This window comes from Anser brachyrhynchus (assembly GCF_964034855.1).
Source record: "Anser brachyrhynchus genome assembly, chromosome: 2".
NCBI lineage: Eukaryota > Metazoa > Chordata > Aves > Anseriformes > Anatidae > Anser > Anser brachyrhynchus.
In genome coordinates, this window is record NC_137695.1 from 77,196,039 (window position 1) to 77,268,127 (window position 72,089).

The 72,089-nt window shown below is 38.5% G+C and overlaps 1 long non-coding RNA gene across 6 annotated transcripts; it reads left to right on the top strand.

Annotated features, from left to right (window-relative positions):
• The first annotated feature begins 26,478 nt into the window (after positions 1–26,478).
• Positions 26,479–49,356, top strand: LOC308190635. 6 transcript variants are annotated; one of them, XR_013947412.1, is made up of 5 exons: positions 26,479–27,216; positions 40,607–40,707; positions 41,235–41,385; positions 41,817–42,768; positions 43,849–45,600. It is a non-coding gene; the product is annotated as an uncharacterized lncRNA (long non-coding RNA). The 6 variants fall into 6 exon arrangements; XR_013947413.1 differs by lacking the exons at positions 41,817–42,768; positions 43,849–45,600 and adding exons at positions 45,607–45,677; positions 48,033–49,356 and having other exon boundaries at positions 26,742–27,216; XR_013947414.1 differs by having other exon boundaries at positions 26,749–27,216; positions 41,817–45,600.
• Positions 49,357–72,089: the final 22,733 nt, after the last annotated feature.

A 72,089-nucleotide genomic window follows, 5' to 3' on the forward strand; every position in this document is an offset into this window, starting at 1 on the left:
TTATAAATCACTGCTTCTATGAATATTGATACAAAAATATTGCTGTAATAATAATTAATTGCTGACATCGAAAAACAAACAAACACTTTTAAAAGCTTGCCTCTACAATGAAATAAAATTGAAATTAATATAATGGTTAACAACAATTTATTTATTTATTTATTTGTTTATTTTGGTAGAGAAAACCATCTAAATGGAATGTCATGTATTCAGCATTATGAATGAGCAGAACTTTCAACCTATTTTGCTATGAAGCTGGGTCAACTGAAACATACTATATCATACACACTATATCAAACTCAAAAGACAATAAAATATAGTATACAAAATCTGTAAAAAGATAAAAATGAAATGCATCTCCTCTTAAAGCAAAAGATTAAGTACACATTAAAGCAAATAAAGAATGTACCCTTCACAGGAGCTCTTCTGTCAAACTCTTTATCCATCCAGTCCTTATGAATTCAATCCATTAGGCAGAGGAAATATGTCGTTGTTCACTACTGGATCTTCTGAAGAGAAGAACTGTTTAGATCCCTGTGAGACTTTCAAGGAGACCTCTGAAAGGAGGATGTTTACCAGCTTCCAAGTTTTTATTGCTACAGGAGAGGAAAAATGGTCATTTTACTGTTAGCCCACTTGCCTATTTATGCTGTGTCATGTAGATATGTTATGAATATCTTGGTTTATTCTGTCATTCTGTCTTCTATTGTAACAATACAGAAGGCAAAGCCTAAAACTCTTCTCTCTTGTGGTGAGCAATTTGCCGGTGGAACATTATTCCATGAACCTGGAGTCTAAGTTGCAGGGGAACCTTTGAAATCTTATTTTTTGAACTACAGAATCACAGAGTCATAGAACGGTCTATTCAGTATGAAAAAAAAAAAAAAAAAAAAGCACAAAAAGTGGCATCTCTTTGAAACCATTAGCACTTACAAGCTTCTCTCTTAAAAAAATAAAAATAAAAAATAAAATAAAAAACCACTCTATTCCAAACTTTTTTTTTTTAAAACATAAAATATACTAATACTAGATACCCCATGAAATGGAGTACAGTTCCTCTGAATCATTAACAATATTATGCCAATATGTGAAACTGTGAACTCAAATCTGAAAAGGGGTAATTAGTTCCCTATTATTATATAATCTCTTATCAGTGATTATCCATGCTTCTATTTAACACTTTTTCTTGTTTTGATTGGCAATGGAAATATGATAGCAGATGAATATTGCTTTATTTACATAAATATGCTGAATGAGTATAGTGCTTGAGTATATTTAGTCATGCTAGGAAACCTATTTAACTTATAAAGAATAATGGTTTTTGCTTGCTATTCACATTTTCCATTATTTCTTGGCTCACATCTGCCTGTGATTCAGCCTAGCAAATACAGCAGCATCTCCTGTACTCAGTAAAAGATCAATTAAATCTTTTTAAGGCATTTGTAACAATTTGAAATCAAAGTAAACATTGTTCTGCTTATGTGTGAAAGCAGCTTCATGGTAGTGAAGCTACCAGTAGGATTTTTTATTTATTTTATTTTATTTTATTTTATTTTATTTTATTTTATTTTATTTTATTTTATTTTATTTTATTTTATTTTATTTTATTTTATTTTATTTTATTTTATTTTATTTTATTTTATTATTTTATTTTATTATTTTATTTTATTTTATTTTATTTTATTTTATTTTATTTTATTTTATTTTTTCATCATTTTTTACCTTGTAAGGTTTGCTCTCCATCCTGTCAGGTCCTTGACCTTACAAACACAAAGTAGGACGATGAAGCAATACCTCTGCAACATTATCCACAGCAGTGTAAGACAGAATTAAAGAGTGCTTAAACAAATGTATATGCATAAGTCAGTAGAACCAGGTAGGATGCACCCAGAACTGAAGAAAATCATTGCTTGTCTACCGCTGTCTTCTAAAAGTCAGAGCAACTGGAGGAGGTTTTTGATGACTTGGAAACTGTTATACACATCTTCAAGAAATGCAAGATGGAGCATCTGTGGCAACTACAAGCCAGACAACTGTTTCTCAGTCCTTAGGAGTGTTGTGGAGGAACTTCTCCTGGAAGCTATTTGTAGTCATGTGATGGACATGAAGATGATTCAGAACAGTCAGCATGAATTTACCAATGGCAAATCATCAGCTCTTTTGTATGACAAGATTGTTGGCTCTGTGGGTAAGAGGAGAGCAGCAAATGTATGGAAAGCCTTTAGTAACCCACTGATAGTCTCCTATAACATTCTTTTCATCAAATTGGTGAGATATGAACTGGAGAAGTGGATGATGAAGTGTGTGGAAAACTTGTCAGGACCTGTGCTGTCAAAAGCTTGTGGTCAGCAGTACAAAGTCCAGCTGGTGGCTAGTAGCTAGTAATGTCCATTGGGAATCAGTGCATCAGTACTAATACTGTGTTTATGTTTTTTATTAATGACCTGGACATAGAGATAGAACGCATTCTGCACTGTGAACAATAACAATAACAAATTGGGGAGATCAGTTAATTTACTGGAGGACAAGACTGTTATTCAGAGGGACCTTGAACAGGCTCAAGAAATGGACTGACAAGAACATCAAGGAATTCAGCCAGGGAAAGCATGAGGCCCTGCATCTAGGTTGGAATAACCCCATCCAACAGTACAGTCTAGCAGTTGACTGGCTAGAAAGCACCTTTGCAGAGAAGATCTCTTTGCAGAGATCTTCAGTCTCTTGTTGACAATAAGTTGAGCAGCGTTCTTTGGTGGTGAAATCTAACTGCACATTGGTTTGCCCTCTGAATACCACAGCCACCAGGTAAAGAAAGGTGATTCTTTCTCTCTGTTTGGTTCTTGTGAGACAGAATGTGGAGTAGTCTCCATTTTGAGGCTTCCCGGTACAATTAAGACATTGAGCAAATCCCACTTGAGTTCCACCAAGATGGTCTTCGGACTAGAAAACATGACGCATGAGAATTCTGAGATAGATGGATTTGTTCAGCCTTTAGAAGAGAAAGGTGAGATGAGACATTATTATTGTCTACAAATATCTAAAGGGAGAGTGTAGAAACAAATTATTCTTGGAGATGCACAGTGATAGGAAGAGTAAACACACATAAGTTGCAATATGGGAAATTCCACTTAGATATAAAGAAAGACTTTTCCATTCTGAAGGTAGTCAAACATTGGAACAGGGACTCAGAGAGTTTGTGGAGTCTCCAGTTATTGAAATCTGGTTGGACACAACACTGAGCAATCTGTTGTAGTTGGCCCAGCTTTGAGCAGAGGCTTGGACTAAAAGATCTTCAGGGTCTCTTCCAATGTTGCAGTTCTATGATTGTGCAATTCTACTTATGTACAAAGACATACTTACTGTTCTGTGTTTAAGACACTTTGGTCCTTAGGTGACATTTTATTCTTTGGAAATTACTCATTAGCTACCTAGTATGGACAATTATTACACCTAATTCTGTAGGACTCTGATCTGAAGAAGAAAGTTAAATGTTACAGAAAATGTGTAGCTCCCTTTCATGAAAGCCAAAGAAACTTATCCATGACTACTGTCTAGAAAGACACATTGTAAAGAAGATGTAAAGTCAGCCTCATCCTGTGAATGGTATGTGTTTAAATAATATAAGGAACGTGAGGGGAAATAGAGTAAAACATGTTAAAGAGAGTTTCCTTGTGTTAGCAATAATAAATATATTTGTTCTTGTTATCATTATGTACTTGGAACAAGATGAGTCTACCTGATAAATAAACTTCTGTGGTATGTTTTCAAGAGCTAGCTGTTGCCTGCTAATGAAAATGTAATTTCACCTTGATTAAAGGTATTCAAGAAATCCATGTTTTGATATTTAAACCAAAAATGTAAGCCTTATATAGTTTTCATTTCTTGCCTGCCTAGAATCTTACAAGACGTCCAAATACAAAATTAAAATAGGAGGAGAGGAAGGATTTTTTTTATTTTTTTTCCCAGAATTTACTGGGGAAAAGAATTGGAAAAGTGGTAGGTTTTTATCAATTACATCTGAAACGTGCTTTTATGAAGTTTAAATAGACCTCTGATTAATTATTTAAAACCTCAGATCTAGCCTTGTAAACCATTCTCGGGTGATAAAATACAGTCATCTTCTAATTTCAATTCAGCATTTTGATAGGTTATTTGAGCAGATTCAAGAGCTAGATAGAATTTCCTTTGAGAAAAGTCTTGGTCGTTCATCTGTTGATATTTTTTCCAGTGAAAGAGCAGCTAAGTTCAATAAAGAAAATTAACTGGGATAATTTCTTACTATCTTTAGAGGTCAGGAGAGCAATATTACAGTTGTCTTCCTTGTGCCTCAGGATAAGAAAATGACCAAGCAACAGTTTATTTTCCTTGGTTTTCCACAGGCGAAATCTGACTTGCTGATACTTGTCATCAACATTGTCTGTTGCCTTTGTTTGTTTTTTTGTTTGTTTTTGCAAGGGGTCCCATGCTGATGGTGTCAGTACAGTATTTAAACATTTCTTTAATCTTAAAAAAAATATTTGTGGGCATCTGTATATGTCTTTGTGTTCTTTCTTCCCTTTTTAAGATCTTTATTTCCTTTTTTAGTACTAATATGAGGTTGCTCAGTGACTAAGTTTTAAATCTTTATGAAATATATATGAATGTTGAAAAAACAATAGCATATACAGCAACGATACTGCAGAGAACATGGCATTAGTTATATGCAAGTACTGTAAGCTTTAAATTCCTTTGAGTTTTACTCCTCTGTACACCAACATTTTTGAAATATCATCTTTTTAGGTTATAAATCCTATTTCTTATTAGTTTATAGATGACTCTACATAATGTTTAATTAACTCCCTTTTGTCATGCATCTGCCTACTATCCTTGTGTGGCAGAAGAGTCACAGGATGACTAAGCCATGTTTTAGAATGCCAATTTAGTTTAAGTGCTCAGTTAAAAAAAAATAAGTTAAAAAAAAAAGTAAAAACAAACTACATTCAGCCTTGTACTGGGGCATAATTCTTTTCTGAATAGATCACTTTGCTTTACAAAAATAACAGTGAAAAATAATTGGATGTTGGACAGCTTTGGGATGTCCATATAAATACATTGAAAGAAATATTTGTCACTGGTGAACTTTTACATCACTTAAGATAGAAGCGTGGTATAAGTCATGTTCAATGAAGTCAGAAATATGTCTTTATTCTTTGTCAGACTTCCATCTCTTACATTCAACTCAACCTTTTTTTTCAAACTCCCAGTACAAAACAGCATGTATCGGATAGTCCTCAGGTAAAGATAAGAAACCATCTCACACAGCAGGGATATAGAAGGGAAGTTTAACTGTTTAATGTATTACCTTTTTTTCATTCTTGTACAGAACAAGACTTTCCATTTTTTACACATTGATTTTATGGACAGTGTATGAATAGCTCCTTTTAACGGCATTTCCCATGAGTTGCAGCCTACATTTTCCAAAATGAGAAGTGGTTTGGGATACTTTTGTTTCTGGAAGGCAAATTTTGAGGTAACTTTGAGAACCTGGTTTTCAAAAAAGGGTTTAACATTTGTCTGCTAAAAATCACAATTCTTTAAAGATTCTCAAGAAGGACAGGTTAGTTCAATTTTGGAAATTGTAAAGATGAGGTGGTTAGGAACAATTAGCCCTCATTCATGCTGTCAAAGACAAAATTGTTGTCTGGCCCTATACAGTAAAAATGAAAAGCCCTTGCTATACCATAAATACTGCAAAGACAGTAAGAGAACTGGCTTCAGGGCAAGAGAGAAAATTAAAGTATTAAAAATATTAATTATAACAGTTTAATATTATCTGCTCTCCTGTTATGAAGAAGCATAAAAAATAATTTTGCAATGACTATTAATTTAACTCATCTCACCAATGGAAAACATTATGTATTCATTGGAAAATATGCATCCCACTCATCTTGCTATTTTTATACTGCTGCCTGCCAGCATGTTTGAATACCTTCTCCAAAATCAACAATGTTAATGTCCATTTTAAGATTGTCCCTTCTCTGGAATTACACTGGGTAGGACTCATTTTTACTGTAATTTTAATTTCTGCAAGCTGTTTTGAGAATGAGGAAGTGACACTATATTGAACATCGTACTGGTAGGGAAAAGTGCAAAATCAAAAGTCATGCAACACTCTACTTAGGTTTTTACTTTTTGTAAATGCACAATATATATATAAATTAAGCATTTAAATGAAAGGCAGTAAACAAAGAGCACAAGAAAAATCTGAAGAATTAACATAGTCACATTGCGACACCTTATGTAAAAAAGTGTTCAAAAAACCGCAGAAAGTTTTCCTGAAAGTCCTGAAAGTGGAGGTGAAAGCAATGTTATCTGTCTGGAACACTTGAATTGTTACTGAGAGAAGAATCTGGCTCACAAAAGGAAATACAGCAGATGCAATTTTAGCTCCTCAGTTCTATCTGAATAGGCCTGTCAGAATATGACAGTATCTGCTAGGGATTAATAAGTATAAATTGCTTATCCAAACAGAGGAAATTATAAGAAAGCCTTTAAAGATTACTGTAAAGATTTTTACATTTCAGAGGAAATCAGCTGATGCTATGACAGTAGAGTATATTAAGGGACTTGGAAGTAAAATGACAGATTGAACAACCAAGTAATTCTGAACAAGGATAGGGTATATGGTTGTTCTAATAGTGTTTAATCTTACATCAAATCACCATTAATGTTTGATGAATGCTATATGCCAAACTGATATGAAATTGAGAAGATGTGTAGAGTGGGAAAAACTCAAACTGAGGGATGAGAGCAGGTCCTTCTCTGGAGCTAGATATGTTTAGAGTCAGTCATGCTACCAAGATTACTGTCACCTGAACATCTGGTCCATGAAGAAAGGTTATTAACTTTCTTCATTAAAAAGAGAGAAAATATGCACAATGATTCTTTGGGAAGATTCTTAATGTAATTATAAATGAGTGAGCTAAAAGGAAAAAAAAAATTTCCTTGACTCCTGACACAGGAGCATCGTGGCCTTATGTTGATCAAGAGTTAGAGTTGAGCAAATGAGCATAATGATATGTGACTGACAGGGTAATGAAAATAAAAACTGAGTGTGATGAGCCTTGGTACAGATCAGGAAGTTATAGACTTCCACCATACTTTCTCTTTCTCTTCTGTAATTTTACACTCCTTGCTGCTGGTCTGCTAGACTATTTGACCCTGATGGATTACATTTAGATCAAAATTTCATAAAGAAAGTGAAAACATAAAATAATACTGAGAAAATACTAATATTTCTACTGCTTCTGTTGTCATTAAGAGAGTGAAGACACCTGCATCAGTTGAACACATTATAGTCTCCAAGAGGTATTCCATTTCAGAGTAAGAAAGGCTAAGCTTACTTTGCTTTTTGCAGAAAGAGTGTAGCAGGTGCAGTCTGTATATCATCCTGGGTTGAAGCAAGGAAATTCTCTATTAGAAGTTCTGCAGCTACATTCTCAAACTCATGAGAGGAGAAACTTTGCTGAGAGGAAGGATTTATTAGCCTAGAGATGGACCTGTGCTCCCATGACAAAAACACCTTGGAAGCATGAGCTCATGACTGTTTGCACTGGGTCATGTAGGCATGTCTTTTTACTGGGTGACATTATTCACTTTTCTAGGGTTTGCATGTCACAGTCTTCTAAGTGGAGTGTGCAATTTCTCTCTGTTAGAGGGATGGAGAAGATTGTTGCTTTCCTGGGGATCAAATACATATGCTCACAAGGAGATGTTTTGAGACCAGAGTGTGTTGCATGGAGGACCAAAATGTACTTGCAAGGTTTCATGCATCTCAGAAAGCCACTGACTTGAAAATAAGCCTGTAATCAATGAACTGCCTGAAAGGACATAGGGTAGAATGAAAGTTGCTTAAAAACTTCTTATTTTTATTCAGTTACCTGATCATTTTGATTTTTTTTTTCTGATCATTCTCTAAGTTAAGCATTTTAGTTCATACTTCACTGAAACCTTGGTGCTCCCCACACACACTTTTTTTTTTTTGTCCTTTTCTCTCTTTTTTTTTTTTTTTTTTTTTTAAAGTCTTTCTCAAGTCTTTTGGGAACCATATATGCTGTGAATGACTGGAGGTTCCATCACAGATCTCCTCAGGAAAAAAAAAAAAAAAGATGGACCAGGATTTAAGCATTTCCAAAGGTTGGGGTGGCTTCTGTGGCTTGCGTAAAGCTACAAAGCTTATGAAAAATGGACTGAAAAATCTTGTGTACTGCTCAAACAACGACTGTGAAGAACCACAGTCAATGGTGCTGTGATGTCATCAGAAGGACTGTTGCTTGGTTGGTTTCTTGTTCCTTTTTTTAATTTGGTTGGTTTGTTGTGTTTTGTTGCTGTTGTTTTATTGTTTTTTGTTTGTTTGTGTGTTTGTGTGTTCTGTGTTTTTCTTGACTGACAAATTGTCCTGGTTCCAGTTAGGACAGAGTTAAGTAGCTCATAGTAGCTGGTAGGGTGCTATGTTTTGGATTAGGATGAGAAGAGCGCTGATAACATGCTGATGTTTTAATTGTTGCAGAGCAGTGTTTACACCAGGCCAAGGACTTTTCGGCTTCTCGCTCTGTCCTGCCAGCGAGCAGGCTGGGGGTGCAGCAGGAGCTGGGAGGGGACAGACCCAGGACAGCTGACCCAAACTGGCCAAAGGGGTATTCCATACCATCTGACGTCATGCTAAACAATATATAGGGGTGGCTGGCCGGGGTGGGGGGCCGGCTGCTCGGGGATAGGCTGGGCATCGGTCAGCGTGTGGTGAGCAATTGCGTTGTGCATCACTTGTTTTCTTACACATTATTATTATTAATACTATTATCATTATCACTATTATTATTATTATTGTTATTATTATATTCCTGTCTTAATAAACTGTCTTTATCTCAACTCACAGGCTTCACTTTCCCGTTTCTCTCCCCCATCCCAGAGAGGGAAGGGGGAGGGTGAGCGAACGGCTGTGTGGTGTTTAGCTGCCAGCCGGGTTAAACCACAACACAAATATATAACTTGATAAGAGACTGAAACTTGGAAGGCTGAAGGTGTTTTGGGGCAATATCAGTTCAGGATAGCTAAGGTTTCTGATTTTTGCCATTGTATTCCATGTCACCTATGTTTTGAAGCACATTTTTATATACAAAACAGTGCTGTATTTGAGCTATGTCAAACCAAAACTAAATAAAAAAATAAAACTGATTGGCTGAACTGCAACACTGCTCTTTTTTGAGTGTGTGTAAAGACAACCCTTGAAAGTATCATTGCTAGAGTATGTACAAAACAGCATATAATTAGTCAGAAAATTTTTTGCTATATTTCCACTCCTGGTAAGTGCTAAAAACATCATACAAAGTGATGAGTATCCTCAACTTCCAGTGAATTTAGCAAAGTCAAGAGCATTCTATACCTCTGAGGAGGCACTTCTAACCTTTAAATAATAGACTTCTTAATGAAAAATTTTACTGCTAAAAGTATTCTTTGATACTTTTCATGGTGCACCTTTGGCACAGCCATATAATAAAAAAATAATTATTTTTTAATGAAATGTATATTAAGAGGCATGTTCAGAATATGATCTATTGGTACCAGTAATAATAGGTGCAATGGATGCTAAAAGTAGTTTGCAGAAATGTAGATATTGTGCTTGGAGAACCGTGTCATTTAGATTTGTTGCTGACTTCTTAAAAGTTAGACTGTAATAAGGACACATATCATGTGTTTGTTGTAAAGATAGGTTATCCTTTGGGAGTTGCATATTCCCAGAAATATTCTATGTTGTCCCATAGACATGTCATGTGTGGTAGAAGCATATACAGTATGTTGCTTCTGTCCTGACTGGTTTTTCCTCTCTTTACTAGGATTTTTATTTCAGTACTTGGAAACCAAAAACATCTCAAGATATTATAATCTTCAATCAATATTACTTAAATTAAAAAAAAAAAAAAGAGAGAGAGAAAGGCAAAAGAAGGGTCTTGGAGGTTTGCATTTGTATTTTCCTTAGATTTCGTGTCCTTTAGGGTACATCTTCAGTGAAATTTTGAAGCTTTTTGAGTTGAAGAATTACAAGCATAATTTTTAATATGCAAGCTGATATCTTCATGTGGGTTTTGAACATTTGCCTAAGGATCTTCCAGAAAAACAGCAGCAATCGTGAAACTTATGTTTAAAATCTTATTAACTGGCAAATGTAGATTTTAAGCACATGTCCATAGCATACAGTAGAGCAGACAGGATAACTCTGAAGCTGGCAGGGAGCCTGCTAATTCTGGAAGTGCAGATAGTATAACTGATGACATTTTTGTGCTTGTCTGACTTCCTGTCAACACACCTACTGATTTTGAGGTTAGATCTGTTACTGGACCAAATTGCACCTTTTCTTTGCACAATGACATATGGGTACACATTGCCATGAGTAAGTTATATTCTAAATTATCATCTGTTACTATAGGACAGATCTCCTTCCTGAGGTGAGGAGAAAATCACTTTCCTCCTTGCTTGATGGGAACTATTATTTTGGCTTCCATTTCCTCTCTCTGAAAATCTTTTGATCTGGAAGCATGTCTTCAAATAGATGTAGTCCTCCTCTGACAAAGTTTTAAAGAAGTCAGATAGTTGGCTTTGGTGGAATGATTTCAGTTACCTGGTGAACTACCTTTTGGGGTCAGTTGACACTATTTTTAAGAATTTAAAAAAACAGAACACCTTAACAAGAGGATATTCAGTTTTCTACAGCAGGGCTTCCTTCTATTTTAGGTTTGATTAAGTAACAAATTTTGGTTTAAAAAAAAAAAAAAGGTTAAATGATTTACATTGGTAAAATAAAACCTTACAAAGCCATTACTATTTTACAGTCTCAGCTAAGACTGCCATGATCTTATAGTGCTTTTGTTTAAATAAGACGTTGATCTCATTAATATTTTTTAAATGCAAAACAAAGCTTAGAAATAACTAAGTCCAGGATGAATTGATTTAAATAAGATCTCTGATTATTTCTTCATTTGGAGCCTCCAGATCACCAGAAGTTAGGGGATTTGAAAGGGTTTAATTTGTTGCCCATGTGGCTTAGAATACTGTCTATACAATATTTTGGGAAAATAAGACAAAAAATCACATGCTTGCTCTGACTGAGTCCATGTTGAAAGGTAGCTTCATGAAAGGTAGTTAGCATAGCAGCAAGCAGAAACTAATAAATGCAAATGAGAAGCAGGCTTGACACTGCTACTTTGAGTTCAGTCCATCACGAACTGAACTGCAAAGCTTCCAACTAATCCTGTGTATAGTCAGATTAAGCTCACATGTCCTTTCCAAAAAGAACACAACCAATACCGAAATGGTCTTTTGAAAGTAAATGAGATTCACATAGTATTTGTGTAATGTTGGTACTTAGAATAGGTACGGAGGCAGTAAAAACTAATGAAAAATCTCATGGTTGATTTGTAGGGGATACTAGTGTTAACACCTGTATGTAATGAGATTCCATAATAAAAAATTTAAAATTTTAAAAAAAAATCATTAAAAAAAAAAAAAGGAAATACGAGCATTACGTCATATTAACATATTATTGTATTTGGGCACTTGCATTAATTTTGTTTTGTTCATAGCATTTTTAATATAACTGAATTTTGTGAGACTAAAATATGCATTAAATGAATAAGTTGAAATTGTCATAATATTTAATTTTAAATGGTCCCACATTGCACTATTTTGTATGTATTTCACACTGAAGTAAGCAATTAATAAATCAAGAAAACAGACAAAATTAATATTGGTACTCCAGAAGATGCAGCACCTGATCATCATTTCTGATGTGCTTTCTCCTAATTGCACCTTTCCGATAGTGACATTCTATCTCTACTGTCCAGAGATATGAAGATAGAAGTAATATATCATCAAGGTTAAAGTTCCAAGAAGAGCTCAGTGGACATCTTCTGGAGCTCTCCTAGCACTGTATAAGAATTTTGTTGTTGTTGCTTTGTTTTTTGTTGTTTTTTTGTTGTTGTTGTTGTTCTCCAAGAGTGGTATATAGTGCATAGTCTCCTGCCTTTCATTTTAGATAGAGATCTTGAGGTTTCTGATGGATTGATAATGATCTTCTGATAATGTAATGAGAGAAATCAATTTCAATGAAAGTGAAATTCAGTTCAAACCGAGTGCTTTCAGAAGTCAATTAGAAATGCTAAAACAGATGGAAAAGTAAATATAGATATATAAGTATCACATAGAATATGTGGATGATCATTATGATATGTACAGAGAAACTAATATTGAATTTCCTTAATTAATTTCCTTTATTTCACTTTAAAATATTAATATCCATTCTACTATAACTACTGCTACTTATTTACTACGTAAATAAAGTGAGGTAGATAGATTTTTTTATTTTTTTTTTCCATCAACAAAACCAGGGCAAAACATGTTCTAATTAGAATATTATACATTTTTGCCACCAACTTAATATGATTGATCACAAACAATATTAAAAAAAAAAAGGGGTCATAGAAAGGCATGGGAGGAACAGATCAAAAAGGAGAGGCTCATGGGAAATAAAGTATGAGGAGGTTTGTATCTTCTTCTGATAGCAGCAAAACTAAAGAAGAATTTCAGGAATTTACATAGTGAGAATTGGCAAGGGATCTTTCCCTTTTGGTTATATGTTAACTCATTATCAATTTCATCCCGACCACCACAGACACAAGCATCAATTCATGTTTGAAAAACTTTTCACAACAAAGAGTTTAACAAAAGTAAGAAGAACTTCTGTAGCATTAAATATATATATATAGTTATATTTTGTTGTGAAACAACGACAATAAAAAGACTGTTTAATTTAGATCTAGCTCTGAAATTATGAATATTTTATTTTACCCTCCAGATAACTGTTCTGTACATTAAGGTGCTTCTTACACAAATGACCTAGACAGTGATCTGCTTCCCTGCACCTCTTAGACATCTGATAAAAACATGCATTAAATTGGATTACGTCATGAATATAAAGTGACAAGAAATCAATCTACATAAAGACAGCCAAAGGGAACATAGTCATTTTGTCTCATCCATATATGATAAGGAATACAAGAAAACAAGGCTGTCTTATTTCTGCATAGATTTTAAAAAGCTGAAACACAGAGAAAATATATTCACTACTTGATTGCAGTGTCCTAGTTCTTGCAGTAGAAAGCTGGTACATAGTGCTTTCACATTGCAAAATAAAACATCAAGGGTGTAGGTTTAGAATGTCCACTAACGATTTAGTTAACATGCTGCAAAAATGTATTAAATTTCCCTGTACCCAAGGGAAAAAAAAAAAAAAAAGAGAGAGAGGAAAAAAAAAAAGGAGAAAAAAAAAGTTCAAAGCTGAAAATCTAGAAAAAAAAATATTAATCCACTAAGAACACTTGTTTCCTTTTAATTCATTTGTATTTTTTTTAATGCAGTATTGATATCCTCCCAGAATATTAAACAGATTTTATACCTCCATTTATAGTTATGTTAATTTGACACTGATACTGATTTCATTGTTTTTATTTAATATTTCTGTTGGTTATGATCACTTGGCTTATTTACTTTTTGTTGGATGAAAATATAGATTCTTGGCCTGTAGGAAGAAAATCCATTGCTCTCTTCAGTGGCTTCTATCAAGTATATGCATCTTCTTCTGTCTGAGATTCCCTTACAAGTGAAAATAAAGTGTTGTTTGTCACCTTTAGCTACATCTTTCCTTTTTATAATCCTTTGTTTAACAGGCACATGGTATATTGCTACAGATCTGAGGTTAATTTCATTACAAACTTTTCAACCTTCTCATGAGTCATAACAGGAAGAAACATGCCCCAGTTAAGCCTTTCTGCATCTCACCAGCTAGTTGTAGTAGTATTTCTGATTCTGGTGTCCACATTCCAGGATAAATTCAACAGTCTGCATTCCTTAATGTGCAGCGTTCAAGCTGGTTTGTATTTACATCTAAGTGTACTCACTTACCTTATTTTATATAATACATGATTTTATCTGGCAACTTGTTAGCCCTACAAGGAAGAATCACTGAACTTTGTAAATTAACAGTGGGACAAATCTCTCTCTTTTTTTTTTTTTTCCTTCTTCCCCTCTTGAACGTACATTTAAACTGTTCTGTAAGAAGTATTGTAGTTAAAATCCTCTCACTGAAGCTCCTTGAATAGCCTAAGTATTTACCCATTCTTTTGAGAAGGCAAGAGAATTAGTAAGCCATAATAATTAATAGCACTTGTCTCAGCCAGAGCATACTTTTCATTTGTCTGCTACTGAAAAATATGTTCCTGCCAAGCTTACTTTGATATTTGTTAGAGAGTGTGAAAGAACACCTCCTTCTGAGCCACATTAAATGATCAGAGAAGTACATGTTTGCTGTATTTTTATGTCCCTGATTCCAGGCCAGCATGCTTGCTTGTCTCCCAAGGGGGTAAGACCAACATAGACCGCAAAGAGATTCTCACCAATAAGTCTTCTGAAAATTAATGAAAGACAGATAAAGATTCCTCTTGTGTTGATTTCTGGGAAGCTTTATTCTGAATCTGAAGATTCAAAATGTGTGACATAGACTTTTGAATGTGTCACAAAGACCGAGAATGAGGGACATGACAGAAATAGTAGGGAAATCTTGACATTCTAAGGGCTTGGAGGTGACTGTTACTTTTAGTGTAGTAGTTTCAAAGCTGGTGAAACAAGTGCAGTCAAGCTACCTTCAATAAAAGTGCCATATGATGATTTTTATCACCTTTAAAAACTATCTTTCAGTAATATTATAATTTAAATATTTTGACTATTGATTTTCTCTCACCCCTTTCAGAATTACAGATGGATGAACTAATCTTGCAGATTTTTTTTCCAACAGCTATAACCCAATGTTCATTAAAAATTTTCTACTCATCTTTGATTTTTACAGGTGTGTTCATTATTTGGTATTATTTGACAAATAGTTTATGGACACATTTTAGCTATTTTTCCTCTCATTGAGTAAGGTAGCAATTTACTTTGGCTTAGTATGTGCTTTTCTATTTTTGCTGTATTTTTTCCACACCTTAAAGCAAAACCTACTAAAAGAACCTTCCACAGAACTCTTGACTATAAAAATTCCTATGAATTAAAGGTCTGCTGCTATCTGCTTCTCCTTTTGCCATCTGTTCCTTATACTTATATCCCAATCATACATCTTTTCTCAAACAGCTGGATTCCAGTAGTCCCAGCGATGGACTGAGTTAACAGGGAATGAATATCAGTCACTGTGATTGTGAGTCCTAACCTCATACTAAAGTCATTTTGGCTTCTCTTTCCATGTACTTGTTTATCATTAGTCTTATTTTTTCCTGTGTTGTTCTCAGTATCAAAGACAACTCTGTCTGTCTGTCTGTCTGTCTGTCTATCTATCTATCTTGCAAGATTTTACTTGCATTCGTGATGAACTTTGGCACCAAAATCCCTCTCATGACTCAAAAAATATTGTGACTTTAATCCTTAATTTTCTGACTTGCTGTCACTTCAGCACTTGACTTAAGTCACTTCAGAAATATTTCTCTGGATTTCTTTTAGAAACAAGGCAATGCTGTAATAATATGGTCTGTCCTCCAAGAAGTTTTCAATGTATTTATCAATTTCAGCCAAATTTACAGAAGATTAAAGGTCATGAAGATAATCAAAATCCAGCAAGTTTCATGAGATCAGCAATTATCAGTTTTGTTTGTCCAGCTGTTAAGTCTATCAGCACGCTGGCTAGCAGGAGCACATGCAGGCTGCAATCAGCCACAGCATATGCTGTCACTTGTCCATCTGGGGCAGCTGTGAAGTAAGCTACAGGAGAGGAACTGAAAGATTTACAAGGGTGTTGGAGATAAAGACATAAAAATGTGATTGTAAGGCAACTTAAAAGATGAAGGACATGGTACTAATACGAGAACTGCTGTGCTGCAATGCATCATTCTATGAAGTTGTTCTATATGAGTGTCTTTTATTTGGCAAGTATAGATTCTACTTATATAAAATGGGCATCCTAAGGCAGAAAAGTAACAGATTTATTAAATTAACTAGGACAAGAGTTTTTATTATTTTATTTTTATTATTAATTTCTCAAATAAGAGTAGCCTTAAAAGAGACGTCTGGTAAGACAAAACTACTGCAGCTAAAAGATAAAATAAAATCTCTGGACCTTTCACTGACTCTGTCAATGAAATATTTACTATAAAACCACTAGCTTTTGTCCATTAAATGTTTCTTCATAGCTGAAGCTGGCAACTATTTAGCCCTTTTATTCTTGTAAATTGTATGTAAGGAGATTCAGATAGTTACTATTTTGCAGCCGTTACCTGTAGACTAGATACAAACATATGCTAGGCTAGAATTTGTTTGATGTGTTCACTTTGAAGATGTCTTCAGCTGTCTGAAGCTCATTATTCACGCTCTGTGACAGATCCCCACCACTAGTCTCAACTGCTCTCTGATTGCGTGGCTGCAGCTTTATTAAAGAACATTTGAAGTTTAGATATCATATCAATATACATATGCAAACTCAGGTATTCCCCCTAAGGAGATGATACAACACAACTTTTGTTTTGAACAAATCTATTTGCAGTAATGTTCATGGACAAAAGCATGTAACAATTCTGCATATCATTTGTACTATTATAGGTGTAATGATCTAATGATGCAATAGAACAAAAAAAAGAAAAAAGAAGAAATAAAATATCTTTCATTACAAAGTTAATTAATTAACACAGTTAATAAAATTAAGGGAAAAAAAGACTTGGCTTTTGGGCATCATATAATTTTTTATGTTTTCTCCAGCTGTATTAGCTGATCAAAAAAAAAAAAAAAAGACTAACATGTTATGAAGAACCTACTCTACCTTTCAAATTTTTTTCTCTACTCCTTGTTCTTGCCTTTTTTGTTTGTTTTCATGAAGTCCAATCTGTAAAACAGAAACAGCAAAATTAGGCATATAATTGCTTACAGCTTAGTTCTAATTTTGTGTATGTTATTCTTTTGTTATGAGCTTTAACTCACAAAATAAGTTAGAACTTAATTCTATGGATCTCAGATACATACATCAGCCTGAAATTTGCATCTTTCCTTCCAAGTTTCATCAGACTCAATTCTTTACCTCCCAAATGCTTGAAGCTTTCCCCCCCTCTACTGAAGTTCATAGTACTTTCCCAGAACCTTGCCAAACTGTGTTAAACCCTAGATTTGGTGTCCAAATCTTCCTGTCCACAACAGCAAAGTGTGAGAGGATTGTGTCTGAGGTCTCTCCTGGGACTTGACCAGCTTAGTTAAGTGTAGATGCAGGCCTTAAGCATCATTTAGCTTTATCTTGACCTTTCAAATGAACTCATTTGCCTTCAATCCAATGCCTTATTTCAAGCAACACAGTTGTGAAAATAAGATTATTTGTGGTCAGAAGGCAGGCAGTTAAACTAGAATCACTGAAAATATGATCTTTAGATGATCTAGATGATCTTTAAGGTCCCTTCCAACCTAAGCCGTTCTATGATATAAAAGATCTGGGGACAGCTGTTGTCATCCCATGGGAAAATGATTATTAACATGGAATTTATGATTTGCAACATGTTGAAGTGATTAGTTTTCATTCTTTAAGTTTCCCTGTTCTACAAATTGCTATTAGGCTGGCCAGGTAGCTTTTTGGAAGCTGAACGGTAAGAAGCAGGTGTGTTTGAACCTTCTGGAAGCTCCTTGAATGATTTATCAAAATCAAATATTTTGGTAGCTGACCATTTCTGAAGATGTAGACATGGAACAAGAAGTGCTAAAAACACATGGTTGCAAAGTACATTATAGTAAATGTATTGAGAATTTGTGTGTCTAAAAGAAGAAAAAGAATGAAAATTTGTATTTGCTGTAGAAAATGTGTGCTATTAGTCTTGCAGTGTTTGAAGAAAAAGCTCTTAAGTATACTTCACACCATGGACCAATGATTTCCAATTTAGAAAGACGATGGAAATCTTTGCTTTTTATGATGTTGATTTTTGGATTGAGTCCATTTTCAGTATGCTGCAAGATACCATTTCTGCAAGTAAATAAGTTTTATATAGAATTACCGTAGATATGGATGCATAGATACTAATGGATTGTGTACAATTTACAGTAGCTTGCTTCTAAACACAAAGATACACATTTAATTTGGTTAAAAATGAAAACAGGAAGTGGATCTTTTAAAAAACAATCTTTTCAATAAATGTTTATAAACACATCCAAGCCAAAACGAAGCCCTGAGTGCAGTTTGTAGCAGCCACAGTCTTCTTGATGTGTAATTATGATAACAGTAACATTTGTTTTGTTAATGTTAATGATCCAAAACTTGTCTTGGGATATCTGACTCACCTGTTAGTCTTTAACTTCAAGCAAGAATGGCAATGTCTTAGGCATTGCTTTGGCATTAAAGAAAATATTGTTTTGGTTATATGGTTGTATTTTTATAATTTTGTGAAATGTATGGCAAAGGTGTGGTGTTTATTTGTGATCACAAGAGAATCTTTTAAATGTAGAGGGTAAAAGGCTTTGTGAGACTTACCTATTTCTTATAAAAGTTCTCTCTTCAGTGTTTAAGAAGGTTAACGCCCTCAACATTCACATCTTTTGGTTGTGAAAAAAGGAATGTATCATTAATATGCAATTGTTCCCTTATAAGTATTTGGGTAGGTTTTGTTTGTTTGTTTGTGTGTGTGTGTGTGTTGGTTTTTATTTTTTTTAAGTTTACAAAAATGCAAATAGATGAAAAATTATGGATTGACATGCATTCAACAAACACCCACAAGTCAATATTTAGACTACTTATTTTTGCTTTAATTTTATACATGACTTTTCAAAGTTTAGCTAAATCTAGCAGAATCAACTGAAAAAATAAATAGGGTTGGCTAGAGACTACCAGTTTGCACAGGTGCAAATGGGTTGGATCATATGGTAATTTATTGAGAGCCAAGGGCACAACTCCAAATTGCAAAACCAGATGCTCGGCTCTTTTCTCTGCATGAGAGAAAATGAGAAAAAAAAAAAAAAAAAAGAGAGAGAGAGAAAAAAGAAAACATGAACCAAGGGAGGATTCTGTGGTTTATGATGTGGAGTTAAAAGCCAACACAAAATACAAGGAACTGGAGATGGTTGCAAATTCATGGCAGCTAGTGTTTCTTTAAAAAAAAAAAAATAATAATCTCTAGTGTATCTATACCATTTATCTACAACAGAGGCTCCTGAACCTTATTTTAATATTATTTTAGTTTTCCTCCCTGTGCTCTACAATTCCAGCAAGTAAGATCCCCTCCAGCAAAATTCCTTTCCGTTCTCATCCCTCCCCTTTTCTTGATCTCTGGTGGCTCGTGAATCTATTATGGCACTCTGCATGAAACAAGCTCATGTCAATTCACACTCTCTTTCATCTTCTTTTTTAATTAAATTCACTTGTTTTGTTAGTGGCAGCATAAAAATATCTGTCACATTTATTAAAATCTTGCATTATGAATATGTATTTTAGATATAAACTTTCAATATTTTTCACAGATAAACTGCCTCCCAGTGAAGTGTGGAAGTGTGTGGTAGAACGAGAAAAAGTGGAAAAAAAAAGGAAAAAGAATTATTATTAATTTATTATTATTATTATTAGAGAAGAGACATATAACTTTTTGACCTGTAATCTTGTATAACTTTAAAGCATAACTTTAAAAGTATTGTAGACTGTAGCTAGACATTCAGAAAAGAAAAGAAAAGAAAAGAAAAGAAAAGAAAAGAAAAGAAAAGAAAAGAAAAGAAAAGAAAAGAAAAGAAAAGAAAAGAAAAGAAAAGAAAAGAAAAGAAAAGAAAAGAAAAGAAAAGAAAAGAAAAGAAAAGAAAAACTCATAGAATTCAAACTGTGTGTAACTAAATGTTCCAGAAGTGCTCTATTTACCTTCACTGATAGCTCAAACCAACATATAATTGCACAATCTAATCAGGTATAAATATAAATTTCTTCTTTTTTCCCTTTGAGTCACTTTTGCTAAGGTTATGATCAAATTGAGAAACCATTCAAGTACTCTCTCCACCATAGTGAATAATTATTAACTTCTTTTTTCCAACTCTCTTTTCCTTATTTCCAAAACGACAATTAAAAACACAAAGTCAATAAAATACTGCTTTTGGACTACATTGCCTGTATTTTTTATGTTCTAGATCATTTAAAAAAAAAAAAAAAGGTGGGGGGGACTTCTAATAGAGGAACATCAGCGTAAATAGAGCTTTAGTTCCTTAAGGAAATGCAATGAAATTATTTTGTGGGGGTCTATTGTGATTAGACCCCAAGTTATTCTGAGCTTTGAGTTTGCCCAGGTCTTTCCTGTGTAGATAGTTCTCCAGAAGTTTAAAGTTTAAAAAAATGTAAATGAAAAATTTTTCGTAACTTTTAAGCAAAGAAAGCCCCAAGTGGTTGGTCAGATAGAATAGAAATGACAAGAATTAATATAATATTCTCCTGCTGAGGTCTTTCAGCCGGATTCCTGCTTCCCAGTTTTTTGTTATCAGTTCAGTGGCTTTGAGTTGCAGCAAACTCTGGTCCAGGTCCCTTTTGGCCTTGGCAGAATTTCTCTGTCTATCATTTCTGTGGCCTGCCTCAGAGATGACAGACGAGTTTAGGTACCACTGATAAACAAGTGACAGGTGCCCCGAGACTGCTTCTTCCCTGATGCCATTCCTAGAGCTAACAGTGTGGATGTCACTGCTGTGGCTCATGCGTGGCTGCGCCCAGAGAAGAAGTAATCTCTTCCTTCCACGGAATTGTTCCATGGAGCACAGACATTATCTTTACAAAGGAATACAGAGATAATGTACAAACATCATAACATACAAACTGAGAATGAGATACCATCCATTACATATTTGAGCAACAGTCTTGACTGTTTGGTGAAATAAAATTAATTTGGGAATATAAAATCAAATCAGTTTACTGATAACTAGAGGGAAGTTGTATCAAAACTTAATTTGGCAGAAAAAAGACAGGTTTGAGGCTTTCATTGTTAATTGCCCGCAAGTTCAGCAACTATCCAGGCAAGTACTTTGGCTCTGTGTACAATCAGTGAAGTGACTCAACCCATCCAGAGGCAACTCATCCCTCCTATTTCAGATTACAGTCTCTAGAGGTGCCTCTCTCTTTTCCCTTATTACAGGAGGAAAATAGATTAAGCACCTAAGTTTTAGGTGAGTCTTTGCTGCTTAGTGATGGTGGTATAGTTCAGTTTAAACTTCTTCAAAAGACTCTGACTGTTTTCATCTGAAGTTTTTTTAAATGACACATCTCAAGACTTCATTCCAAAATAACTTTGGTTTTATGTCTAAATGACAAAATAGGACAAAATAAGAAAACAGTAGTAATAAGTAGCAAAACCAGCCATGTTTTAAGATGAAAAAAATACTTCTGTTTAAAGAAATGTCTGTTTAAAGGTGAAAATGTTTTCTATAAGTGGGATTTCCTAGAACACAGAAATCCCTTATTTGTCAAGCTTCACTAGCATAAAATAAGCATTGCGAATTCCCACAAACACATCTTCTACCATCAATCTGAACTCAGAAAAACAGCAAATGGCATGGTAGAAGAATTCTCAGCCTGAGTGGGCATCTAGAGTGTTGAAGGGAGACACAACTGGATCTGTGTTTGGAATATATATATATATATATTTAGTTATATACAACGGGAGTGTCTTTGTAAAATGTTAATGCATGGTACAAAAATAATGGCTTTTCTATTTTGAGTGTTTATTTATAAAGAGTCTACATATTGTGTTTATTTTAACTAGTCATAATCAGAAAAAAAAATGATTTTTAATACAATTGGAAGTGAAAAAGATAAGCTGGATAAAGTTTAAATATTTTCCACAAATCAGTAACATTATTATGCCTGTACATGCAGATGGAATATTCCTTGGTAAAAGAACCACCTCCTTTAGTGAGGTTATTCATAACACCTTTGGTGAACTAGAAAAAATATGCCAATGGACTACTTGGCCATATAATTGTGATATTACTAAAACAAGTTTTTTTGTTTGTTTGTTTGTTTGTTTGTTTTCCTTAAATTTTTAACCAACTACTAAAATGTGAATTTCAAGCAAAAGCAGATCATTTGTTTATCTCTAGTGAATTAATACTGTTCCCCATTATGAAAGATCACTGCTATTTTGGTTTTCTTCATAATACTCTTTTGCTTTCTATTTTAACCACCCTCCAATGATGGATTTTCAACACATATAGATATATTTGTCATTTTACCCATTTTAGAATATATTTGTCAAATATTTGCACAAATTAAACATTCTCAACTAGTCTTTTTTTTTTTTGTAAACCTTGCTATATTTATTTTAAAACTTGCTGATACTTATTTTAAAACGTTAAAATATAAACTATAAAAAAAATCTGATGAAGAGGTTTTGCCCAAATTTTACTAATTTTCCAAGAGTTTAGTTCATATTTTGTTAGTTTGCAAAAATAAGGGAGAATAGAGCAAGACATCACGAATATCACAAATATAACTAAAGATAGAGAGAATGAATTAACTTCACTGACCACTAGAAAACCTGATTAGGTGGACATAAACTGTGCGGAATTTAGTAAGAAGCAGTAGGCATCAGTTGGCTTCAGTAGGTATTACCATGGGAGGTTCACATTATGCTTGCTTTCTAAAATTTCCAGTTATGTAATTTCTTATTGAATATATTTAATATTCTGCTATATGTTGCTCTTCTAGGTCATCTTTCTGTAGATCTTTCTGTAGGCATATCTTTTGTAGAAGATAATAACACATATTAATATATATCTTTTATGTGGAATCTACCCTATCTATTAATGCTGTTGAATAAATAAATATAAAACTCATCAAAAGTTGGCTAACTTTTGATAAACCATATGTTCTATTGAATCTAAAACTAAGCCACACTTAAGAAGGAAAAAAATAATATTAATGATAATAATGAAGAAAGATGGAATGGCCTTGGGAATCAGTAAAGGAATATGAACATTTTCCTTTCTAGGTCAGTAATTCAAGTCTGTCAGACTTGACGGAGATCTATAATTCCATCAATCTCATTGCTGTGAGCAAAGAGTTGCTTTGTTGACAGCCTGACTCCAGTTAATAGTAGGCATGTATCCCTGTGGCAAACCTCTTATGGACAATTTGAACTATTCAGCACTTCTATTGACAAAACCTTTATCAGAGTAACCCTAAATGAAAGGTGCAAATGTAAGTGTACCACTTTTCCTTCTTTTTAGATTGTCTAGCCTAATAGCAAATTAAAATTAATGCCCATATAATACCATTTTGTACCATAGTGGGAAATGTCAGGCCCCAGTTTATGCCCTCTGTCTAGGCACATATGCAAGCAGTAACTTAAATCATATACACAGCAAAATTAAGATTGGTTTTATCTCTCTAGTCAAACAGTAATTATGCACTCCTGGTTAGTCCAATTGATTTTGAAGTTGCGATAAATTGTTTTTGCTACACTGAATTCAGTGAAATGTCCTTGTTTATACTTTCCAGTCAAACCTGAATTTACTGTCAAGGGTCACTTGGAATTTGTCAGACAGAATGTTCTGGCTGTTTGCTTGTTTGTTTGTTTGTTTTTTTTTCTCTCAGAAAATGCCAGTTCATTATAAGTAAACTTTTTTGCAAGCACACATCACTGTCAATGACTTCATATTTGGAAGTTCCCAAAATTCATACTGGTATTTCTGGTCAATAAAGGATGCTTTGGGATGCAAAACGATTAGTTGGATGAAGTGGATACTCAACTGTACAGATCATGAAGTTAGGCAGAGGCAGAAACTGGAATGTCTGCCCTTCCAAGTAAGTCCCCTAAGAAAGAACTGTAAAATCTCTTTTAAAAAGTTTCACAGTTCTAAAATTATTTTTGTTGTTGCTGTTGTTATATAACATAGAGGAGTCCCTACTACCAATATGGTGGCTAAAACCTTAGTGGTTTTCAGTAAGAAATTCATTATATTTCCCAGGTATGAGGAAGTTTATGTTCATTTTTCAAATTTAGTATTCTTCAGAGGCCTGGAAGATACATTTTCTTCCCATGCTTGAATGGTTTTGAGGTAGTGCATTACATGTCTGTTTGTCCCATATCTTTTTGGTATGACTGAATTTGATTCTTGAGAAACAAAGCTATAGGTCAAAGATTTGCAGTGCTTTTCAAACTGTATTCCTCGTTCTAGCAAACCTAAAAGATTTCTATACCAAATATAAACAATAGTCTTTTTGCCACAATGCTAAGATTATCCGGATCTTATTTTCCTCTGCACATACACATGATTGATGTGAAGTATTGGATGAGGTAATACAAGACAGAATTCTATTGTCTATATAGGAGGAAAAGACATGGAATAGTTCTGCATTCTTTGATTTAATCAGTAAGAAAATACCTTTCTTTACCTTACTGAAATAGCATAGCACAATGTGTCAGGGAGGTAGAAGAGATGTGTCTTCACATAGGTATGTACTGAAATACCGTTTCATACAGCTTCATCATGGGGCAATAGAGTAGTACACTGCTGATTATTTCCCCCTCATACCCTATTTTTGTCACTAATTCAAATATATTCTATTCTAACTCATATCTGCAATAAAGAAGAGAAGAACACCTTCTTTCAGTAGAAGTTGAGCCAAAGGAAAAATGAATCGAGGTACAGGCAGTAAGAAATACTGAAGCCTTTACCATAACTGAAATCCAAGCGACCTCTACAGAATAAGAAAGGGGGAAAAAAAAAAAAAAAAAAAAAAAAGTCAATCAATGAGTCTGTAGGAAGGAAAAGAGAAAGGGGAATCAGAGAAAACCTCAACATATTTGTTTTATTCATGTAGCCATGGCCACAGCTTTTAGTCTTGATTAATGCATGTTATTGATGCATCAGTTTTAGCATTTGTTTTTATTTAAAGCAGGAAGTATTAAAAGCCTCTCAATTCAGGCTTTAACTGGAAAAAAAAAAAAAAAAAGAGAAGAAAGGGAAGGGAAGGGAAGGGAAGGAAAGGGAAGGGAAGGGAAGGGAAGGGAAGGGAAGGGAAGGGAAGGGAAGGGAAGGGAAGGGAAGGGAAGGGAAGGGAAGGGAAGGGAAGGGAAGGGAAGGGAAGGGAAGGGAAGGGAAGGGAAGGGAAGGGAAGGGAAGGGAAGGGAAGGGAAGGGAAGGGAAGGGAAGGGAAGGGAAGGGAAGGGAAGGGAAGGGAAGGGAAGGGAAGGGAAGGGAAGGGAAGGGAAGGGAAGGGAAGGGAAGGGAAGGGAAGGGAAGGGAAGGGAAGGGAAGGGAAGGGAAGGGAAGGGAAGGGAAGGGAAGGAAAAGCAAAATAGTCACTGACGGCATAAAAATAAGGCCAGCATTATGACGCCTTAGAGAGGGGAGAGAGATTATAGGCAAGAGCTCCAATGCACTCAGGAAAAAGCTGCTAAGACACCCGCAGTATGGAGGTTTTGTAAATACTGTTGAGTAGGGAGAGAGAATATTAGCAATAGTGTTTTCCAGTCTAAAGGAAATTGAGGAAAACAGTCTTGAAGTATTGCATAGACATGCTGCATTAAGGACAGTGCTTTCATTTTTTTCAGTGAAGGAATAATAGAAAAAATCAAAATACCACCAGCTGAAAAAAGTGACACAATGATATTCTCTCTCCAGAAGGTTGAAGGACTATAATCAAAACCACAGCACTAGAGAGGAAGAAAATGTAACAATTGTGAAACTATCTTCAAAGACAGTCAAATGTAAGTGTGTGAAAGATACTGTTAAATAAATTTCCTTACCCCTATCACTTCCGCCATGTCAAGTAATGTTGCATGATTTTTCAGAAGTGTTAAATAACTAAACCCTTGTGTAAGGCAATGTAACATTTTTCTTATGTGTATGTGAAGTGCAGAGTTGGGGGAAACTATTCTGATATTTGGAGCATTCAGGAATTCTAATGTTTGCTTGCAGAGGCAAATGATAAAGAAGGCAGGTTGCAGATCTCTGCTTATCTGTTATCTTATGCGTATGGTAGCTGAGTGCAAAATCTTGATTTAGTAGCATTTGGTATGACATACTATTCATAAGTGTTGAATAAGGAGAGAGAAGTTGGGAATTTTAACCACTTTTAGACATTAATGTTATATTGTTATATGTTATTAATATTATATTGTAATTATACTTTCCTAACAATACTGTAAGAAAGAGGTTATGACATAGGACAGAGAAGTATTTCTGCCTCTCTCAGGATCCCATCAGTGATAAGCACTGAATGTCACAGGGAATTTTGTATATTCACGTGAGCCTCCTGAAGAGGAAAGAGGGTACTCTTAAAAGGAATAGATGAGGAAACAAAATGGGTTTAAATAAATTATTTGCTCCATCATCAGCAGGCTCATTTCTAAAGAGGTCAGTAATTTCTAGTTTAATTCAGGCAGGCTCATTCACGTTAGGGAGGTAATATTTCCTCAAATAGGGGTAAATGTATGTGATATATGGAGTAATAATTCGTGTCAAGAAGATGGTTGATGTTAATAAAGAAGGGGGAGATGTGGGAGTGTGGCCATGGGGGTCGACAAGCCCCATGGTTGGTGATAACATCAGACTCTTAACAATGAGGCCATCAGGAATGTAAAGAGTTTAGAGGGAACAAAGAAGGGTGATCCAGGAGACGCCATGCTGTCTCGGGTTGCTTGGGTTGCTTGTTCTCCCATCGTTAAGGCATGGAAGTTGCTGGGGGTTTGCTGCTTGCCGGGCTAAGTTGTTTGACCAATAAAGAGTTAGTGGAAAAGGACTGCTGTGGGGCAAATAGTATAAGAAGGGAACCTGTCCTCAATATGGGGTGCAACACGATATGATGAAGTTCTGTCATCAATAAAGTAGTAGCAGTTACTGATCCTAAAAGAACCCTGGTATCCGTGTGGTCGTTACGCCACAAATAGCACCTGAACAGGGACCTGAAGAAAACAAACAGGGACGTGAAGAAAACAAACAGGGACATCAACAACAGGAACAGGGACAGGCTAACAGAACAGGGACCAGGGCAGGAACAGGGACATTGATCGCCTAATGAAGATACGTTCAGCCAAACTCAACGAACTGCTCAAAGATGCTCGTATAGAAAGTCACTGGAAATAGGCGCACCGGAGCTGGAAGGAAGCTCAAGCTGAGAGAAGCAGACCCGCGCACACAACTGCCCCTGGCTGGCCGAAGGTAAGCAGTTGCGCATTATGGGGAATCATACGTCCTTAAAAACAAAGACTGTCCTGGTAACCTTACAGCTTATTCCCTTTATTAACAATCAGACAGTTTATGATCCTGAAACATGGGACCAAATTGAGGTCAAGGTGTGGGACTCTGCCACTAAAAACGACAAGGTTGCAGTGGGATTGCTTAGCACCTGGTGAGCAATCTCTGAGGCCTTAAAGAGCCATGTGTGACCACAGTCAGAAACGTGTGGTTTGCCAGATAGTGAGGGAGTTGCGGGCTCGTCCACCGATCCTTCTGCTACACCATCGGTCCCCCTCGTCGCTACCGCCATCGCAGGCCTTTGCTGTTACGCCCCCTGGTGACCCGGACGTTCCTTTTGATCCAGGCCCTATAGGCCCTGAAAAGGAGCCGGATCTGTTTCCCTTCGATGCGGGAGGAAAAGGATACATAAGACCCGAAGGCGGAGTTGCTTAATAACTTAAAGCGAGACATATTGTTCCCACGACTAGTCTTGGAATTCTCCGGTGTTTGTGATCAAGAAAAGAAATGGAAAATGGAGGCTATTACATGATCTGAGAAAAATTAAGCCATGGAAGATACGGGAGCACTTCAACCAGGATTACCAACTCCAACTATGCTCCCCCAGTCATGGATATTAATAGTAATAGACTTAAAGGATTGTTTGTTAAACACTTGCCAGAATTCGGAAAACTTTGCCATGTTTATGTTTCAATTGATACCTTTTCTGATTGTACATATGTATAGGTGTACTCGGGTTTCTTATGAATATGTAAAAGCAATGTTCTATATATTTAGAAAGTGCAACGGTTGTGTGTCTGTGTTGGAAGCGCGTAGGCTCCCAGCGCACCCAGCACTGTTTACTTGCCTTTTATAAATATTACTAATTCAGATTGAGTTGCATCTTCATTTATAACATGTATATTGTTATAAATTAATTTTGGTAGAAATCATTCCCGACACATCGTGGGTAAGGTAGATCGAATTTCAATTTATTTGAGCAATTCAGCAAGCAGCAATAAGTAAAACAGAGCTGGGCAGCCGGGGAGTCTCCTGGTCCGCCAACGGCGCACACCTAAGCCCGCCAGAGTCTCGATTTATAGCCTAGTAGTTCCGGGTTTAGTGGCACATCCTGGTGTCTTCTTACAACCGCAAGGCCTGTTGCTAGGGGGTTTTCGTCAGTCCTCTGGTGGTCGTGGGGATGAAGATTGTCGTCTTCCTCTGCATTGGGGTCGTGACTTTGCTGCTGATATGTGTGTTCTCATGGGAGGGGGAATGCCATTTTGCCCTTTTTTGGAGCTGGTTTCTACTGCAATTGTTAACTTAACAGGAAATTCCTATACTTGTTTTTTTCCTTCAACAGGATATTGGGGGTATTAGCAGTTAACCGTTGAAAACCTTCCCATCAGTAATATTTAATGAACAAACAAGGCTTTACCCATTACAATCCCCTCTTTTTTCTCTGAATCATTTTGTTCATTAAATCTATTTAGTTCTAATTGACTCAGGATTAATGTTTCCTCTAGTATGGGTCTATCATTTATTGATTCGTACTTTGTCCTCATAAGCATCAGATGAGCAGCCTCCAATCTACCTTTAACAATAGCTATGACTTTGTTAAGGATACGAGGACCAAACATCAGTGCTAGGGTTAATAAAATCAGCGGGCCAACTATTGTTGACAACAGAGTGGTGAGCCACGGCGAGTGATTATACCAGGAGTCGTACCAGCTTTGCTGGGCCTCCCGCTCTCTTTTTCTCCTTTCCAATCCTTCTCTAAGTTTGGTCATGGTATCCCTCACAATTCCAGTATGATCAGCATATACACAGCATTCCTCCCTGAGAATGGTGCACAATCCCCCTTGTACAATAAATCTAGTCCTCTGCGATTCTGTAATACCCCTTCGGATAATGATCTTATAGATTTTTCTAAAGCACTGATAGATTTCTCAATTCTGGCTAAATCTTCATGCAAAGCTGTTCGTAGAGAGGTGAACTCTCTTCCTTGTTTGATTAGTGAAGCAACTCCTGTGCCTACCCCTGCACCCCCCCCCCCCCACCAATCCATTAGGGTAGCCACTGTCAGTGTGGAAATTGGTTCCCGTTTTGTCAAATGGTGTTCTTGCTTGATCTGATTGTCATACATAAAATTCTCTGGGTGGTAGAGTATCTTTGGGATGATTATTACTTGAACACAAAATTCTGCAGACCCATTGAACAAGTCCAGGGATAAACAAGGGGTAACTCCTATCTTTGAGCATATCCACCTAGCATCCTTCGCTGGTAATAACCATTCCGCCGGTTTCTTTATATTTCCGATGTTAGTTTGATTTGCACACAAGTGCATTTTATCCGGTGGGACTTGTCCCACGCATCTCCCCTTCCCAGTCACTTGGGTCAGTGTTATGCCCTGACCCTGTTTTCCCCCATGTACATTGTGAGGGATTGGATCCATTTACCCGTCGGGCCTTCTCATTGACCCCCACAGCTTCGTAAAAGGGCGGCCTTACCCCATAACAGAGCCAGCACCGCTCAGTCAGGTGAGGGTTGGTAGCATTTAACAGCTGGTAGCTTACTTGCATCAATTTCCACAGGGCCCCTTCCTGGGTTCGAGCTGGGGCAGAGGTAGAAATCTATTTGGTTCAGACACAGGCTTGTGGGTGCCAGTTGACAAAGGGATGTGAGAAAACTTGGTGCACCCGCCGTAGTTACTTGGTTAATGATAACTTGGTCCTCCCACCTAATTAAACTCCACCTAAAGGGCTGGTGCGAATATCCCTGGTCGGCCCCAGCCAGACAGGGGATATTCAATTGGAGAGGTAGCGCCAACATACACCAGAAGGGCAACGTCCCTTTATAATTCTGGGGAGGCGGCTTTGAGTTATGGTGGGTACTAGGGCAGTTTATTCGGCCGGACTCCATCATCTCAAATAGGGGTGGGTACCAAATAACTCTCCCCACTGTTGTACCCCTCTGCCTCGCCCGCCTACTTGGTTGCCTCAAGCAGCGGGGTTCACTTTCTTCACGGCAGCAAGGGTAATCTTCAGGGGCCTAGGTACCGATTTCCCTGTTCCAGCCACTCCCAGTCCCAGTTACTCACTCTTCCTTAGGTGCGTTACCCTTCTGATGTATGGGTCTGGGTACATTAAAGAATTTCCCTTCCCCTACTTCCCAGTTTTGTTTACAGTGAACCTATTATTCCTTAGAGAGGGTTACTGATCATACGATTACGAATTTACTCTTCAGTCCCTTTTCGCATGGTCAGCCTCAAGTCTCCGGGTCAGCTGACCACTCTCCACCGTTCCTCTGGTATTGGTCCTTTAACTCGGCTAGCATGAGTCCATCCTTTCTCGGCTGTCCAGACAGCTGTGTCTGTGGTAAGTAGAACAAGGTAGGGTCCTTCCCAATGAGGAGTTAAAGAGGTCTCTTTCCAGGATTTTATCAGAACCTGGTCTCCTGGTTTGATCCTGCGTATGGCCATCTCTAGAGGGGGGGGCGTTGTACTACTCACTTTGCTGCAGGATCCCCCTTATATTGTGAGGTGACAATACCCTCAGTTCGCCCCCAAAGGTGATTTTATGCGTTTCTTCCACCAAGAGCGCAGCTGTGACCACTGCCTGGAGACAGGTGGGCCATCCCCTACTCACGGGGTCCAAAACTTTAGAAAGATATCCCAAGGGTTTCTTTTTCCCTGCCCAGTCTTGAGTTAAGACCCCGAACGCTGTCCCCTCCTTTATGTTGATAAATAGATAAAAGGGTCTCTTAACATCGGGTAAATTTAACACAGGAGCGTTCACTAAATCCATTTTTAAGTCTATTAGGCTTTGCTCATCGCTTTGGCTCCATTTCATTAATCCTTCTCCAACCAGTTTCTGATACAAAAACTTCACTTTGCTACTGTAATTTTCAATCCATTGCCGACAATATCCTAACAGTCCCAGCAGCTGCCTAACTTGTCTTTTGCCTTTTGGTGCTTGTAGTGACAAAATCTCATTTACTCGTTTGGGGTCTAGTTTCTTAGTGCCCTTACTTAGCCATTGTCCTAAATATTTCACCTCTTCCTCCGTAAACTGTAATTTTGACTTTGATACTTTTAGTCCCTTTAAGCTCAAGAAGTTTAGTAGCTTGATACTTTCTGTTCTGACTGCCTCCTGACTCTCTCCTGCTAACAGCAAATCATCCACATATTGGACTAAGGTTACTTCAGGATTTGGTTCATAGTTCTCTAATACTTGTTCTAATGCCTGACTGAATAGATTTGGTGATTCCGTGAATCCTTGGGGAAGCACGGTCCATCTTAATTGTTGTTTCCAATGGGTTGCAGGGTCTTCCCACTTGAAGGCGAAATAATCCCTGCATTCCCTTTTTAAAGAACATGCCCAAAACGCATCTTTTAGGTCTATGACACTATACCATTTCTGTGCTGGGGACAGCTGGCTTAGCAAAGTATGTGGGTTAGCTACTACAGGAAATCTGGTTATTGTTCTTTTGTTGACCTCCCTCAAGTCTTGGACTAGCCGATAAGAGCCATCAGGTTTCTTGATAGGTAATATAGGAGTGTCATGAGGTGACATGCAAGTCTCCAGTAATCCCTGTTGTAGTAGCCTCTTGATTACTGGTTGCAGCCCCTCCCTGCCTTCTTGAGACATTGGGTATTGTTTACCCTGATAGGAGTCTCGGGATTCCTGATAGTGACTTCAAAGGGACTAATATCTAAACGGCCTACTGATTCGGGAGAATACCACACCTCAGGGTTTATTTTTGCCTCGTCCTCTACAGTGAGGGCGTATAATTTGACCTCAATTCCTTTATTTTCCACCTCCAAATTAATTTTTAGCTTAACCATTAAGTCTCTTCCCAACAGGTTATATTTAGCTTCTGGTACTAATAAAAAGGATCCTGTGCAACTTTGGGCTAGGGTCTCTGTTTCCACCCCTTTTATTACTGAGACCATAAAGGGCTCTCCTTTTGCTCCTATCACCTGTAATTTCTCCGAGGAAGGTTGACATCCCCGGGGGACCATTTGGACAGTCGATCTTTCTGCCCCAGAGTCCACAAGGAACTCCACTTCTTGATGCTGGGGACCTAACTTCAATTTTATCAAGGACTCCATTATACCAGAAGTCCCCAGTCAATGGAGCCCCTGACTCCCCTAATCTTCTTTAAACATTCGCTCATCTTGTAAGTGTTTTCTGCAGTCCTTTTTCATGTGTCCATTCTTTTGGCAATAAAAACATTCTATCTATCTTAGATCCCTCTGATCACTCTGGCTCCTCGGAGGTCTTTTCCGTGGTAGCGGAACACCCTTCAGGCGAGGGGGGGGGGGCCCTTTTTGTCCTTCCCAGACCGCTGCCACTAGAATCCTGGCCTGCCTTTTATGAATCTCTTCTTCTCTTCGCACATATACCTTCTGAGCTTCTCTCAGCAGTTCATCCATCTCTCTATCCTGCCAATCCTCTAATTTTTCTAATTTCCACCTGATATCCCGCCATGATTTTGCCACAAATTGCGTTTTTAACAAGGCCTGTCCCACTGGTGTACCGGGGTCCAGTCCTGAATAAAGCTGGAGGTTCTTCCTTAATCTCTCCAGCCATTCTGTGGGAGTTTCATCCTTCTTTTGATGTTCACTAAAGGCCTTATTTGTATTTTGTCCTCTAGGGACTGACCCCCTTATACCTTGTACAATAATAGTCTTTAAATCCTGCATATGATCCCTATCTTGTTCATTTGGTTATTCCAGTTAGGCCTCTGTAGGGGCCATTTAAGATCTCCCGCAGGACCCTGCTGGTGTTACTGGTCCCACATTTGCATTCCAGCCCTCCGGATCATATTCCTTTCTTCTGCAGTGAATAATGTACCTAAAATGGCCTGGAGTTCTTCCCAGGTGTAAACATTAGACCCCCCAAATTGGTCTACTCGCTCAGAGACTCCAAGAGGATCTTCTAAGAGGTTTCCCATTTCCTTCTTGAATTCTCTGACGTCAGCCGTATTTAGGGGGATGGAGATGTATCCCATACCGGGTTGGGGCCCTCCCATTGCAACCTCTCTTAGGAGATATAGTCTACCTTCACACTCTCGATTTCTAGTTTGGCTCCTAGTTACCCGTCTAGTTCCTCGAGGGGTGTCTGTGGCCAAATCAGAGTCACTATGGTAGCCCGGAGCCGTGGGGGGGAGCTGGAGGTGAGGGAGGAGGGGGTATATAAGGGGGGGATGAAAGTGGGACTTCTTCCTCATTCTGTTCATTCTTTTTCCTCCCCCCCCTTTTTCTCTTAATGGGTATAAGTTGGCTCGGGTCTCAGATCCTATCCATAAGTGTGCATACTCACTCTCAGGCTGAAAGGCTCCTTTGAATTCACATAAAGGTTTAGAGCCTGAGAGATCCATTCCTCAAAGGACCCAAACACGGGCCAATATAATGGGTGAGCCCCTAATTTGCTTCCCACCCCAGACTTCCATACAATAATGTATCATCTTAACTTTATCCTTACCCCGCCTAGAGGGGTAATCGTTTCAATGTTTAATCATTAACCCTAACGGGCTCTCCGGTGGTATCGGGGGCAACCCAGCCTTGGGTTCCGACCCACCCATGGGACCAGAAGACTTGCTCCTCTTCTGTCCCATCTTCCAGAGTGCCTTCACACACACACACGGTCTTCACCTCCTGTTCGTGGCCCAGTCCGTTGCGGGAGGTGGGAACCGCACTACCAGGGAGTCCACACTCACTTCGTCCTCGATTGGACGTCTCACACAGGCACACTCTGGGCTTCCCAACCCCAACTGAATGGATAACCAGCCTATACTTACTCACTCCTGAGTCTTCGTTCGGAGCTTCGTGCACAAAGATTAAGGGGTTAACGGTTATTTATTTACTTATCGCTGGAACTTTAGGTTCGTCGGTAGGGGTGCGTTGGCTTGGGGACCTCCAGACAGGGACCGCAGAATCAGCGGGGCGCGCCTCCCCTGGGAGGGATCCAGCCAAGCTACCACTATCCGAGTCACGGCACCAATTTGTTATAAATTAGTTTTGGTAGAAATCATTCCCAACACATCGTGGGTAAGGTAGATCGAATTTCAATTTATTTGAGCAGTTCAGCAAGCAGCAATAAGTAAAACAGTGCTGGGCAGCCGGGGAGTCTCCTGGTCCGCCAACGGCACACACCTAAGCCCGCCAGAGTCTCGATTTATAGCCTAGTAGTTCCGGGTTTAGTGGCACATCCTGGTGTCTTCTTACAAACGCAAGGCCTGTTGCTAGGGGGTTTTCGTCAGTCCTCTGGTGGTCGTGGGGATGAAGATTGTCGTCTTCCTCTGCATTGGGGTCGTGACTTTGCTGCTGATATGTGTGTTCTCATGGGAGGTGGAATGCCATTTTGCCCTTTTTTGGAGCTGCTTTCTACTGCAATTGTTAACTTAACAGGAAATTCCTATACTTGTTTTTTTCCTTCAACAGGATATTGGGGGTATAAGCAGTTAACCGTTGAAAACCTTCCCATCAGTAATATTTAATGAACAAACAAGGCTTTACCCATTACATATATCAGCTAAAGAGAGAATAAATTGATACAGGCTCCAAACTAGACTATTTTTAAAAGACAAAATTATTAGCCCGTAATAATTTTAAACCAGAGAATTCTTGCTCTTTCCTGCTAAATTCATGTCCAAATATATTAAATATTTTCCAGATACATATGATCTTAAACACTTTGAGTTGATCATATGCAAATTTTAAATGTTATATTTCAACAACCTTTTAAAAAGTCCTACAATACATTGGTACAATCTAGGCAATTGATAGTTTCCTCTAGCACTAGTAAATTTGTTCTGAAATTTCAATAGACACATTTGTGTCCTTTGGGCATACTATATCCATGCTAACAATACTGTAGCATATGGGTCCTCTAGATGTAAGCTGTTTCATGTTGTTGCCTTGATTGAAATGATTGTCACTTTAAAAATAGTCCAAGGAACATGACCAGAAGGAGTTAATAATAATGAGGAAATATTTTAAAACTTGCTTGATTATAAATATTTCTGTGAGACCTACAAGGAATATTTACACTGAAAAGTAGTCTTATGTTTCTGTAGGGACACAGAAAATCATCTGAAGTTGCAAAAAAAAAAAAAAAGACTATAACAACAAAAACAGTATTTCAAGTAAAATATAAAAAAGGGGGAAAAAAAAGGAAAAAAAAAGGGGGGGGGGGGCGGAGCAGGAGAAATAAATTGCTGAAGAACCCAAGAGGTTACTTAGAATACCAAGCAGGTTAGCACAAGTGGGGTTCAAATCAGAGAAGCAAAGTAACTGAAATGGTTTTCAAGAACTGTGGCGTAATGACCACATGGACACCAAGGTTCTTTTAGGATTAGTAACTGCTACTACTTTATTGATGACATAACTACATTATCTCTTGCTGAGGGCCTAACTTCATCTCTCATATCGAGGGCATAACTTCATTATCCATGTTGCATCCCCATATTGAGGACAGGCTCCCTTCTTACACCATTCACCCCACAACAGTCCTTTTCCACTAACTCTTTATTGGTCAACAACTTTGCCCGGCAACAGCAAACCCCCAGCAACTTCCATGCCTTAACGATGGGAGAACAAGCAACCCAAGCAACCCGAGACAGCATGGTGTCTCCTGGATCACCCTTCTTTGTTCCCTCTAAACTCTTTACATTCCTGATGTTAAGAGTTTGATGTTATCACCAACCATGGGGCTTGTCGACCCCCATGGCCACACCCCCACAAAAAACTAAAGATGGTTCCTGTCAGGTAAGCTTAACATGAAGACAACAGCTTCATGATTAAAAGTAGGAGTACCCAACAGTGCTTTAAACATAAACAGCAGAAAAGGTTCAAAGAAAATTTTGTGGCCTGATTAATATATATTCTAGAGAACTATGTGTAAAAATAAGTTTCAGATACAGCTTTGGGAAAAAGATGAAGTTTTTGACAGTTTCTCTTTGTGCAGATCTATAGTGATATGAGGACACTGTTTCAATGAACATCACGAAGTAAGGAGATAACTAGAGTAATTTCCACTTTTAAAAGTTACAAACCTTTGAATGAAATGAGAAATAATTCAGTTGACTTCTTAAAATACATGTAACTAACTCCTTTTGATGGACATTATTGGGAGGGAGAGAAAGCTTCTTTTATACACAGAGAAAGAATTATTTCATTAATTAAAAAGAAATTGAATTAAATAGCTGTTTTCTGTGGCTAATGCCATAGGTAAATGATGGTAGCTAAATCATCCTAATTCCAAATCTGATTCTCGGAGTAGAGTTTGTATAGTGATGGGAGTAAATATGGCCTGTTGTTCCTAGTGCTATTTAAAAAAAAAAACCAAAAACCTACAACAACAAGCAAGTGGAAAACTGGATTCTCTACCAAGACAGCAGAAGTGAAGATTTTTGTTAACAGATCAAAGAGAATGACATATCTGAAAGATAGGTGGTACAACATTCAGTAATTGCTTTGCTATTACTTTATCCTAGATGGTTTGCCTTTTGATTTCCTAAGTGGTCAAGTTATTTTCTTTGCCCTTCCTTTCATTTGTTCTTCCCTTACTCCTTGTTTCCCTTGTGCTTTATTTTTCTTCCTTTTTTTTTTTTTTCACTTTTGATTTCCCCCTACCTCTCTCACATAAGACTCTAGCTCCCTGCATATTGTGCTCCTCTACACAATCTCTTCAGTTGTTTCCTCCATCATCTTCTCTTCCCATGGCCTACCTAGCTGCAGGCTACTTGACCTCACAGGATGTAGCACTTCATTTTTTATTTATTTATTTATTACTAAGCACACAAATGAAAGACTGACGTATTCATATAGGCCATTGTGCAGAAAGAAAGTGTTAACCCGTGTTGTACCTCAAATGAAAAGTCTGCGCTAAAGCCTGAAAGTGGTTTTAGAGTGGTATCACACTGGCTACTGCTAATTGAATACTGGCCCTGAGCTTTTCTTGAGAACAAATACTTCAAATTAGATTCTGGCTAGCAGCTATTAAGCTTGAAACCAATACAAACACTCTCTGAAAGCTAGGGAAAAAAAAAAAAAGGCAAAAAAGGCTGCTTCTGCTTTGGTCCCTGCTGGTCCCTGCTATCCTGTGCTGTGAAATCCTGTGGCTTTTCTGAAGCTGCATGTGAGCTAGTCCTTCCTGTAAGCTATTCTTTCAGCACAAAGCAGGAGAAACAGAAAATAATCTATTCTTTGCATTAAGTGGTGGAACTACTTTTGCTACAGATGTTCTGTGATTTAAGTAGCATTCCAAATACCCAAAGTGGGGAGAAGGATTTGAGGATTCATATAGCGCACTATCCAGCTTTGCCTTAGCCATTGCCACAGATTTGCTCTTTGCAGAGCAGTCATTCCTTCAAGAGTGAATCTCAACACCACACTAGGGAGTTCGTGTCCTCATTGTGTACCTGATAGCTTACCTGCATCTGCTGCCAATGAACTTTATCCTATCACTGAAGCAAGGTTCAGCCCTGGCTCTTTCTTACTCCTCTGAGAACAGAAAATGTATGACCCTTGTGTCCCTGAGCAAGAATAATTTTCAAATACTTCTCTTCAACCCACAGACTTGAAGTTAAAAACCATGTACAACTATTTGGAAGTATCTGGAGACTTATGGGTCTATACCAGTTACTAAAATCAAATGCATAATTGCTATTCTTGTGGGAGAAGATTCAGAGAGTAGTAGTCATTTAAAATGGGCACAGAAAAAAATTACCTACATTGAGGAGATAAGAGCCAGATCAAATTTAACAGGAAATAGGCACTAAAAGGTGACCTTTTGATGCATAAAATAATTGAGGATTAAGATAAAAGTTAGGGTCGCCCGTTATCTGTAATTGGTCATTTTCTTTTCTTTTCTTTTCTTTTCTTTTCTTTTCTTTTCTTTTCTTTTCTTTTCTTTTCTTTTCTTTTCTTTTCTTTTCTTTTCTTTTCTTTTCTTTTCTTTTCTTTTCTTTTCTTTTCTTTTCTTTTCTTTTCTTTTCTTTTCTTTTCTTTTCTTTTCTTTTCTTTTCTTTTCTTTTCTTTTCTTTTCTTTTCCTTTCTTTTCCTTTCTTTTCCTTTCTTTTCCTTTCTTTTCCTTTCTTTTCCTTTCTTTTCCTTTCTTTTCCTTTCTTTTCCTTTCTTTTCCTTTCTTTTCCTTTCTTTTCTTTTCTTTTCTTTTCTTTTCTTTTCTTTTCTTTTCTTTTCTTTTCTTTTCTTTTCTTTTCTTTTCTTTTCTTTTCTTTTCTTTTCTTTTCTCTTCTTTTCTCTTCTTTTCTTTTCTCTCCTTTTCTCTCCTCTCCTCTCCTCTCCTCTCCTCTCCTCTCCTCTCCTCTCCTCTCCTCTCCTCTCCTCTCCTCTCCTCTCCTCTCCTCTCCTCTCCTCTCCTCTCCTCTCCTCTCCTCTCCTCTCCTCTCCTCTCCTCTCCTCTCCTCTCCTCTCCTCTCCTCTCCTCTCCTCTCCTCTCTCCTCTCCTCTCCTCTCCTCTCCTCTCCTCTCCTCTTTTTTTCCTTTTCTCGTTTTTTTTCTTTTTTTTTTCTTTTTTAAATGAAGGCATTTCTTCAATTGCCAGAATGATGACAAACATAAACTAAAATGTCAATGTCACTGCAATGTCCCCGTGAAATTAACCCTTCCTGTTATTATGAATTCCTGATTTTCTGAGATAAATACCTTCCTCCATCTTTCCAGTAAATTGCTTTAAGGACTTTTAACAGTCTTTACCTGTGTGGAGAGAGAAAATTAAAAATTCACTGTCATACTGCTAACTTTTTAAAGAAAAAGAATTGGTTACCTTGTATTTTAACTATAATTTAGCATTTTCTCCAGACCTTGGCTTTGAAAAATCTTGAATGTAAAAAGGTTTGAATAAAGAACAGAAGTTGCAGATCAACACATCTTCAACCTGAAATATCCCAGTTTGGCTGTTAGAAGTAGGATTTCCAAAATGAAGTTTCAAGGGAAGGGTTTCAGAAAAGGCTTCTCATATACAACAAAGTCTACCAAACACTTCCTTCCTCCGTTCTTCCTTAGTGCACTACCTCCTCTCCTTACTTCTTCCTTCCTTTCTTTAATAATATTAACTATATATATGTATACACTACTGAGTAAAAAGAGACCTTGGATGGACCTAAATGAATCTCAAGTCTCATTTTACTTAACTCTATTTGTTTGTACATGGGTGTCATCATCTGCTCGTGGAAAGTGGATGACTTAAATTCATTCACTCAACAAACTTATCGAGCTAGTTATAAGCAGTCTTATTTTCCACCCTTGAGAGATTTTTTTGGACAACTGGCTTTTAGATTGTTTCAAATGGTAGGATGGAACCAAGACAGAAATATATGTTCATCACACCTTTCTAAAGAATGGAAATTAGAATCTCCACTTATATGTGTGGCAGTGGCATGCAACACATATGAAATCTCTCGCTTTGCATCTCCAGCTGAAGAATTTGCTAAAAATTGAGCATTCAGATAGTAAGATATTATATCCCTAATTTACTTGCTGTATTTCTTGTACAATTATGTCATTTTCAAGAAGAAGAAGTGAGGTTTTCATATGGGAGTCATATAGGTTAATGCATGTAGTAAGACAGTCAATGTGCTCTATGTGACTTAGATGATACCAGAAGATTGTCAATAAGGTAATTGTTCATGCAGATAATGGATAGTTTTATCTATCTGGAAGCTTCTGTTAACCATTACAGGTGACTTTAGCAATAAATATCATATAAGAGATTATGGCTGTACAATATTGCAGGACACATTTTAATTGAATCTCTCCAGGTTTTATTATGAAAAGTGAATCTGAGAATCAAGGATAGATCAGTAAACTACTGTGGTGGAAAAGAGAGAAGGAAAAAAGAAGTACTATATAGAGTTCAGGGGAAGGAATGTTAATGAGGTGTTTTGATGTTTTGAAACTTCAGACTTTCAACGACAGTCATTCAATTTCTCTTTCTTCCTTTCCCTGGTGGTTTCTGGTGTTGCTCAACATAGGGATACCTATCTGGCTCTGCACTCTTCTCTGTGGTACAATTAATGTTGCTTTTGCATACGCACCTTCTTTATCTCAAAATAACCAGGGAGAAAGAATGCTAGGGTTATTCTTTCTGTGTCATTTAATACAACAGTCTTCTTCACAGAATTTATTTTGCAAGCAATTATTTTCACTATACATCATTAGGTTCCAATTAGCTCCAATGCCCACTTTGCAAAATGTTATCTTGCCTTTTGTAGTGGCAAGCGTAGATTTAATCCCAAGAAGTATGCTGTTGTAATAGGTCCTGATACAGTGTGAAATACTTTAATGGTAAGATTCACAGATCTCATTTCATATTCAAGACCCTTTCTTCTCTGTGCATTTGTGCAGGTGATGCAACAACTCATGAGACAGCTGTAGATGTCATCATAGGAGCAGCAAAGTAGGCATCTGAGAACCATGAATAGAGGTAGTACTGCAATGTAATACTGGTAAGTGGAATATTTATTTTTGTTCAGTCTGCTGCTGGACATATGCATACATTAAAAATCTGGTTGTGCACAAAATCATAACAGTTTTACATAGTCCTTGCAGAGCAGGAGAAATAGTAAAACTTTCCCTTCTCTCTTTTCAATTTCCTTTGTTATATCCCAGTCATGATAAGACCAAGGCTGAGAATCTGGGGTAGAGGAGGAGAGGAGGGCTGATCTGATCCTCAGATGTGTTCTCAGAGGACTTGTCCCCCTTACAAGTCAGACTGGGAAATGGCATTGGCACAGCAGGACACCATATGCTAATCTAGTGCACTAGATGGTGCAGATTACTCACTCCTCTAACACAAACTGAAACTCTTGCAGTTGCCTTCTAGTGCTACTTAGGCAGGGTAGTGCTACATTTTTCCTTGTGGTTTAAAAATACAGACTGCCTCCTATAACTTTGCTGTTTATCAGTTAGAAATTCTGTTTCTTTTATCATGGGAATATTGAATCATTATTTTTTCCTCTACTTGTTTGCACAGCTGGGTAATCACCATAGCAACTGATGCATGCCAGGTGTCTGTTCAAAAGAATGCTATCCTCCCAGTCTCTCTAACTAAATTCACTAAGTCAATTGCCAAGCGGATATTAAGACTGAGTAACAGATGAAAAGGTATACGTATTATAACCAATGTAAGTAATTTCTATATCATATACAATAGATATAAAATATATAAATCACATAAGTGTGTTGATTCTTGTTGACTGTTGACCACTTCATTTATTGATCTATTTAATTATTCTAAGGTAACATTAAGTTTGCATAGTTAAGATTTCAAATATCAAGGAAATATGGTAACAAGGTTTTAAAACCTATATTAACCCTGTACTTTTGCATATGAATTATGTACTTGTTATACACACTGAACATTAACCATATAAGTGTGATATTTAGTCCAAACTTGGGATGTGCACACTAATTGTTCTTTATAATTCTATATATACAAACTAAATCTATGAAGTTATTATAATTTTAATCATCACTTTTCATACTTTTATTAGAAAGTTTATGTTTCTGTTATTTTTTATGCTCTTTATTAATATACTGTTTATTTGTTTTTCAGCTAGCATCACTTTCCCATAAATTCAATTGAAACAGTTCAGCAAGAGCTCATGATAGGTTTTTGCACTTTTTCATTGGCCAAAATGAAGTCCTTGAGAAAGTTTGACCCATCAACATATATATGTGTATATATTCTTAATATTTTGTTGTTTGAGAAACTTATCATAATAATTTTATTAAAAGAAGATTATATGGTGCAGGTAGTATTCTACATATCAGATTAACATCAGTTCTTTCTGCCTGTCAGAGTACAGCTTCACGTCTTTAGCATTCTCTGTTTTGCAGCTCTTGTTTTTAATAATAATTTCCTATCATAAATTACAGAAAGATTAAATTATAACAAGATTATGCACTCTGTTACTGTAATATTGCATCTAAGTTATGGGATAGGTACATGCCACAGTGCACCCTAGAGGATGTCTAGTCATTCAGACCAGGTAGCTGACTGGAACAGTCTGTGGGCTCACTGGCACACACATCTATGTGTCCTTTCTGAGGATATGGAAGGATGATGCGAAGATGGATGCTGTCATTTTTTTCATTGAAAATGTCAGCAATTGAGCATACTAAGAAGTACATCAATTTTTGCACTTTTAGCTCTGTATTAAACAGCTCTGAAGAACGATTTTACAAAGTAATGAAATTCTGAGGTACTTGAGAAAGCTTTCATCATCAGTTGTCAAGACATACATATTTCAATTCGGGTGAACATTGCAGAAGAGGTTAAATGTTACAAATTGTGGCTAATATTGACAAACACTGTATGTTAACTACAGCAGATCTCATACAAGCTCCTATGCATAAACAAACACAAGTGTATTTCCCGTTCCAGTTCAAGATATGGGAAAATAAGGAAGCCAACAGCAGTGATTGCATTGAAAATTTAGGGTTGACAGTGATCCGGCATTGTCAGATTAACATAAACATAACATCTTTGTCCCTTTTTATGATAGGTAATTTACTGTTTTGTTGTTGTTTGTTTGTTTGCTTGTTTTGTTTTGTTTAGTTTTGTTTTTATACAATCTAGTATTCGAGAACCTCCCACCTACTACTGATAGAGTCTTTACTTAATTTGCAATTATTTTTATAAGCACATATTGCACAAATATCAAGCCTTTCTGGCTGTTTTTTGTCACAATATTTTTAAGAACAGAGTGTTTTTAAGCCTCTTTTAAATATATACCTAGATAATAATAGACGTGCAATTACTAATCTGTGTTCTGCTTTTAAAGTAGGTGTTGGCCCATCAACAGATGATTACTGTATTTGAACCTGAAGTTTTTCTAGTAACATCTTGGGCAGACTTAGATATGAGATTATGTAGTAATAAATAATCACGTCAGGTCTGAATCTGTTAATTATATTTGTTTTTATTAATTTGTCACTCAGCACTCTGTAATCTGTTTAGTAAATGAAGTTAGATCTCTCCCTCTTCTCCTCTAAACTTTGATATCACTTTCTCCTTCTACCTCCCTCTCTTCCTTTTTCTTTCCCCTTCATATACTGCCAGTGAACTAACTTCCACAATTACACTTTGAGTTCACATATAGAAAGGTGACTTTGTAAAAGAGCTGTGCAGTTTGATGGAGGGTCATAAATGAAATTGAAATGCTTTTTCTGATGATCGCCTGCTCCTTAAATAAAAATTAATGTAACGTGTTACAGTGGATTTATAAAATTGCAAACAGCAGCAGCAAACTGCTGCTATTACTCTCAGTATATATTCTAGAAAATTAAAATATTACTTTTAGAGTTATGTAATATACTTCTGATTATTTTACGTTTAAATAAATGATGCTTACTTTTTTCTTTCCTCTATAGAAAAATATATATATATATATTATTTCTAAGGAATCATTTAATTCTATCATGTGCATTCAGTAATTTATCCTTCTTTCATAGCTTAAGAATACTTAGTAGGGCCTGAATATTCTCTCTGATTATTTGAATATTCTCATTCAAGAGGAAGAGGATTTTTTCCCAAACACAGTTTCTACAGTCTGTGCAACAGTCTCTTGTTTGTCTTGTCTTAGTATAACTCTAAGAGGTTCGTATGACGCCATGAGCATGGAGGATCTCTCTCCTACTAAAGAAATCACAGGCCTGATTTTTTTTCAAAGGCATGGCTAGCAAGCTACCTATCATAAATAAAGGTATTTTACAGGAATATTAACTGATTTTGAAATCCTATTTCTTGATATAGCAATTTACTCACATTTATTGAGGAAAAAAAGTTAATCAACACTTACTAGAACATAAAAGTGTTCATACGGGTAGAAATCACACAGGTACTGATCTACATCCGTATTTCCATTTCCATACAGACATACTTTCAACAACTTAACTAGTGGTTATAGGAAAATTATTAATGTATTTTCCTATAATGCTTCTATGAGTTAAGGATATGCTCACAAGAGAAAAACTAAAGCACACAGAACTGTGATTCAAGATCATCAAGTTAATTTTTGGTGTGGCAAAGTGAACACAAGCATATTTTTCATGCTAACTACTATTTTCTTTCTCCTAATTTCTAAGAGTACCTCATGATCTTTGAAGTCACCAAGGCATCCATCTTTGAAAACTGGAACTGTGTACCTGACTATTTTTTGACCTTGTTTATTGGTGTATCATTAAAAATTGCTTTAATTTAGTCTAAAGATAAAAAGGCTTGGAAAATTATTTGTAGTGCTTAAAAGGGTTATGATTTGCTTCCATCCACTGCCCCCTCCTGACATCCATCCATGTCAGCACCACACATTGGCAGCTCGAAAGCAAATAAAACCCTAGGTATCCCGAGCCTGCCAGGTAGGCTCTGCCTGGGGATGAAAGAGAGATGGTGAAAGGGGATGAATTCATCATAAGACTGTGATTGTCGTTTCCTTGAGGAGAAACAATCCACTGATATAAAGTGTTCACTATCATTCAACCTCAGGAAGTCGTAATTCTTCTTTCTCTCTTGACGTCACTAGTGTCCCCCACATGGCTTCAACATGGTCATGGAAAGCAGAGCAAAAGATTGAAGGTTTTAATCCTGGAAATTTTCTAGAATGTAGATTCTCAAGGATTGAGATTGCTCAGATGTACCTTCATTCACAGTATTGCTTCTCTCAATTGCAACATAAACATAGCTTTTACTTGGCATTTGCCCAGGATGTTTATTGAAAGAAGACTGCTTTTTCTTTCTATATTAACACTAAAACTGGACAATATTGTCCCTTTTGCACTACATAGGCTATGCATAAAATGACCTAATGCATTATAAATTTGTTAAATGCAATTTGAAGTGTAAGGAAGTGTTCAATAAAATGTTAATGAAATTCCAAACATTAAGCAGACTCAGAATAGACCTTAGCATTCAACCCAGTTGTTTTCTTTATATGCAGCAGTGGAAAGAAGAAATTCTTTATTTTTTAGCTTTCATTCTTTATCTCCTTGTATAAATGAGGAACCCTGTACAGGATCTGTTATGAGACTATGCAAAACTAATTATTACCTTTCTGAAGCAAAATATGAATATCCCCCAAAGCTGCTATTTTGTAAAACATATCATGTGGCGTCTAATAAATAGCCTTGAGGGCCTTTGTAATTACTGACAGGGATATTAGAACTGACAGACTTCAGGTGTATGCTACAGAATAAAAAGGAAATATTGCTTGTTTGGTTAACAGTTTCTCATTTATATTTACATGTTTGACAAATCTGACAACTTCTGTGTTAAAAGAAAGATCTGGTTTTGTTACCTTTCAAATGAAGATGAATGGTTCAAACTAGTCTGTTTTCTTTACTAACAGGAGGGTACCTGATACCCTGTGGAGAGAGAGACTTGTAAGTCTTTAAGCAGCAGAGAGTTATTCCTTAAGAGGTTTGCAATACATTTATTGAGATACATTTCTAACTAATGGTTCCGATAATGTCAAAGTGAAACAACCCAGCATATTAAGATTTTTATGGCAGTGAGCATATAATGACTTTTCTATCCCATGTAATTTTCTGGAATTTCCTTGGGAAATCATTATGCCTATAATACAGAGCATACCAACTTGATTTAATTGATTTCTTATGCAACTGTTATAGCACTATTTCCAGTAACTACTTATCTAAAAATGTATATGATTTTCGATATTTCTGACATTTCTTGTTTCTTTTTTGTCAGATTAGTTTGCTAAATGAACTCAAACTTCATTGCACTCAATATTGCAGTGAAAACTGGAATAGTTCCTATTTAATCCATTTTTAAAAACATTTTATGATTTTGGATTTCAGCACCAATCAGATTTTCCCTCTCTTTCCTGTTTAGACAGATGTCCTAGGGACTGGTAGCCTATTATTCTAAACCAGTAATTTCTTCAGTATTTCTCAATCTCCTAATATCAGTTAGAACCAGTTTCTAAAACATAACAGAAGTAAAAACAATGTAAAGGCAAATTCACAGCTTGAAGTGAGTTGAGCTACGACCACATACAGCCACTGAGGATATAGCTTCCGTAGTGCACTTCCCCCAAGTTCAGGTGGCCTGTATTCAGCTCTCTGACAGGTTGCAGATCTGACTTCAGAGAGTCACTTGGCTTCTGGAGTTATCTGTGAAGCAGAGACTACAGGGATGTGTGTATGTATAGGGATGGCAAAAGTAATGCGTATGAATTAAGAACATAAAAGTCTATTCCACAGGTGCTGGTTAAAGATATATTCTGTGATACCTGCATGTCTGCTTTCTTTGTCCTTTATCAACATTAGATATTTCATTCAAAAATAACAAAATTTAACTGGTCATAGTAGCAGTATGACTGATCAATTATATATTTCTGTAGTGTTTTTCTATGAGGCATTTACATGTTTTGTCCAGCTTTCAAATTTTTGTTCTCTCACTACATCCCACTTTCATCTTTTCTGACAACTTTGTCATTTTTAGCTCTTTCTTTTATATATTTTGCTCATTATCATTATTTGAGCAAAAATACGAATCTGTAACATGCATACATAATAAAATTTGTCAGGATTAACCAACTTTTGAGTGTCTTTAATTGTTGTCTTATCTCCATGGTCATCAGCTGAATAGAAGAAAATATCAGATCAAAGACATTGATGAGTTAAAGTATCCCATGGATTAGAATTCCCAGCTCCTGATCAGTTGCAATTAGTTCTTCAAATAGTTGGTACAGACTATGTTAATCAGTCTTTCTGAGACCTGAATTTGAGACTCAAGAGTATAAACTAGACCTAAGAAAGCAGAGAATGGATATTTTTTCATGACTAACTCCTAGAACTTGCATAGACTTTTAAAGGATGCTGTGACTCATTACACGTTAAGCAAATGTTTCCTTTAATACAGCAACATTAACTGAGTGCCCTGTTGTATAATTTTCATAATGTAGTAGAATAATATTTTGTTATACAAGTTGTCTTGCCTATAATTATAAGTGTGCCAATATGGAGAGAGTTCTTAATAATTATGTTCAAGTTCATAGAAAAAAGGACCAATAGATGGAAAAAAAAAAGACTCACAATATTGTGAAGTAATTTGACACATTACTGTGGTCTTTTCTTACTACATTATTTACTATACTGTATATTGGAAGCATGTTTCCAATGCTAAAATTAAGGCAGTTTAACTATACCAGAGAATTATAGAAATTAAAAAAAAAAAAGCATGAATGATCGCTAATTCAGTTATATGCATACCTAGGATAGTCTCATCTAAATGGCTTTTAGGACCTGGATAATCAGGGATATAAAACCAGACAGAAACATTTCTGCTACAATACTGCTAACAATATACAGGAACAGTGGCAGTAGGTATCAGTCTTGGAAACTGTGGCAATGGCAATTTTGAAATGAAAGTGTAATTTTCCTTTTCAAAATGTGAAGAAATGAGCTAAACGAGTCCTGTCAAAATGTTGAGAATTATGTTATTTTCTACCTTCTCCTAAATTGCTGTGAGCTCAGATTGTATGTTAATAAAACACTGAATTGCGTTCTCCAGGCATTTCCCTACTTCTTGGGAAAAACATAAACTTTACAGCATGTCAGAGGAGCAAGCAGAGGTCCTTAATATTGCACTATTTCATCCTTCTCTCATAACTTTAGGCCCAAATCCTGCAGGGACTTGTACAGGGACTTGTACAGGTTTGGCTTTATGCACAGTGAGTTATTCTTCTGATTTGACAAGAAACTGAAATGCCATTACATTAAAAAAACTTTTTTTTTTTTTTTTTTCCAGATTGGACTTGCCAATCTGCCAGCTACCCATAGTAAATTTTCTGATCAAGAATTCATGGGTGAAAATAAGTTTTCTGCACAATGGACAAGAATGATTTGGTGTAGGATTTAAAATTTCTGAATCCCCAAACCAGTCTAACTCTGCTATTATTTTCTGTTATTAGTCTTATTTCTGTTCCCTCCCCAAGAAAGCTCTTGGTTTTTTTAGTCTTATAAATATGCATGGGGTTAAGTGGCATAGATCTTACTTTTTGCATGAGTTTTTGCTGCCACAGCTCATGAGCAAGGAAAGAGCTGCATCTTCACTCAAGCTGGAGAACAAGAAGAAAAGCTACAGTCATGGTTCCTCTTTCTCCCACATCATGTTAGCTGTTACAGATGAACCGGAAGTAGAGGAGGAGCTGTTGAATGGCTGGCTCAAGTCACTAGCGCTTTTTTTCTTTTTTTTTTTTAATACCACTAAAATACAAGGAGGAAAATAAGTCTTCTACTGGGGCAGAAGAGAACCTAAGCGAAGGTTTGATGCAGTGCCACTGTATTGTCCTGTATCTGGTTTATTTCTGGATTCTTTCAGGATCTCATCCTTTTGGCTCATGGGTTCACAGCACTTCACATATCACTGCAGGTTTCTGTCACTTGGTAGCCTCCCCATACTTCCCCCCTGCCCTGGGCCCAATATAAGAAGACACAGCCCCAGAGGGGAGCTGCAAGGTCTGTAAGCAGGGATCACTGCTTGATGGTGTGTGGCAGCACCATCTTTTAATTTGAGAACCAATTTTTATTTTTATTTTGTGTAATGCCAGGTGTTTTCACTGTCAAGCTCACTCAAGTATTTATTTATTTTTTTTTTAAATCTATTTTATTCTCTTGTTTGCTTTTCTTTTGACAGGTGAGAACTATTTAACCTGAAAGTTTCAGTTTGCACCTTTAATAAAGCAAATTCTCTTCACTTTTGACCCTATCAGAATAAAACTGATGTTTTCTCTTATGTTTACATGCATCTTTTTAAAAACTCTTTCATTAATTTGTTAAATACTTCCACTTGGTTACTTTTATTTTGTTTGAGACACTTTTCACATTCTTATAATAAAACCATATTTATATAACATTTCCAAGCATTTTTTTCTTTGTTTCCCAAAGAACTACCTTGTTAAATAATCCTTGCAAAGTCCAGTGCAATCAATATCCCAGTTAGCACCTCTAGAATAACAGTGTTGTGAGCATGTTGCTAGCACAGTTTGGCTAACGCATTGATTTATTTGCCTCAGGAAACATCATGGAGAAAAGGTGCTTTTCTCAAATCAAAATTGATGCTGAGACTTTAACCCCTCTAAATTTCCTGGTTCAGCAGAAGTAAAGAGTGTTGACAGAGGAAAAATACATAATCACAATGTTTGCTTTGTAGGCTGAACCACAGCTGCATTTCATTGCAGGGGAGTCATTGATGCTGGTGTGAATTGGAGTAATCCTTAAACTATTGCACAGGATATAATGAATGCTCATGTACAGAGCAGGGGATGAACAGTACTATGGTAGAATTTTAACCACAGCTGCAGAACAAACTTGACTTATATTCTGAAGAGTTCAGTTATAGTTAAGGAGGGGTGGTGAAGAATTTTCAAATATTAATATAATAATGTAATGAACAGTGTAGTTGATTTGTTTCATCTCAGTTCCTTTACATTTCTCTAAAGCGAGGGAGTAGTTTGAGTATAATTAACTTTGGGGCAAATTGATATCTTCCTTTGCATCCAGCTGGTCTTGCTTAGGTGGAATAGCGTTTATTCAGAAGGTCATAAAATTAGTAGTTGAAGGGTAGAACTGGTAGTTGTGGAGAACAGTCGGCTTAACTGTTAAGCACCAGTCTTGGGCAAAGGGGAATTGAGCAGTTTGTTCTTGTTTATTTCTTATACAAACTTTGTGGACAGAGGTCCTTAAGCTTGATATGAGAGGTTGCTGAAGGAAGGAGTCTTGTGTTGGTGGTACATCCCTGTTTGGTGGCAGAACAGAATTTTGAGGGCCACGGTGCCTGAGTGAAACATTTTGTGTAAATTATGTCTAAAATTAATATTAAAGTTCTTGCCCCCAAATATGACAATGAGCCTAATGAAGTACCTGCTAAAGATATATAACTATAATACTCAACTCTTCTCCCGAATCATGCTAAACATCACCCCAGTGGAGGGAACAGATAAGGTTAGGATATAAAAGAGTGTTAGGAGTTAGTGTAAAACAAATAAATAAATAAATGAGAAGAAGAAGATGAAATTAGAGTGAGGAAGAAAAAAAGAAGAAAAAAAAAAAGCTGAGGAGAAAAGAAGAAACTGGAAACCTGCAAGAGGCTGTGCTCTTTCTCCTCCACCAAGACTTCTCAGTAAGCTCTGTGCCTTCTCTCTTTGGTAAGGAATACTTGGGATAGCATTTTGCTTGCATTATTATCATATATTAGTGCTATTGAAGTAAGTGTATTTATCAATGACAATTCCAAATCTGTTATATCTGTCACCTTATTAAATAAGTTCAGCTTTGTGAGACTCTCAGTGAAAGTCCTTGGCAGGTCTCTGAAACAGGCAAATGTTGGACTGCAAATACTTTCAATGTTCAACTTTGTGAGACTGTCTCAGTAAAAGCCCTTAGCAGGGCTCTGAAACAGCCAGATACTGTACTCTGATAAGTCCCCTGGGATGATGGGAAAGAATCACCTCCCTAAGATGGGGAGAATCACCTCTCTCAACCTGCTGGCCATGCTTCTTTTGATGCAGCCCAGGATATGTTTGGCTTTCTGGGCTGCAAGCTTACATTGCTAGCTCATGCTGAGCTTCTCATCAACCAAATATATCCTTCCTCCCCATCTGTACAAAACAGTACCTCAGCTATTAAGAGTAAGTGTTCCTCTGCTCAAGAGAGAGGATATAGTGGGTACACACAATGTGCCACCCTGTGGTTTTACCTGTGACCACTGAGAGGATGTGAGGAAATGGTTTCATGAGTTGTAAGAAAAAAACAATGGAAAAAGGGGGTTCTTCCAGGACAGTCGTTGCTCCAGTTTCCATTGGGCAGTGTCTCAGACAGAGTAATGACCACGACTACAGGGGCCCTGCCTCCAGTCAGTTGGAGGAAAGGAATAATCAAATTTATTGGACTGTGTGGATTTAAAGGCTTGGCACACCAGACCCATAGGAGTATAAGGCTCTAGTGGACAATGGTGCACAGTGTACTCTAATGCCACATGTAGCTATAGAGGAGGAGAACCCAACTGTATTTCTAGAGTGACAGGGGGATCCCAACAGCTTACTGTATGGGACACTGAATTGAGCCTGGCTGGGAATGAGTGGCAAAGGCACTGAGAGTCAAAAGCTGAGGGTCAAAGAACAGTAGGTACCGATTGCTACCACAATAGTGCACCTCCAGCAGCAATATCTCAGTATCAGAGATTCCCTAATTCCCATCCATGAGCTGGTTCATCAACTGGAGAGCCAAGGAGTGATCAGCATGTCTTCCTGCTGCAGTGGTAAGGGGACTCCCCAGAAGGTGACTGGATCCCAGACAAGCCTCCAGTTTGTGAGAAACAATCTGTAGCCAATAACACAGACTCAGGCGAGGATCTCAGTGAAGTAGCATTTTTATTCACAATTGCAATGGCGGGCGTCCTGCAAGCAGGAGTACACAGCAAAAGTATATCATAACCTTATATTCCCTATTACGCAAAACTTGATTCCTCCCGTTTCCTCATTGTCTGAGTAATACAGGTTCACAGACTACTCAACACTTATTACTATACCATATATGTACAATTTTATTTGACCAACTGTTAATTTCTCCTTTCCTTTTCTTTTTTTTCTCCTTCTCTCATGACTAGAGGGCCCGCGATTTTTTGTTTTTTACTGATTTTGCACCTCTTGTCTTGTTCTTCTTAGCTATCTTCCTTATTTTGGGACAGTGGAACCTTCCCTTTGTCTGCTTAACATACCCCCCACTGTTAAGCCACTGTTATATCTGCACAATCACTTTTGAATATGCAAGGTTAGTGGAATTTTCCACTGCAAAAACACAACTTTATTTCTCACACACTCACCCTTTAATAGTCCCACATGGCCAGTGCAAAATTCTAATGGAGAGTGGAGACTAATGGAGGACAATGGTGGCCTGAATGAAGTCCCGCCACTGCTGAGTGTTGCAGTGCCAGACATGCTGGAACTTCAATACAAACTGGAGTCACAGGCAACCTAGCGCTATGCCACAAGTGAGATCAATAAAGCATTTTTTTCAATCCCTTTGGCAGCAGAGTAAGGTCCACAGTTTGCTTTCACTTGGCAGGGCATCCAATACACCTGGAATCAACTGCCCCAGAAGGTAGAAACACAGCCCTACCATTTGCCACGGACTGATCTAGGCTGCATTGGAACAGGGGGAAGCTCCTGAACACCTGCAGGACATTGATGGCAGCATTGTGTGGGCCAACACAGCAGGAGTTTTTGAGAAAGGGAGGAAAGTGGTCCAAATCCTTCTGAAAGACAGTTTTGAAATAAAACAAAGGTCAAAGGACTGGCATAGGAGATCCAGTTTTTAGGAATAAAATGGCAAGATGGATGTCATCAGATCCCAATGGAAGTGATCAACAAAATAACACTATGTCTGCACCAACTAGCACGAAGGAAACGCAAGATTTTCTAAGTGTTGTGTGTGGTGAAGGCCATCCAGCTGGCTTTAGATATTGATGAACAAGAAAAATGCCCAGTGCTCTCTCTATGCTAACTCATGGATGGATGGTGGCAAATGCCTTGTGGGGGTGGCTACAGCAATGGAAGCAGAGCAACTGGCAGTGCAGAGTCAAATCCTTCTGGGCTGCCACACTGTGGCAAGATAGTCACCCAAGTAGAAAACCTGGTTGTAAAAGTACGTCACAGGGCCTTTGAAGGCTCCTCACGGGGCCAGGGAATTCGAAGGCTTCTCACAGGGCCTTCGAAGGCTCCTCACAGGGCCAGGGCCTTCCAAGGCTCCTAACAGGCTGGCCTCAGCATGCAACAATCCAACACCACACACCTCCTGCGTTGAAGAACAGTTATGACAGATGGAGCCCAAAACCATGGACTATACAAACTAAACAGACATTTTGAGGGATGGCCCACAAACTAAGGGAATGGTATTTTCTCTCCTGTTAAACTGTCTTTATCTCAACCCATGAGGTGTCTTTTACTTTTTTTTTTTTCCCATCCTTCTTCCTGAATCCACCTGGAGGGGAAGTGAGCAAATGGCTGTGTGGTGCTTATTTACCTGCCAGGTTACACCACAAAGTAAAAAAAGTAAAACATCAAAAGGAAGAATGAACTTTGGAAAGGATTTTTCTGTAATGTAGATATTGAGTTAACCTAGACTAAGTCTAAGAGCAAGAAACTGTTTTTCATGGTTGCAGTAGAAAAGATATATACACATTTTTCTTATATCTGTTCTGACCTTGCTATTTTGAACTTTCTTAAAAAACTAATTGGTTTTAGGTGGAAGCAAAAGCTCCCCCCTTCTGCCTCCCCCCCCCCCCTTTTTTTTTTTTTTTTGAGGTGTGTGTGAAAGCTTTTTGGGTTTGAGAACTTACGATAAAGTAAATGTTGAGCCAACTGTAGCTCAGTGTTGTGGCTGAGTAAGGGCCTGTTAAAATTATAAAGCCACAATTAAAAATACACAAATGTAGCAAAATCTCTCTAGAAAGAAAACAAGCCTTTTTACAATTTTCTTTCTCTTAACTATTCCCTTTCTGATTTGTTTATATGAGGCTCTGTTTTCCCTAATAATTCCTCAAGGCATCGAGAGATTTGTAGAAATGTCTGTTTATTTGAAGAGTCTCCCCAGTCATTGTGGTGGTGCTGTGATTTTGTAATCAAGGAGCAAAAAAGGCAGAAGAGTAAACCCCACTAAATTCCCATCATATGATCAAATAGATTTATGCAGTCACGTATTTGCTTGCTGAAATTTCATCTGAAGTTCTATGTACCATCTCAACCATCACAGTAATCTATCATGACCCCTAAAATGCACTTTTCAGTGGGATAGCAAATGTGTAAACTGAATCTTCAGTCTTCCTGAACAAGCAATAATGCAGACCTGAAAATGCACGAGTTACAAGAAAAAGAGGTATAAATGTGCAATGTTTTCTACAGTTTTGCTTCTTTTTCAGATCCTCGGTATTAGATCTAGAAGACAGACATATCTGACAGTGTATGCGCACATAGTGTTTAAAATTGCAAACATGGATAACATTAGATGGGAAACACACAGAATCACAGAATCATCTAGGTTGGAAGAGACCTCCAAGATCACCTAGTCCAACCTCTGACCTAACACTAACAAGTCCTCCAAAAACCATATCACTAAGTTCAACACCTAAACGTCTCTTAAAGACCTCCAGGGATGGTGACTCAACCACTTCCCTGGGCAGCCCATTCCAATGCCTAACAACCCTTTCTGTAAAGAAGTTCCTCCTAATATCCAACCTAAACATCCCCTGGCACACCTTTAGCCCATTCCCCCTCGTCCTGTCACCAGGCACATGGGAGAATAGACCAACCCCTACCTCGCTACAGCCTCCTTTAAGGTACCTATAGAGAGCAATAAGGTCTCCCCTGAGCATCCTCTTCTCCAGGCTGAACAATCCCAGCTCCCTCAGCCACTCCTCGTAAGACTTGTTCTCCAGACCCCTCACCAGCTTCGTTGCCCTTCTCTGGACTCGCTCGAGCACCTCCATGTCCTTCTTGTAGTGAGGGGCCCAAAACTGAACACAGTACTCAAGGTGCAGCCCCACCAGAGCCGAGTACAGGGGGACAATCACCTCCCTAGACCTGCTGGCCACACTGTTTCTTATACAAGCCAGGATGCTGTTGGCCTTCTTGGCCACCTGAGCACACTGCTGGCTCATATTCAGCCGACTATCAACCAATACTCCCAGGTCCTTCTCTGCCAGGCAGCTTTCCAACCACTCATCTCCCAGCCTGTAGCTCTGCTTGGGGTTGTTACACCCCAGGTGCAGGACCCGGCACTTGGCCTTGTTGAACTTCATGCAGTTGACCTCAGCCCATCGCTCCAGCCTATCCAGATCCTCCTGCAGAGCCTTCCTACTCTCGAGCAGATTGACGCACGCACCTAACTTGGTGTCATCTGCTAACTTACTGAGGGTGCACTTGATCCCCTCATCCAGATCATCGATAAAGATATTGAAGAGGACCGGCCCCAGCACTGAGCCCTGGGGGACTCCACTAGTAACGGGCCTCCAACTGGATTTGACTCCATTCACCACAACTCTTTGGGCCCGGCTATCCAGCCAGTTTCTAACCCAACGAAGCGTATGCCAGTCCAAGCCACGAGCAGCCAGTTTCTCGAGGAGAATGTTGTGGGAAACAGTGTCAAAAGCCTTACTGAAGTCAAGGTAGACCACATCCACAGCCTTTCCCTCATCCACTAAGCATGTCACTTTGTCATAGAAAATCAGGTTCGTTAAGCAGGACCTGCCTTTCATAAACCCATGCTGACTGGGCCTGATTCCCTGGTTGCCCTGCAAGTGCCGCGTGATGACCCTCAAGATAATCTGCTCCATGAGCTTCCCTGGAACTGAGGTCAAACTAACAGGCCTATAGTTCCCCGGGTCTACCCTCCGGCCCTTCTTGTAGATGGGCGTCACGTTTGCTAGCCGCCAGTTGACTGGGACCTCCCCTGATAGCCAGGACTGCCGATAAATAATGGAAAGCGGCTTAGCCAGTTCCTCCGCCAGTTCGCTCAGTACCCTTGGGTGCATCCCATCTGGCCCCATCAACTTGCGTACATCCAAGTGCTGTAGCAGGTCGCCAACCATTTCCTCATGGATAGCGAGGGCCACATCCTGCTCCCCATCCCCTTCCACCAGCTCATGGTACCAGGTATCCAGAGAACAACCAGTCTTGCCACTAAAGACTGAGGCAGAGAAGGCATTAAGCACCTCAGCCTTTTCCTCATCTTTTGTAACTAAGTTTCCCCCTGCATCCAGTAAAGGACGGAGATTCTCCTTAGTCCTCCTTTTTGTGTTGATGTATTCGTAAAAACATTTTTTGTTATCTTTAACAGCAGTAGCCAGATTGAGCTCCAGATGAGCTTTGGCCTTTCTAATTTTGTCCCTGCACAGCCTCGCAACATCCTTATAGTCCTCCTGAGTAGCCCCCCCCTCTTTTCCAAAGATTATAAACCCTCTTTTTTCTCCTAAGCTAGAGCCAGAGCGCTCTGTTCAGATAGGCCAGTCTTCTTCCGCCCCAGCTCGTCTTTGGGCACGTGGGGACAGACCGCTCCTGAGCCAGTAAGATTTCCTTCCTGAAGAGTGACCAGCCTTCCTGGACTCCTCTGCCCTTGAGAACCACCTCCCAAGGGACTCTGCCAACCAGTGTCCTGAACAGCTCAAAGTCAGCCCTCCGGAAGTCCAAGACAGCGGTTTTACTGGTCCCCTTCCTGACTTCGCCAAGAATAGAGAACTGAACCATTTCGTGGTCACTCTGCCCAAGACAGCTCCTGACCACCACATCTCCCACCAGTCTGTCACTGTTTGTGAACAGAAGGTCTAGCAGGACACTTCCCCTAGTAGGCTCTCTAACCAGCTGCGTCAGGAAGCTATCTCCCACACTCTCCAGAAACCTCCTGGACTGCTTTCTCTGGGCTGTGTTGTGCTTCCAGGATATGTCTGGGAAGTTGAAGTCCCCCATGAGAACAAGCGCTCACGATTTCGCAACTTCTGCCAGCTGCCTGTAGAACTCCTCATCAGTCTCCTTATCCTGGTTCGGCGGTCTATAACAGACCCCCCACCAGGATGCTTGCCTTGTTGGCCTTCCCTGTGATCCTAACCCACAGGGACTCAACCTTATCATTCCCAGCCTCAAGTTCCTCAATATCAAAACACTCTCTAATATAGAAAGCCACACCACCACCCCTTCTGTGCTGCCTGTCCCTTCTGAAGAGCCTATAGCCAGACATTGCAGCACTCCAGTCATGAGAGTGGTCCCACCACATTTCAGTGATGGCACCAAGTCATAGCCTGCCTGCTGCACGATGACTTCCAGCTCCTCTTGTTTGTTACCCACGTTGCATGCATTAGTGTAGACGCACTGTAGTGGGGCCATTGCCTTCTCTCCAGGCCTTGCCATTGTTCCCCCTGGCACAGCTCCAACAAGCCCTATTTCAGCCCTGTCCCCCTTCTTACCTAGTTTAAAGCCCTCTCAATGAGCCCTGCCAGCTCCTGGGCTAGGATCCGTTTTCCCCTTAGAGATAGGGACCTGTCTGCGGCCATCAGGCCGGGTGCCGAGTAAAGTGCCCCATGGTCAAAAAAAACAAAATTTCTATGTTGGCACCAGCCTCTGAGCCACGTGTTAATCAGGTGGGCTTTCCATGTCCTCTCTGTACCCCTCCCTGCCACTGTATGGATAGACAAAAACACCACCTGTACTCCTGCTCCATCCACTAACCGTCCCAGTCCCCTAAAGTCCCGTTTGATAGCCTTCAGGCTTCTCTCTTCAAGATCATCACTGCCATCCTGGACTATCAAAAGAGGATAGCAGTCAGAGGGGCTGACCAGGTTGGGAAGCTTTCTGTCAGCATTCCTGACTCTGGCCCCAGGGAGGCTGCAGACTTCCCTACGGGTAGGGTCAGGTCGACAAATAGGGCCCTCTCTTCCCCTGAGAAGGGAGTCGCCTACAACGATTACCCTTCTGTCTTTCTTGGTGGAGGCAGTCTTGAGGCACGGAGTTGACTTCCTCGCCCTAGGCACCCTCCTGGGTAGACTTTCTACCTCATCCTCAGCCACCAGTCTCACAAGCTCCAGGGCCTCAAATCTGTTGTGTAAGGGCACCTGGGCAGGTGGGGCCGGTGGGGGGGGCAGGGGAGGGCATCACCTGCGAGGTCAAACAGGGACCTGTCTCCATTCCTCCTCAACTCCTAGGTCCCCTCCCTCTGCCCGACAGAGACAGGGCAGGGGATCCATCCCCATTAGGGGTGTATTACCCCAGTACCTCTCCTTCAGGCCCTGCAGGGAGTTGCTCCACCAGTCTATCTCCCGCTCACACTCTCTGATAGCCCTCAACCTCTCCACCTTCTCCTTGAGTTCTGCCACCCGGCAGACCAGGTCATCCACCTGCTCGCACCTCACACACACAGTCTCTCTGTCTCCCTCAGATGGCAGCAACAGGCTCAGACACTCCCTGCATCCAGAGACCTGAACTGCCGCATTTCTGAGCAGACAGTCAGTCTGGGTAGTTACAGACTTTCCAGAGAGAGCACTCTGCCTGGTGTAGACCATTGCAGCCTACCTGGCGGTGGACAGCTGTTAGAGGAGTTGTTCGTATGGGCGGGAGGGAACGCTCTGCCCTCCCAGCTCGCCCTGCCTGTGCGAATTGCCGTGCGACTGATTGGTCGTGCTCCCTAGGGGCTGCTTTTGAACGGCCGGGGAGGGGGCGCTGCTGGCTCCGCCTACGCCTCGTCAGCCTCCTTCGCGGGGGCTGCCGGGTCCTGGCGGCTCCCTCCAGTGGCCTCGATGCTGGAAAAAAAGCCCTGCCTGTCCTGATCCCGCCGCTCCACTGCAGAACGCATCTGCCCCGGAGCCAATCGCCTCGGCAAGTTTCTTTTGGAACTTGTTGCTTTCTGCATGAACGTTTAATAAATAATCATCTTCTATGATGCAAACTTAACGACTTGCAAAATACCTGACACTGATTAGCTGCTTTTGTAGGCATCCCCAGTAGACCCTACCAAATCCTTTATAAAGGTGTATGCTGCAATGTAATATTATCCAGAAAGAAGATGACATAATTCGTGTCATTTAACCATTTTAGTTAGTCCACGTCATAGTAAAGTATGTAATATGTAGGCAGAATTTAGGGAATCAAGGTGATAAGCACCACAGCAGTTTTCATTTGAAGAAATAATGCTTATGAAGAATCTTACCACTGGGTAATCTGAAACTGCAGGTTATGTGATTTAGGTTTGTGAGGTTTTTTCCTGTATTCTAGTTCAATATGATGTACTACATTAGCAGTTTATGTTTTCAACTTCCGAAATCCTACTAATTTCAAAGTTTTCCTCCATACTTATGTATTGGGTTTACATGGCAAGGTAGTGGGGGGCTACAGAAGTGGCCTCTGTGAAAAGAATCCAGAAGCTGCCCCAAGTTAGATAAGGGTCAGTTTCAGCTGGCTCCAAAGGGGCCTGCTGCTGGACAGAGCCGAGCCAGTAAGTGATGTTTGCACCTCTAGGAAAGCATATTTAAGAAAGGGGAAAAAAAAATGCTGTGCAACAGCAGCTGGGAGAGAAAGGTGTGAGAACCATCCCTGCAGACCCCAAGGTCAGTGCAGAAGGAGGGCAGAAGGTGCTCCAGGCACTGGAGCAGAAGTTCCCCTGTGGCCTGTGGAGAGGCCACAGTGGTGGAGCAGGCTGTCCCCCTGCAGCCCATGGGTCCCACATGGAGCAGATCTCCACGCTGAAGCCCGTGGAGGAGCCCCCAGTGGAGCAGGTGGATGTGGCCTGGAGGAGGCTGCGGCCCATGGGGAGCCCCCGCAGGAGCAGGCCCCGGGCCGGAGCTGCAGCCCGTGGAGAGGAGCCCACGCAGGAGCAGGGAGTCTGGGGGGAGCTGCCGCCCGTGGGGGACCCATGCTGGAGCAGTTTGCTCCTGACGGATGGACCCTGTGTTATGGACCTGTGTTGGAGCAGTTCTTGAAGAGTTGCTATCTGTGGGAAAACCACACAGGATCAGTTCGGGAAGGATGGCATCCCGTGGGAGGGACCCCATGTGGAGTAGAGGCAGAGAGTGACCATGAAGCAGCTGTGGAGATGAAGTGTTAGGGACTGACTGCAGCCCCCATTCCCCTGCTTCGCTCAGTGGGAGGACATAGAATAGGGCAGATGGAGGGAAGGTGTTTTTATTTAGTTAGTTAGTTTGTTTTGTTTCTCACTGCTCTAGCTTGTTAGTAATAGGTAATAAATTACATTATTCTCCCTATGCTGAGTTAGTTTTGCCTGTGACAATAATTGTAAACTGATCTCCCTGTCCTTATCTCAATCTTTGAGCCCTCTTTCACTTTGAGGGGGAATAAGAGAGCAGTTGTGGTGGAGCTCAGCTGCCCAGCTAGGTAAAACCACCACAACTTAGAAAATAATGTTTTCTGTAGTAAGTAGCTTTTTCTTGCTGAAGGAATGATAACTTGTGAGGCATGCAGATGTCCTGCCTTTTCTCAAGCTCACTCATAGCTAGTACCTAATACTCACTCATAGCTAATATCATCATAAATGATGATAGTTTTCCAGTGTTTCTACCTGCATTTTTGGACATATTTTCTCTAGGATCTATTTTAAGGTGGTTTTGTTTTTTTGCTTATTTGTTTTGTTTGTTTGTTTTGTTCCTTCTCTGACAGGGAAATTAAAATGTTTGTTAAACATGCTAAAAGTGACCAAGCTCCTTCCCTTCCCTTCCCTTCCCTTCCCTTCCCTTCCCTTCCCTTCCCTTCCCTTCCCTTCCCTTCCCTTCCCTTCCCTTCCCTTCCCTTCCCTTCCCTTCCCTTCCCTTCCCTTCCCTTCCCTTCCCTTCCCTTCCCTTCCCTTCCCTTCCCTTCCCTTCCCTTCCCTTCCCTTCCCTTCCCTTCCCTTCCCTTCCCTTCCCTTCCCTTCCCTTCCCTTCCCTTCCCTTCCCTTCCCTTCCCTTCCCTTCCCTTCCCTTCCCTTCCCTTCCCTTCCCTTCCCTTCCCTTCCCTTCCCTTCCCTTCCCTTCCCTTCCCTTCCCTTCCCTTCCCTTCCCTTCCCTTCCCTTCCCTTCCCTTCCCTTCCCTTCCCTTCCCTTCCCTTCCCTTCCCTTCCCTTCCCTTCCCTTCCCTTCAGAGAACTTTCTCCATGTTGTAGAGCTAATAGTCAAGTGTAAACAGAACAGTAGCTTAGCAAATACGGCTATTTAGAAGTGTTTGTTACGATGAACCCCATACAACTTCCCTTGCCTGTATTTCAGATTGAATGTGTATATATATGTTTATATATATATACATTAAGAATAGTATTTTAAAGAGTATTCCTCTTATAAGTCTGTGAAACCTGAAACGTATTGAAATGCACACCTACTTCTTCATTTCCTTTGCAGTGTCTAACCATCAGTTTCCTCATAATTTTAGCAGATGCTTCTACTTTTGACTGTAAGACAACTTAATGAACCAGGTTTTTCTCTCCTTACTTTTCATTCTCTGAGGAGCAAATTCATTCATGAGCAAAAGCTTTGCTATACTTTGGAAATCAATTTTGCATGTTTCACCCAATGTTTCCAGCACAATTATACAGCAGATTTTGTAGTCTCACTACTTTATTTATGAAAATAATTAAATAATTTAAAAAATGTAAAGTTTGAAATGGTATGACCAGTAAGAGAACCCACTTTCTGTGATCTTAATTGCAAGACAAGTCTTTGTCAAAGCTCTTACATGTTGTATCCTATTCTCTGTTATCCAGAGCAGAATAAAGCTGGGCCCTTGAACTGTAACAGTAATTTTTAAATGATTTTGGAAGTAGGTCATATCAGTAAGATAAAGACCAGAACAAGTAATAAAGAATCTATCATTTATGACCTGAACCTCCTCAGAAAATAAGAAACAAAGAGAGAAAGGAGGGAGGGAGGAAGAAAATTTAAAAATCTGTAGCTATTTTGACTTCAGTGAAGGCTCCCCTACTTACTGAAGTTAAACAACAATCCTTTGTTATGATGGAGGTGGAAGAAATGGCATCAGGACCAAATATTGAGATCACAACTGAAAATGGTACTCTGACTTGGTTTTGTTCATTTAAAATGTGATGGGGGTAAAATGTCGTTTCTCTCTTTTTTGGTACCAAACATAGTCTTTCAGATAACAAAATATTTGCAAAAATTTTTGTATGAAAATCTGTGATGCCAATGGACACAATATTTTATTAAGATGTGGTTATTTGCTTAATAGGATTTCCAGAAGGTTTCAAAACTCAATTGGCAATGAAATTAATAGGAGTTAAATATAAGATTGGCTTAGGTCTATTTTCTGATGATCTCAGTATTTATCTTTCTCAACATTTATATACTAACATCCATTTAAAATCTGTCTCCAGATGTTTTCCAACAAAGCACGTTTTTTCACAGATATTGAAATGTAAAACATGAATTAGAACACAATTCTGATTGAGATAAACAAATCTGTTTACATAAAATGGTCAAACAGGTACCAAAATTTAAAGCAAAAATCTTGCTTCTGCTGTGCCGTAAATACCCACAGTGCTGATGTCTCAAGAGCAAATCTACCTGGCAGAAGGATAGGAAAGGTTATCTAACACTTTAAAAACTAGCTAAATGAAGTAAATGCAATGCAGAGTTGAATCTAATTCTTAGCAGACTAAAATACTTTGTGAAATACACAAACAAGACACAGCTGGGAGGAGGCTGTGTGATTGCTGCAGAATGCCTTGCAGACACACTCTACATACACTGCATCCCATTGAGGAGCTGAGGCAAGATGGTGAGGAAACCCAGTGTCCCTGGAAAGTACAGGCAGTTTGGCAGTAACCAGGACTGAGATGAGGGTCTTCGACTCCCCTGATGTATTTTATTGGAAAGAAACACACTCCTTCTGCTGTTTTTTGGTTGGTTGGTTTGGTTTCTTCCCCCAAGAAACTTGCTAAACTAGTATGTTTTTTGTTTCTGCTGAAGAATTTCAAATGTAATACTAAATTTGGCTATCTGATAAATAATCTGATAATTTACACAAAGGATTCTTTTTAACTTTATTCAGGACTCAGTGAAAGTCTATGAGAAATATAAGCTACTGCTTCTATTGCTACCATTACCATTATCATTAGAAGAATTCACTGTAATTATTAGAGTAACAAAGTCTGCAGCCACTGTTAGTGTTACATTTTTTGATAAACAACAATATCCACAGTGTGATTCAAACCCAGTGCAGATTATGCTAATTTGGTATTCAAACTGAGGGATTCTTCTCACAGTATATTAATAATATAGGCTTTGTACCTAAAATTTTGTACGTGTTCCAGGGAAAATAGCTAATCTGTAAAACACTTTGAACACCTGCCAATTCAAAATAGACCCAGCATGTACTTTTATTACTTTTTAGCATTTAGTTTTCAAATTTTAAATTAGTATTCCTGCTGTGCTTATTTGGCCAAATCCTTTTTGCTTTCCTGCTTTCTGTAGATTTTTAAAAATATTTCATTTCTCCATTCCCTATAATCTCAATGGTATTGTTCAAAATTCACAATATTCATAAGTTTCTCAACTAAAATACCTGCCAGCACTTACAATGTGCTTGAAATCCTGTGTATTTAAATATATATTTATATACTCATTTTTGCTTTTCATTTTTCTTGAAGTTATGTACATTTTTTTTGCTGATGGATGACCAGCCAATCAAATTTATCTGGAGTGGAGAGGTTATCCTGAGTACATCCTTGCTTGAGATCACAGTAGTAAAGATGAATTAAAGCATGATATGCACATCCTTCTGTACATCCTATTAAGAGAACCAAGTGTAAGGATCTTTCAATGGTAAAGGCAGAAGGCTGATTAAAACAGCCTTTTAATAGTCATTGATAATCTATTAATTCAAAAAAACAAAACAAAACAAAAAAAGAGGTTGAAAACATTATATACCTCGATCCTCCATAATGAAATGTGTTTATTTTACATGCTCACCTCTTATCATGAGATAAAGGATCTTGAACTCTTCTCCATAACATTTAGAAGGTCAGATTCTCAGGTGATGTAAATGGCTTTTAAGAGTGTGGTTGAATTACTTGACAAATAACCTTCCCTGGAGCTGTACTATTGGAATTTTCACAGGTATGGATAATGTCCTATTTTTCATCTAGAAATTATTCCCAAACTATATCAGAGTGTATGATAGAGGATTAAAGGTGTGGATAAATATGGTAATCTAGTTTCTAACTGCTCAGTAGCAGTTTGATCAGCAGAATGGAAAGTAACATTTTATTTATTTGTTTATTTATTAATATATTCAAATCACCATGGATTGCATTGAGTATAGCAGGATCTTTGGGTTGGCAGGAGCAAAGCCACGCTCCTTGTTTGAAAAGCTTCCATTCCAAATCTGTTTTTGTTGGAACTTTTTAATTAGCAGTACAGTTTGAGGATATAAACACACTGTTACATGCTACTCTGAATGATTTTTTGACCTCTTTAAGTGTACCAGACATTGCCTTACTCCACGGAAAGCACATGGGAAAGTGTGTGTGCCTAAGTGTTTAGGCAAGAAATACTGTAGCAGTGCTGGTGATGATAAAGGAAGACATTTTACACATGCAAGCACCTACATTAATGGAAAACTTACTGAAGATATCTCTATGTACAGTAATGTATTTAACAGTATGTACAGTAATATATTTAACATGGATATTGTAGAGTTAGAAATATTCTCCAATGCAGCAAAATGTTGACATCTAAGTCTGAAATTTATAAGCAAATGAAGCAACAAATAGAAAAAACATCCTGAGACTTCTGAGAGAAAGTCTTGAGAGTTTTAAAAGGCTATGTGAGCATTACGAGCGGAGACCCAAAGGGATAAGTTTGCTGAGGAATAAATATAAATCTGTCAAGGATGCAACCAAAAGGATATTAAATATGCTCACCTGTCATGTTTGGTTCTCAAAGAAAGAGGAGGAACAAGGCCTGAAGAAAAGGACAAGATTTTGGTAATGATTTCCAGACAACTGGTGGAAATTGAGATCAGTATAAAAAAGACCTAGGAGGCAGACATAGTATATGAAGTAAGAAGAATAAAGATTCAGATAATTAGGAGAATTATTTTGTTCCTCTTTCTCTAAAGCAGCAGATGCCAGCTGCTGGAAGTTGAATATTAAACCTGGTGTCCCTGTGGTATGATTCAGTACAAAGAAACCTCAGTTGTAATATCATGAAACAATGTTCTTAAGAACATGAACATTCTTATGTTTCTTCTTCAATACTTTGCTAGGCTTTTACTACAGCTAGAGGCAGACTACAGGGTCCCAGTCGGGTCAGGCTTTGTTTAGTTTTCAGAAAAGCTAAGCCAGACAACATATGTGGCTTTTTTGTTTTGTTTTGTTTTGTTTTTTTCCCTCTGAAATAAGTTTTCCTTCCATGAGGAATTCTGTCACTTGCAGTTTTTCTTGCAAGCTAAAATGTTTTTAAAAATTCTAGAATTTCTTCCAGAATGGAAATTCAGGGCTTTAATTATTATTGTTCACTTCATAATATGCACAGCTTAGCTGGCTAATAAAGGCAAATTTTAAAATCCAGTCAATGATAAGCGTCTCTTGTTTCCAATTCTTCAGTAAGACCAGTTGCCTTAGAGATAGAATACCTCTGCGGTCCTAGTAGAAAGATTACCATGCTAAGATAAAGGGAAATATTAATGTAATTAGGTGTTCAGGGATATCTGAGACACAAGCAAATATTGTATGTTCTGAAAACAGAAGCTGAAGTATTGTCATGGGTCTTTCATAAGTAACTGTCTTTTTGAATTAATACATTATTTTCAAAGTGAGAACTTAAACAGAAGCCATGTATTTTATATATATTTATATATCTATATATGCACAGAGTGCATGTGTAATGTATCTTTCTTCCTAAGGGTAGTTATCTGTTTTGGACTAGATATACATGTTCATATATGCAGATGTTATTCCTGTATATACATAGTTGATTTACCATGCCCTCTTTAGCAACAGAAACCTCAATTTCAAAGTGTCGTAGTTAAACACTGGCCTGAGTTCTACCCCCAAATCTGAGAAGACTGGACCACATAGACTGCTCAGTGCCCTCTTCTCTCTCTTCACAACCAGTCAATCAAATAATGATGACCTGTTGTTGAGGGAGAAACAAAAAGAAAAGAGAGAAAGATAAATGTATGACATGATATTATCTGTTTTCCCAAATTATACTAATTCAATGTCTTCTTTATTTTTTATTGTGGAGAAACTGTTGAGTAGCTGGATTCTGCCTTGTACAACATTGCTGTAAGCAGCCCCAGTCTTCCCTACACTGTAAGCAGTAGGAGCAGTAGACAGATCAGTCAGCCACCACCAGTCTCCCCATTCCTTCCCATGGTTGGAAGCAGGGCACTTTTCAGTGATTGTTTGTTTGTTTGTTTGTTTGTTTTATTAAAGAATAACACAGAATACTGGACCCCATGCAGCCTGCTATCTACAGATTTCACAAGTGGCGTTTTGTTTACTTAGGACTTTAGTGTCCTAAATCTGCCAGCTGACACATTCCCTTAAAATAAAGGTTTGCCCCAAAGTCCCTTTCATTCAAATCCCTTTCTTTGCACCAGTTTGGGGTTTCCTTCCAGAGCTACTTTCCTTCCAGAGATTCTAGAGCCAGGTGATCTATTGATCTTTCTTAGGCCTTAGGTGACTTGGCTAATACATATTCATCCTTGATTTGCTGGTATGAGGAAATTAAACATATCACAGATTGAATCCTAAAAGTCTGTCATGTTATGATAGAAAGTAATTGGGTATTCCATTTTAGAAATATTTTCTTTCTCAATTTGTCTATCTGTCCTTCTATCTAAATTCATACGTGCACCTTTCCTTATGATTTTAGTACGCTTTTCTTATCTCCTAAGCACATACTATGGTCCCCAGTGGTAGGGAGTTGCTGAATCTCATAGCCTGATAGAGGTGAGGCTGCTGCAGCTCCCTGCCCAGGTCCAAGTAGTAGCAAAGCCAAGGAAAGATTCCCAATAGGTACATATGAAAACACAAACATTATACATCTGGCCACACAGACCAACATCAGTGTGTCAATGGCTTTATACTGTTCCCCTCAACAGCCAGTTAAAAGGAAGGTCCGTTAGTGGGAAGCACATGCACACATACATGCACATGCACACATGTATATGTAATTTGAATCCCTCCAGCAGCTGGGCTCAGACACTCAACCTGCCCACTGGCACAGAACAGCCCTTTTTATCCCCTTATCCTTCTATTTCTCCCACCCCCTTTTTCCTCCCCAAAGCACCTTGATTGCTGCCTTTCTTCACCTTTGGTTCTTCCCCTAAACAGCCTATAACACCCTGTGCAATCCTAGAAGGTTCTTTCCCTGCATCCCATAACATGTCCCATACTTGTGGACAGTGATCCCCCTCAGTAGGAAAGGTGATCTCCAGACGTGCTGCATTGACCCATGGTGATGGGTGTCACACTTGGGGCTGAGGTTCTCCTGGGACAGCTGTGGGAAAATCCAAGTTCATTTCTCCTATAGGTTTATTGGAGTTCTCCTTCCTGATGCTGTGCCTCTGTGCACCTTCATGTGTGTGGATGAGCTTTTAATCACATAACCCAACATCCACATCTTTTCTGCTTCTGCTTTAAATCTTTTGTTCGAAAACTATTCAGACAACCAAAAGAGAGAGAGACATTCAAAGTGGTCTTATTCCTGGGTGTTAGTCTTACGTTAGCAAAGGCAGGTGAAGGAGGCTAGGAACAAAAGTATTTAAAATGCTATTATGTTGTGGGGAAAAAAAAGTATTTTGTTTGGATAAATAAGCATTATTTTTTTAATGGAAAAAAAATGGCAGTGTTCATTAAATAGCAAAAAGTTCCAGGAGCAATATTTGTCAGCATAGCAAAAGCAAGGTTGGATTTGATGTACTTAAGAGTGTTAGTAGCTTTAGTGGAATTCACAAGAAGATGAAGTATTCACCATTGGGCTTGGGAGTGTCAGTCTGGTGGTTTAAGGTCAGTTCTGAAGATGTAGCTGAGAAAGGCTAATTTTCAGTGAAATGATTAATCCTCCAAGACTATTATGACAATCCACTGCTGTCATTCTATTAGTCATTTCTTAGAGAGAAAAAAAAAATACAGCAAATCTCAGATGAAAATATTATACAACATTTATGATAGACTTTCAAACTTTGAAAAGATTCCTGAAAGTGCTTTAGAGAAATTCTGTGGCAATTTGATCCACCTGTTTGTTGCTTGCTTTATTGTTACCTTGGTACTGCTATTATGGCATTTGTTGTTCCTTAATGTTAACTATTGTAAAGGAAGTTCCAGGGTGCACTCATATCAGAGCTTCTTGATTCAGCATTATGATGTTACCCTACAACATGCTGGTGAGATAGCTCCTCTTACCTAACCCTGAAAGGTGTTTTCACCTGAGGATTCAGCTGTTCTGCTTTGCAGCAAGACTTTTTTTTTTTTTTTTAACTTGCTGTCCTTTGCATCCCCCTATCTGTAATTCTGCATCCCATGATTTACCATATCAATGAAACACTTATGTGATCTGCAAGCAGTTTCCAATCAACTGATATTTGGAAGTACAGCATGGCTCCAGAGGTTAGAATAAAAGCCAGATTGCTTTGTGGCCAAAGTCAGAAAAAAGAATGTTGTAGGTACAGTGAACAGACTACATTCAGATGCATGAATATTTCAGAAGTGGCCATTAATTTCAGAAGTGAAATAAAAGGAGGCTAGAGCATTGCCTCAGACTCCAGCCTTCAAAATCATGGCACTGTCTTTATACATAGCTAACTATGCCAGCTGTCTTCAAACTTCCTGTCCTTGTCAATGTCAGTTGCATTTTGACTCTTCCTTGCTATAGTGTTGCAGAAGTCAGTGCTTGCAATTCTTTTATCCACTGTGAGGAAAAGGGTGTTAAGAGCATGAAACAGCTTGGGAGAACACTATCTTCTCTTAGAACTTTCTTATCTTTGATGGCAATCTGAAACTGTGCTTCTCATTTGTTTTTTAATCTGCTGTGACTTCTCATTTCACACTACTTTTCAGAGTTTCAGAGAGAGTATCTATTTGTCATTTAAATACACCTGTTCACTTGCATTTTGGTAATTTATTTCACTGTCAGAGTAGGAAGGATGTAGGCTGCTGTATATGAGTGTAGGTTTTTGTTTGTTTGTTTGTTTGTTTTTTCTATATGTAAAAGTATGAAGTAATTGTACTGTGTGTATATTCTGGGCATTTGATTTTTTTGGTGGATTGTTTAGTTGGGTTCTGACCTCTTTCAGACTGTGTATGTAATCTCTTGCTTCATCTAAATATATATATACACATAAATATATATATATATATATGCATCTACATCCATTTAACTCAGAAGATATCCTTTTAGCATGAAGAAAAAAAAAAGTGAACCTGTTTATTCACTTCACATCTGTATCTGATAGAAGTAGATAGAGTTCTGTTATTTTGGAAATATACAAGAATGGTAGTTTTAATATCTGAATTACCTTTTTTTTTTCAGTTAGTTAATATTTTCCTTATCAGAGACTCTTTAAGCTGAGAAATGTATAAAGACAAAATCATTTTGGAGTATGATCTGAAATATTGATTTTGATTTCTCTCTCAAAATCATTGCCTCTTGCTTGAAGTTATAAGTTATTGAATTATGAACATGTAAGATCAGAGGTAAAATTCAGAAGAAATATTGCTTATAGTCTTGTCCATGTGAGCAAAAAGGCAAAACCCTTTCTTTTTCATCCAAGCTTCTATTCCCCCTTGATTTCAAATTCTAATGTGATTATCAGTCAGAGTATCATAGACTATCCTGAGTTGGAAGGGACCCACAGGGATCATAGAATCATAGTGTCAAAGAATGGTTTGGATTGGAAGAGACATTAAAGATTATCTAGTTTGAACCTCCTGCCATGGGCATGGACACCTCCCACTAGACCAGGTTGCTCAAAGCTCCATCCAACCTGGCCTTGAGCACTTCCTGGGATGGGGCATCCACAGCTTCTCTGGGCAACTTATTCCAGTGCCTCACCACCCTCATGGTAAATAATTTCTTTCTTATATCTAATCTAAATCTGCCCTTTCTTACTTTAAAACCATTACTATCCTATCACTACAAATCATGAAAAAGAGCCCCTCTCCTGTTTTCTTGTAGGCTCCCTTTAGGTACTGAAAGGCTGCTATGAGGTCTCTCTGGAGCTTTCCCTTCACTGAACACCCCCAGCTCCCTCAGCCTGTCCTCATAAGAGAGGTGCTCCAGCCCCCTGATCATCTTTGTGGCCTTCCTCTGGACTTGTTCTAATACATCCATGTCCTTCTTGTGCTGGGGGCCCCAGAGCTGAACACAGGACTCCAGGTGGGATCTCACAAAGCAAAGCAGAGGGTGGAGAATCACCTCCCTTGACCTGCTGGTCCTGTGTCTTTTGATGCAGACAATCCCCTCCCTCACCCTGTTGGCCACACTGCTCTGGATGCAGCCCAGGATACAGTTGGCTTTCTGGGCTGCAGGTGCACAGTGCTGGCTCATGTTGAGCTTCCTATCAACTCGCACCCCCAGGTCCTTCTCCTCAAGGGTGCTGCTCTCAATCCATTCTGCACCCAGCCTGTATTTGTGCTTGGGATTACCCCCACCCAAGTACAGAATCATCTGCCTCCACACAGGACCACTCAAAAATCAAACCCTGTGTCTGAGAGCGTTGTCCAAATGCTTCTTGAACTCTGGCAGGCTTGGTGCCGTGACCACTGCCCTGGGGAGCCTGTCCCAGTGCCTGACCACCCTCCCAGTGAAGAACCTTTCCCTAACACTCAGCCTGACCCTCCCCTGTCCCAGCTCCATGCCATTCCCTCTGGTCCTGTTGCTGTCTCCAGAGAGCAGAGCTCAGCGCCTGCCCCTCTGCACCCCTCATGAGGGAGCTGCAGGCTGCCATGAGGCCTCCCCTCAGCCTCCTCTGCTCTGGTTTGAACAAACTGAGAGACCTCAGCCATTCCTCATATGTCTTGCCCTCTAGACCTTTCACCATCTTCATAGTCCTCCTTTGGACGCTCTCTAATAGTTTTATGTCCTTATCTTGTGGCACCCAAAACTGTACACAGTACTCAAGGCAAGGCTGCAACAGCGTAGAGCAGAGCAGGACAATCACTTCCCTCGACCAGCGAGCAATACCATACTTGATGCACCTCAGGATGTGGATGGCCCTTTTGGCTGCCATGGCACATTGACATTTATCAAATCTGCTATGTGCTATGGTGCCTGGTATCATATCTACCAGAAAAAGTGTTCTTTTGTTTCTTTCATACCACAGGAGAAATATATATGGGACATTTTTATAGGTCAGCATATACATATATTTTTTCTAGAATAAAAAGTGAGATGCCATCTGGATAGGGCAGGCATCCTATATTTCATATTCTATCAACATATGAAATCTTCACAGATCTATGAAACAGAACTTGGAAAGATAATATACATGTGACTTTGAATAAAAGCTATTGGTCTATTGTATTGCTATTAATAGTGAATACGAACATACTTGAAATTAACAGAGCTCCACAGATTCTTAGCATCAACATAAAATTGCCTTTGAGAAATGATATCAAAGAAGGTTTTTGATGTAATTGATATAATGCTTGTATCACCTCTACTAATGACTATGCAAATGTGTTCCACAACATTAACCCTAGCCTTAACAAGAACAAGTAATCTTTCTGGCTCTCCTTTTTATATGATGGTAAATCCTTCCAAGTATCCATATTATACCAAATTATAAAAAAAACTTGGACATCATATCTTTTTCTAGTACAAATACAGATGGGCAACAATCCTTTGATTTTACTGTAGTTGCATCACTTTACAGAAACAGAGATTTCCATTCTCAGAATTTCATAAAAAAGAGTATCAGTTTCATTGTTGTAGTTAACCTTCTGACAACAAATGAGATGAAGTAGAATATATGTATTTCCATAGTTTAGAGTAAACACACTTGCCATCTAAAATATTGGATAACATCTAACTTGAAACCAGCTAACTTAACATCCATTCTCTGGGAAATTCTAATAGTTATTTTTGTTTAATCTGAAATAAAAAGAAATATGAAAATGTTATATTTTTAATACTTTTTGTTGAGAAGAAAGGCAACAAAATTAATTACCTTATATACGTATATTATGGTATAGTTTTAATATTTTTTGTTGAGAAGTAAGACAAGGAAGTTAATTATCTTGTATATGTATATTTCGTGTAATGTAGAATTATTTGTTTGGATAAGGTTAAACACCATTTTAGTTTGCATTGTTC